Source organism: Salvelinus namaycush, chromosome 28 (assembly GCF_016432855.1).
Source record: "Salvelinus namaycush isolate Seneca chromosome 28, SaNama_1.0, whole genome shotgun sequence".
Taxonomy (NCBI): Eukaryota; Metazoa; Chordata; class Actinopteri; order Salmoniformes; family Salmonidae; genus Salvelinus; species Salvelinus namaycush.
The window spans coordinates 45,660,508-45,732,596 of NC_052334.1; the positions used below are offsets into that span (position 1 = coordinate 45,660,508).

General features: G+C 43.0%; 3 protein-coding genes and 2 pseudogenes across 3 annotated transcripts in view; 3 read left to right on the forward strand and 2 right to left on the reverse strand.

The window, feature by feature from the left end:
- The window catches only part of ccdc32 (coiled-coil domain containing 32), a 4,705-nt gene extending 748 nt beyond the window's left edge, over nucleotides 1–3,957 (reverse strand). The window contains exons 1-3 of the mRNA XM_038967280.1: nucleotides 3,865–3,957; nucleotides 3,266–3,543; nucleotides 2,544–2,697 (exon numbers count right to left, since the gene is read on the reverse strand). Of these exons, the coding sequence (XP_038823208.1) occupies nucleotides 2,544–2,697; nucleotides 3,266–3,521 (410 nt within the window). The 5' untranslated portion in view covers nucleotides 3,522–3,543; nucleotides 3,865–3,957. The remainder of the gene's footprint in view (nucleotides 1–2,543; nucleotides 2,698–3,265; nucleotides 3,544–3,864) is intronic.
- A 161-nt stretch (nucleotides 3,958–4,118) lies between these two features.
- Nucleotides 4,119–14,221, forward strand: pcmtl (l-isoaspartyl protein carboxyl methyltransferase, like). The gene is made up of 9 exons (XM_038967739.1): nucleotides 4,119–4,185; nucleotides 4,454–4,592; nucleotides 4,989–5,093; nucleotides 7,154–7,185; nucleotides 7,263–7,367; nucleotides 7,459–7,579; nucleotides 10,118–10,203; nucleotides 13,025–13,194; nucleotides 13,635–14,221. Exons 2-9 carry the CDS (start codon nucleotides 4,475–4,477, stop codon nucleotides 13,645–13,647), a joined length of 750 nt encoding a protein of 249 aa, XP_038823667.1. The 5' UTR covers nucleotides 4,119–4,185; nucleotides 4,454–4,474; the 3' UTR covers nucleotides 13,648–14,221.
- LOC120023373 lies at nucleotides 14,041–17,866 on the forward strand (annotated as a pseudogene).
- Nucleotides 17,867–26,510: 8,644 nt separating this feature from the next.
- Nucleotides 26,511–32,918, reverse strand: LOC120023374 (annotated as a pseudogene).
- A 6,490-nt stretch (nucleotides 32,919–39,408) lies between these two features.
- On the forward strand, nucleotides 39,409–44,795 carry LOC120023375 (extracellular tyrosine-protein kinase PKDCC-like). Its single transcript, XM_038967379.1, has 7 exons — nucleotides 39,409–39,636; nucleotides 40,356–40,472; nucleotides 41,805–42,076; nucleotides 42,833–42,912; nucleotides 43,259–43,366; nucleotides 44,210–44,386; nucleotides 44,689–44,795. The coding sequence occupies exons 1-7, from the start codon at nucleotides 39,409–39,411 to the stop codon at nucleotides 44,793–44,795; spliced, it is 1,089 nt and encodes a 362-aa protein (XP_038823307.1).
- The last annotated feature ends 27,294 nt before the right edge of the window (nucleotides 44,796–72,089 follow it).

Genomic DNA, 72,089 nt, shown 5'->3' on the forward strand with positions numbered 1-72,089 from the left:
TGAAGAACAGATAGAAGTTATCACACATCCTTTCATTACAAAAAGAGGCAAAGTACTGGGTGACTTCAACCTCCCAATGCCTGACTTCGACAAATTTCTTTCCACCTCCTCGCCTCACCCAGACAGCTTCCTCTCACAAGTCCGGTAATACGCTTGACCTCTACTATACTAGAGGCTGTTTGCCTACCAATCTCACTGCAACCCCCCTCCAGGTCTCAGATAAAAATAAAGTAGTTATCTCACTCTCTCCTGAAATCCTACCCACTCAACCCCTACCCAGATGACCATGGACTTTCGCAATCTTCACTCTCTCTCATCTCTCCCTTCTGCTAAATCCTTCTCCTGCCTGTCTCCTGACTCTGCCGCTTCGAACCTACTCTCCTCCCTTACCGCCTCATTTGACTCAAACTGTCGCCTCCCCTCCTGCTCCGTGTCGGAGTGACTGCGTGCTCACAGAACAGGGCATTACCTGAGTGACTGTGTGCTCTAAGAACAGGGCTGCGGGCAGCTGAGTGACAATGGAGGAAAAATAAACTCCTGAAGGACCTATCATCCTTCCTCTACCTTCTCTTCTGTCTCCGATGCTAAAGCCACTTTCTATCATTATATTCCAAGCCTCTGCCTCCAAACAATTTTCCCACCTCTTAATCCTACACTTACTCCCCCTCCCTGCGGATGAGATTGTCAACCACCTTGAAAAAAAGTTTGACGACATCCACTCCTCATACACTCAGCCTGAGTTCCCTGATCCCAATCACACATAACTACCCTACGCCTTGACCTCTTTCTCCCCTCTCTCTCCAGATGAAATCATGCGAGTAGTGATGTCCAGTCGCCCGACAACCTACCCACTCCATCCCCTCTCCAAAGACCTTCTCCCATTCCCTCATCATCTCATACCTGACCACTGGCTGTGTCTCCTCTGACTTGAAGATGGCCAGAGTTGCTCCCCTCTTCAAGAAACCAACACTCAACCTCTCTGTCACTGCTCTCTGTGTCACGGAGGCTCTCCGCTCTGCCAAAGCTGACTCTCTCCTCTCGTTATCCTCCGAGATCTATCCGTTACCTTAGACACGGAACCATCAGATCCTCCTCTCAGGCTCTGCAACTCCTGGATTGCATCCTACCTGGCAGGTCACGCCTAGCAAGTGGTGTGGAGAGGATCTGTATCTGCACCACGTGTTCTCACTGCTGGTGTCCCTTAGGGCTCGGTTCTAGGCCCTCTCCTCTTTTCTCTATACACCATGTCACTCAGCTTCGTCATATCCTCTCATGGTCTCTATCACTGCTATGTGGATGACACTCTAGCCACTTTTATAATGAAGAATTGATGTAATAAATTTATCACTAGCCACTTTAAACAATGCCACTTTATATACTGTTTACATACCTTACATTACGCATCTCATATGTATATACTGTACTCTATACCATCTCCTGTATCTTGCCTATGCCGTTCGGCCATCGCTCATTCATATATTTTTATATACATATTCATTCCTTTACACTTGTGTGTATAAGGTAGTTGTGAAATTGTTAGGTTAGATTACTTGTTAGATATTACTGCATGGTCGGAACTAGAAGCACAAGCATTTCGCTACGCTCGCATTAACATCTGCAAACCATGTGTATGTGACAAATAAAATTTGATTTAACACTCAACTACTTTTCTCATTCCCCCCCTGATACCCATGTAGCAACACACATCTCTGCATACCCTGCAGATATCTAAGCTTGGATGTCAGCCCACCACCTCAAGCTCAACCTTGACAAGAAGGAGCGGCTCCAAGACCTCACCATCATGGTCGACAACGCCACGGTGTTTCCCTCGCAGAGAGCAAATAACCTTGGCGTGACCCTGGACAACATCCTGACGTTCTCTGCAAACATCAAAGCAGTGACTCGCTGATGCAGGTTCATGGTCTACAACATCCGTAAAGTACAACCTTTCCTCACACAGGAAGCGGTGCTGGGCCTCCCCGCTTGTGCCATCAAACACCTGTAACTTATCCAGAATGTTGCAGCCCATCTGGTGTTCTGGTGTTCAACCTTTGCAAGTTCTCCCATGTCACCTTGCTCCTCTGTACACTCCACTGGCTCCCAGTCAAAGCTTGGATCCACTACAAGACCATGGTGCTTGCCCACGGAGCAGCAAGGGGAACTGCACCTCCCTACCTTCAGGCTATGCTCAAACCCTACATCCCAATCCGAGCACTCCGTTCTGACACCTCTGGTCTCATCAGTCTTACTGTCCCCACTCAGTCCTACTAGCGGTAACTTTGCTGATAACTTCTTTGAGGAAAAATATACTTAGTATGACTGTGAAATGTGGTTGTCTCACCTAGCCATCTTAAGATGAATGCACTTGGATAAGAGCGTCTGCTAAATTACTTCAATGTAAAAAAAAAAAAATGTTTATAACAGAACAATCCATAGACCTGTAAGACTCTTTACAAGCTCAGCCTCCAAAGCTGTCCAGAGATAGTGGAGAAAGTTAATAGGCCTACTTCAAACAGAACAACAAATGATGCTCTTCAGCTCACCTCTGATCTAGTTCACCCTCCTGAAAGAGTTCTGAGCTCTGAGCGTCATGCAAGAATCTATCCCAGCATTCTTGTTTGGCCTGAGATAGGGAGCGCAGCATCTCCCTGGAAGTCACCTCAGTGCACTGGCCCTTTATTCTCTTCAGACGGTTCTCTGAAAGACAGGATTCATAATGAACTTCAATATTAATGCTAAGAACTATGGGATTAGGATTAATAGAACCTTGATTTTCAGCTCTCTCACAATCATTCCAAATAGCCGTGTGAAAATGAGACAGAAGTGTGTTGCAAGGGGAGAATAGGATCAACCGTAAAATCCCACTGGGCACAGATGTCAATTCAACGTCTATTCCACGTTGGTTCAACGTAATTTCATTGAAATGCCATGAAAACAACATTGATTCAACCAGTGTGTGTGCCCAGTGGGATATGCATTTGGATACTTTCAAATTCATTCTAGCTCTATTTCTGGACATAACATTGATGCATGAGAGTTTTACACTACTGTTTACATGTACTCAACATCGAAACTGGAAAGAAGGCTGAGCCTCTAAAACGACAGTAAAGCAGACAGCTGTTGGGTGTGCAGGCTTTTGTTCCAGCCTAGCACTTACACAGGTGTTGGAGTTAAAGTCAAGGACCAGGGTTGATGCCATCAAAAGGGCCATAGATAAGGGTGGAGGGCCACACATGACAGAAATTTGATATTAGATTGACTTTACCTAAACTAGCAATATAGACATCTGAGTCTTCCATAGGTTCCCAGACGCTGTGAGAGGATGCACTCGTAGACATGCCATGAGATTGCAGGCCATTGCCAGCATGTGAGGGTTGGAATGAATCTGTGAACAGTGTGGCATTATCCCCCTCTTGGCCTTGAGCTTCCTCCTGTACGTCAGGCAGGCTCGAGCAGATCTCTGACCACAGCTCCCCGCTGGACCGAGTCTCGTGACTCTCGAAATCTTCAATCATCTTCATGCAGATGCAGTCTGTCTGTGGTCTGTTGAGAAAAACATGTCAACAACTCTATGAACGGATAGCTAGCGCCAAAATCAATCCAGTGATAGCTAGCTTGAGCAATGCAATTAAGTTAAACTGTATACCAACTGCAAGGTCTTGGTAAACTTTTCACCAAATTAGAAATGAGCTGCTGTTTACAGCATTGAATGAGTGTTTCGACGTTATTTGTTAGCTTGCTAACCTTAGCTACCAAGTTGGCGCGTTAGCGTTAAATTAATCACATTGTCATTGGAATTTCAAAAGTATAGCTAAATGGTAGCTAAACGTTCACTCTGCTAAACATGTTATCTTGGTGTCTTACCTGTGAATAAAATGTAAAGCAACTAAACCGTATTTTCCAGGCAGTAGGACATAAACTTGATAACGTTAGCTAGCTAGCCTACTAGTGTAGCAGGAATCCTAAACAAAATACAAACACTCCTCCTTTGGCGTGTTTTAAGTGATCTGATTAGATGAGGTCACTGCCTGTCAAGTCATTCATAGGTTCTATTGGTGCTCATTGGTTTTCAGTTAAGTAAACCCAAAGTTATTGGTCAGCTATGGTAGTCATGTGTGGGGACCAGGAAGTGTCCTACAACAGTCCAAATGTTGAAGATCGATGGTGGTAGTAGCTACTATCAAGGTACGTTTTCATAATTTGGAAAAGCTTTGCTACTCACGTTAGTGTTACATGTAGTATTTTATGAGTTATGCAAACAATAAACCATCCGTTTTTGCTGAGTTCGATGGCAAGCTAACAAACTTGATATTGTCGATTGTTTTTATAAACATGTGTGTGTGTGTGGGTGGGTGGGTGGGTGTGTGTGTGTCGGTCGGTCGGTCGGTCGGTCTAAGCATACCTTGCAATGGGGTCTTTGTGTGACATTGTGTGTTTTTATTGACATTGTCAGGGAGCTCCACCAGTGTAGGAGATGCAAGCAGTGTTCAGACTGGCTGTAGTGGCAGTCCCTATGGGTGTGCTGCTGTCAAGAACCATGGCATGGATGTCCACTGGAAAGACACACTCAGAACTTATCGACCGCCTGAGAGGTATGAGAGACTGATGTCAGTCCTGGGCTGCGTTCAGCAGGACACAACGTTGTTGAATGTTCAGATGGAAACATGTTACGTTGACCTGTGGTTCGCAACCTTTTTTGGTTACTGTACCACCAAGTACCCCCTTATGCATTTCACCAGTAGCCTATGGTCTCAACAGTCTTCTCAAGTACTCAATGGGGATAGGCCAAGCACCCATATGGGTACTACCCCTGGTTGAGAACCACTGATGTAGACCAAACATGCCTCTTTGGCATGTAGAGTAGGAAACATACTATTGCAAGGTGCAAACAGTTTTATTTTTTGCTGTTGATTATTGATGCCCATATCCTGCTAAAAAGCCACTGTGTTCAATAATTGTCTTTGAAAATGTCCTCCTTTACTCCAAAGAACATGGGGTTATCCGCAGTGATCGGGTGTTTGACGCCATGCTTGCCACCGACCGAGGGATCTACTCCAGAGACTACCCCTATGCTGACTCCCCTCAGTCCATAGGTACAGTGCCTAGTGAAATTCTACACATCTAATTTGTTTTCCAAATTAATAAAAAATGGTGTCTTGATTGCGTTTGTCTTTGCACCCAAGAGTTAATACAGTACTTGGTGAAAGCACCTCTGACAGCCATTACAGCTGTGAATCATTTTGAATAAGATTCTACCATCTTAGGGCAAGATACTCTATGTCCATTGTTTTTGTAAAAATTGCTGAAGCTCAGTAAATTTGGATGAGAGTCATTGATGGGAAGCAGTATTTTTAAACATTGTCTCTGATTTTCAAGCAGATTTAAATCAGGACTGAGACTGGACTATTCAGGAACACAAAATTCAAATGCTATTCCAGGGTTAGGTATTAAGAGGACTGAGGCAGGGTTTCCTCTAACTTTTTTTATCTGGGCTTTGATCCATTCATATTTCAACCCTACCAATAACATGATGCTGCCACCACAATACTTGAAAATACAGAGGATCAACAACATTGTGTTCACTCCACATTACTGGGCTGTATGACAAAGTTAAAAGACGGAAGCCTTTGTTAATAAAACAAAAAAAAGACACAACACTGCAATTATTATTATGTTTGGCCTAATTTGAAGTATTGTGGCGTTGGCATCATGTTATGGGTATGCTGGAAGGTTTGTCATGTTCAAGATAAATATGAAAGGAGCAAATCAAGTGAAAAGTACGAGGAAAACCCGCCTCAGTCTTCTGAAAACCTAACCCTAGGGTAGTTTTATTTTTTTTAGCGGGACAAATACAAAAGATGTAATGCCAAAGACACACCCGAATGGCTTTCCAAGAGGTGTTGAGTGTTCCTGGGTGGTCCAGTCTCAGTCTTGACTTAATTTAGCTTGAAAATCAGAGACGAGGTTTCTAATATTGCTGTCGATCAATGATTCCTAACCAAATGTACGGAGCTTGAACAATTTTTACAAAAACAATGTATATACACTGAGTGTACAAAACATTAAGATCACCTTCCTTATATTGAGTTGCTTCAACATTAGGAATTACTTCAGTGTAATTTACATACAAAGTATAGGTTTTAGGACTTCAGAAATATTTTTGTTGTATTTCTGCTCATTGATCTGCATTATATACACTGAGTACACCAAACCTTAGGAACACTTTCCTAATATTGAGTTGCACCCCCCCCTTTTGCTCATTTTAGTTGCCCCCCCCCCCCCCCCCCCTCTTTTGCTCTCAGAATAGCACCAATTCGTTGGGGTATCAACTCTACAAGGTGTAGAAAGTATTCTACAGGGATGCTGGCCCATGTTGCTTCCCACAGTTGTGTCTAGTTGGCTGGATATCCTTTGGGTGGTGGATCATTCTTGATACACATGGGAAACAGTTGAGCGTGAAAAATCCAGCAGCATTGCAGTTCTTGACACAAACCGGTGTGCCAGGCACCTACTATCATACCCTGTTCAAAGGCACTTCAATCTTTTGTCTTGCCCATTCACCCTCTGAATGGCACACATACAAAATAATTGTCTCAAGGCTTAAAAATCCTTCTTTAACCTGTCAACTCCCTTTCATCTACACTGATTGAAGTGGATTTAACAAGTGACATCAATAAGGGATCATAGCTTTCACCCGGTCAGTCTGTCAGGTACAGAGCAGGTGTTCTTAATGTTTTGTACACTCAGTTTATGTTACCCTAAGTGTTCTGCAAAGTTGGTAGAATCTTATTCAAAATGATTTACAGCTGTAATGGATGCCAAAGGTGCTTCCACCAAGTATTAACTCCGGGGTGTAAAGACGTACACAATCAAGACGTCTTCGTATAATTATATTTTTCATAATTTCTCTTTCACTTTGAAAATGTGAAGTAGGTTGTGTAGATCTGTAGGGAAAAATGTAATGTATTCCCTTTTTAGATTTAATTTTAAGGCAGAAAAATGTGAAGACTGTGCAAGGGGTGTGTAGACTTACTTCAGTGTAGACTTACTTCAGTTCTGATTAGCATACAAACCTGTACAAAGTAGCATAATTGACAGTTGAATAGATGTTATCACTACATACAGTACATAATGATCTCCTTTGTTTTCATAGGATTCAAGGCAACAATCAGTGCTCCACACATGGTAAGTTTCTCAGTATAGAACTTGTAGTTTTCTAAGTAGGAAAGCTAATGACAGGATGCTGTCCGGTGTTTATTCAGCATGCACATGCCCTGGAGGTGCTAAGTGACAAGCTAATGGACGGGGCATCTGCATTGGATGTGGGATCAGGAAGTGGCTATCTCACAGCGTGCTTTGCAAGGATGGTAAGTTCCAGAATCGATCAGTATGAGTACTTCACAATAATCATATGTGTGATATTTCCTTATAGTAATTTGCTTCTCTTTCCCTTTGTAGGTAGGGCCCTCAGGGAAAGTAGTAGGGATTGAACACATAGATGAGCTGGTCCAAACCTCTGTGAGGAACGTCCGGGCTGACGACCCCGAGCTGCTCTCTTCAGGGCGTATCAGACTTGTCGGTAAGTCTGGTGACTGAAAGGCTATGTATTCAGCTGTATGTTCAGACAACATACAATGCAAATGATATGTCATGTTTTTTGTGAAACAAATAATGAAAGATGGAAATGTTGAGTTGGCAAACTGTATCTAGTCATGATACACTATACGTTTGTATTGGTGTCTGATAAATCTAAGATTTCTTAAAGTGGTGTCATTCCCTATGGGATTAGTGACCTTTCAATGATTTATTGCACAAAAAAATGCTCAGAAACTGTCACAACACAATAACTGTTAGGTGTCTGAAACATTATAGCAAAGATGCATTTATTGATCACTTGAATAAAGTTCATTGGGACCCGGTACTTAAATGTCTAGATATGGATAAAGCATGGGACTGTTTATAGTGGCTCCATGGAAAGCCATAAGAATTAAACAAAGAACTGAACCTTGGATGAATCAGGAAATCCTTGAGGCCATTAAATCAAGGAATACTGCATTTCTAGAATATAACAGAACCAAAGAGGAAGATGTTTTCACTAGACACAGAACCCTAAGGAACAAAGCTAGTCAGGTGATTGAAGATGCCAAAAAAAGCATATTTTAAAACAGAATTTGTGAGAATAGGCATAATCCTAGGATGTTGTGGCAGTCCTTAAAACAGTTGGGATATAGATAACAGAAAATGAATTGCAAAAGCTTGGGTATTGAGGTCAATGGAGAAGTCACGTTTGCCAAGGAAGTGGCAGCTGACAATCGCAATACTTTTTTCACAACAGTTTCCTCAAATTTGGTTGAGAAGCTACCTGGTTGTACTGGAGTGTATGCTAGGGTCAGGTCCTAGGCTATTACTCCAAGATGGATGTACAAGCTGATGCCTTTTCCTTTATAGCAGTGTCTCAGGTTGAAGTTGTTAAGAGTGTCTGAATTAAACTACTCTAAAGCTACAGGCCTCAACAATATCCCTACCAGGTTTTTAAGAGATGTTGCTGAACTTATTGCCCCCTGTGTCACCAAGGAAGGAAGTGGTGATACAGCGTTCCCACGAATACGACACTTGCTAGAGTGATCCCTATCCACAAAAAGGGCAGCAAAACAGACAAGGGCAACCTGTATCTATTTTGAGTGTGATGTCTAAAGATAGAGGAAAATACTAGTAAGAATAAAATGTAATACGAACTACAGTCTGGTTTTAAAAAGTCCCTCTCCACTGACACGTCTATTGTTTTTAACTGACTTTATCAGGAAAGAAGTTGACCAGGGAAATTTCTGTGGAATGGTAATGCTGGATCTGCAGAAGGCGTTTAACATGTTTGACCATAGTATCATGCTCTATAAGTTAAAAGCCCTTGGTTTTAAGAGAATGGCCATTGACTGGGTTGAATCCTATTTAACGGGTAAAGACCAAATGATGGATGTTAATGGAAAACATTCTATTACAAAGGGGATTAGCTGTGGGGTGCCGCAGGGGAGGACCTTGGCACATTTCTCTTCCTACTGTACATTAACGATATGAAATCAGCCTGCTCTTGTAATTAGTTGTATGCGTATGACAATGCTCTACTGGCGTCCCATAAGGACAAAGCCTCAGTAGAAGAGAACCTTAGTGCAGAGTTATCCAATATCACTAAATGGCTTTCAGGTAACAAACTTTCTCTGCATCTTGGAAAAACATTATTTGGTTCCAGAGTAAAGCTTGCAAGTGGGCAACTCAGTGGTTACACCAAAAACCTCAGTCAGCTACTTTGGGTGTGAATTGGATATGTACCTGACTGTTGAGAGACTATGTCCCTGAAGGTTTTAACAAAGATAAACCAAAAAATAACATTCCTAGCTCGGACCTCAAAATATCTTGATAGTGACACCCTAAAGACTCTGGCAGGTGCGCAAGTTCAGTGTCACTTTGATTATGCATGGACATCATGGTTCACCAGCATCCCTAAACATCTAATGATCATCTAAGCGACAGACCAGCCAAAACAAGCTGGTACGAGTTGTACTTAAACTCCCCCCTCGTACTCATCTGGAGGTTGAGCATTTTAATCAGCTAGGCTGGCTATCTGTAGAGAAAAGGGTCATATTAAATCAACTTGGTCTGTTCCATAGAATTATTACTTACTCAGCCCCCATGTACCTATCGAAATAATTGTACTTATATTAGGGATGTCCACTAATACAACACCAGAGCCAAAGACTCTGTTTTTATATACCGGCACTGTTGAGTGGAACAACCTACCTACCACAGCAACTCAAAGCCAAACCGACCATAACTTCATTTAAGAAGAATGTCAAAAGCTGACTAATGATCGAGCAATTAAAAATCAACATCTGTATGTAATGCCCCAGGCGATGACAATGTCATCCTGTCTTTTTGTTTTATGTGTAACCAATGTATGCCTAGTAAGAGGACCACAATGAAAATACGTTTTTAGACTTTCTTGTGTTATGATTGTAAATGCATGATCCACGTGTGATTGTATTGTTTTAAATTGTCAAATCAATTCTCTCTCTCTCTCTCCACACACCATAACAATGTTTGATAATATTTGTGTTTTTCTCAGTCGGAGATGGACGGTTAGGCTACCCTGATGGAGCCCCATATGATGCCATTCACGTAGGGGCAGCCGCGCCTACACTCCCTAAAGCTGTAAGGACTTGGCCGATCAATAACTTTCAAGCCAGTGTTTTTATTTTACTGACGACTTGAATTTATCATCAGTAATAGATGCGGTAAAGAGGTGAATTGAACATGAGCGAAACAATGGAATTGCCATGGAAACGTGTGGGGTCTCTTCATTGCCCCTGAGTAAAATTAGCCTACATTTAGGCTATTGTTTATGTGTATTTCACACTATGTTGAGGTAAAAATCTCAGTATGTAGGGCCTCCCGAGTGGCGCAGCGGTCTAAGGCGCTGCATCGCAGTGTTGCGACGCCACTACAGCCTGGGGTTCGATCCCAGGCTGTGTCATTACCTGCCATGACCGGAATTCCTATAGGGCAGCGCACAATTGGCCCATCGTCGTCCGGGTTAGGGGAGGGTTTAGCCGGGGTGCTTTACTTGGCTCATCGCGTTCTTGTGGTGGGCCGGGCGCCTGCAGGCTGACTCGGTCGTCAGTTGAACGGTGTTTCCTCCGACACATTGGTGCAGCTGTCTTCCGGGTTAAGCGGGCGGGTGTTAAGAAGCGCTGTTTGGCAGGTCATGTTTCGGAGAGCACATGACTCGATCTTCTCCTCTCCCGAGCCCGTTGGGTAGTTACAGAGATGAGACAAGATCGTAATCACGAAATTGGGGAGAAAAAGGGGTTAAAAATACTTTGTCTACCACCACCGATTTCTGTATGCTAGCTATACTAACCAGCTTATACGAACAGGAGTTAGCATTTAGCCATTGTATGCAGAGAAAACTGCCAAATATATCCAAATCGGACTTACATTGCCTTCAGAAAGTATTCACATGCCTTGACTTTTTCCACATTTTGTTGTGTTACAAAGTGGGATCAAAATGGATTTAATGGTCATTTTTTGTCACCCATCTACACACAATGACGAAGTGAGAGAAAAAAATTGAAATTTTTGCAGATTTATTGAAAATTAAATACAGAAATATAAAATTTACATAAGTATTCACACCCCTGAGTCAATACTTTGTAGAAGCACCTTTGGCAGTGATTATAGCTGTGAGTCGTTCTGGATATGTCTCTAAGAGCTTTCCACACCTGGATTGTGTAACATTTGCTGATTTTATTTTTTTCTAAATTCTTCAAGCTCTGTCAAATTGGTTGTTGATCATTGCTAAACAACCATTTTCAGGTCTTGCCATAGATTTTAAAGCAGATTTAAGTCAAAACTCAGGAACATTCACTGTCTTCTTGGTAAGCAAGTGTAGATTTGGCCTTGTGTTTTAGGTTATTATCCTGCTGAAAGGTGAATTAATCTCCCAGTGTCTGGTGAAAAGCAGACTGAACCATGTTTTCCTCTAGGATTTTGCCTGTGCTTAGCTCCATTCCGTTTCTTTTTATCCTGAAATACTCCCCAGTCCTTAGCATACCCATAACATGATGCAGCCACCACTATGCTTGAAATTATGGAGAGGTACTCATTAATGTTGTATTGGATTTGCCTCAAACATAACACTTTGTATTCAGGACAAAAAGTTAATTGCTTTGCCACATTTTTTGCAGTATTATTTTAGTGCCTTGTTGCAAACAGGATGCATGTTTTGGAATATTTTTTATTCTGTACAGGCTTCCTTCTTTTCACTCTGTCAATTTGGTTAGTATTGTGGAGTAACTACAATGTTGTTCATCCATCCTCAGTTTTCTCCTATCACAGCCATTAAACTCTGTAACTGTTTTAAAGTCACCATTGGCATCATGGTGAAATCCCAGAGCGGTTTCCTTCCTCTCCGGCAACTGAGTTTGGAAGGACGCCTGTATCTTTGTAGGGGCTGGGTGTATTGATACACCATCCAAAGCCTAATTAATAATTTCACCATGCTCAAAGGGATATTCAGTGTCTGCTTTAAAAAAAAAAAAATATCTACCAATAGGTGCCCTTCTTTTCGAGGCATTGGAAAACATCCCTGGTCTTTGTGGTTGAATCTGTGTTTGAAATTCCCTGCTCATGTTAAACACTATTGTTGCACGCAAAGTAAGCCCATGAACTTATGTAGGCTTGCCATAACAAAGAGGTTGAATATTTATTGACTCAAGACAATTAATTTGTGAAAAATGTAACAAAAAAAACATTCCACTTTGACATTGTGTGTAAGCCCAAAAATCTAAATGTAATACATTTTAAATGCCAGCTGTAACACCACAAAATGTGGAAAAAGTCAAGGGTTGTGAATACTTTACAATACATATAGCATGACAGATTTGACGAATATCCACTTTGTATGTCAGATTTGTTGAATATGCGCCAATCTGGTCAGTGGGACGTCTGTGTTCCATTGACTCCTTTACCGCATCTACAGTACCAGTCAAAGTTTGGCATTCTCAAGAGTGTGCAAAGCTGTCAAAGGCAAAGGGTGACTACTTTGAAGAATCTCAAATATAAAATGTGTTTTGATTTGTTTAACACTTTTTTGGTTACTACACGATTCCATATGTCATTTCATAGTTTTGATGTCTTCACTATTATTCTACAATGTAGAAAATTGTAAAAAAATAAAGAAAAACCCTTGAATGAGTAGGTGTGTCCAAACTTTTGACTGGTACTGTATATCGGAGCATCACTACATCGTGACGGCCATTATGTCAGAGCATTATTACAACATTATAGGCATTATGATGTCAAAGCATTACTATATAAATGGCATTAGTATTTCAGAGCATTTTAAATCATTATGGGAATTATATCAGAGCATTATAATGTCATTAACACAAATTTTACAACATTGTCTTTTCACAAGGGAGGGAAAGTAAATGTGTGCATTTTTCTCATCATTTATGCCTTCATTACACAGCTATTGGATCAGTTGAAGCCTGGTGGAAGGCTGGTTTTGCCTGTTGGTCCTGATGGGGGAAGCCAGGTCCTAGAACAGTACGATCGCCAGAGTGATGGCACCTTCATCAGGAAAGCCCTTATGGGGGTGATCTATGTTCCTTTGACTGACAAGCGACGCCAATGGCCTGGGTACGTATACAGACAGACCAGGTGAAAGCTATGATCCCTTATTGATGTCACTTGTTAAATCCACTACAATCAGTGATGAAGGGGAGGAGACTGTTTTAAAGGATTTTTAAGGCCTTTGAGACAATTGAGACATGGATTGTGTGTGTGTGTGCCATTCAGAGGGTGAACGGACAAGACAACATATTTAAGTGCCTGTGAACGGGTATGGTAGTAGGTGCCAGACATACCGGTTTGTGTCAAGAACAGCAACGATGCTGGGTTTTTCACGCTCAACAGTTTCCCATGTCTATCAAGAATGGTCCACCACCCAAAGGACGTCCAGCCAACTTGTTGAAGTCAGTTTGTCACCATCACCTGCCATCAGGACCTTACCTTAGTTCATCATCTCACATCTAGAATTATTTCTCCTGAGAGATGTTATTCTGTGTTTCTCTTTCCAGAGGTGAGCTCTGACTGCCGTGTCGTGTGGCTGCCCCTGCAGGAGGTGGCGCTGGTGCTGCAGCTCTTGTGTTCCCTAGATCGCCATCTGTCTGCAGCCTAGCAACACGTCCTATGTGCTTATTGACTAAAACTGGGTTGCAGATGACCGTTGTCCCAGAGGGTTGCCAAGGGCTGTTGGATTAATGGTTGCAATTGGAGTTGCATTCAGAACATCAAAACACAATGTTTATGTTCCTCACAGATGTCTGGCTGAAAGGTTGGCTTATTTATTATAAGGTTACATCAAATATACGTATGATGTAATTTTACGAAGATGCAACACTCATACAAATTAAGTGATTGGGCTTCACCAACCAACATGAAGATGTCTTGATAAACGGAACAAATTCATTAAAAAAAATTATAATGTCTGACGTGAATCCAAGTAAACATAGTGACCTAAATGACCACAATTACTCTGTCTTAGTAACAGAAAAACAACCCTTTTTACGTAGCGATGGGAATACATGCACTTTATTTAGAAAAAATTATTGAAATGATTATACGCAAATGCCATAACCTGTCAATAAAAACATTGTAATGAAAATGCTTGCTTGTAAATGTATGGGAAATAATGTTGCTTTTTTTAAGACATTGTGGATTGTTTGGTTTTTGAATTTGTTTAACCATCTACAGTATTCACACCCCTTGACTTTTTCCACATTTTGTTGGGTTGCAGACAGAATTTAAAGTGGATAATTTTTTATATAATATATATTTATTTGAACCTTTTATTTAACTAGGCAAGTCAGTTAAGAACAAATTCTTATTTACAATGATAACCCACTGTTCCCTGGTAGGCTAACTGCCTTGTTCAGGGGCAGAACGACAGACTTTTACATTTAAGTCATTTAGCAGACGCTCTTATCCAGAGCGACTTACAAATTGGACAAGTCAGTTAAGAACAAATTCTTATTTACAATGACGGCCTAGGAACAGTGGGTTAACTGCCTTGTTCAGGGGCAGAACGACAGATTTGTACCTTGTCAGCTCGGGGATTTGAACTTGCAACCTTTCAGTTACTAGACCAACGCTTTAACCACTAGGCTACCCTGCTGCCTTTTACCTTGTCAGCTCGGGGAAGCTCCTTGTTTTTGAAAGGAAAGCTAAAAAAATTGTCCATTAAAATAACATCAAATTGATCAGAAATACAGTGTAGACATTGTTAATGTTGTAAATGACTATTGTAGCTGGAAACGGCAGATATTTTTTATAATGGAAAATCTACATAGGCGTACAGAGGCCCATTATCAGCAACCATCACTCCTGTGTTTCAATGGCACGTTGTGTTAGCTAATCCAAGTTTATCATTTTAAAAGGGTAATGGATCATTAGAAAACCCTTTTGCAATTATGTTAGCACAGCTGAAAACTGTTGTGCTAATTAAAGAAGCAATAAAACTGGCCTTCTTTAGACTAGTTGAGTATCTGGAGCATCAGCATTTGTGGGTTCGATTACAGGCTCAAAATGTAAAGACCTTTCTTCTGAAACTCGTCAGTCTATTCTTGTTCTGAGAAATGGTTATTCCATGCGAGAAATTACCCAGAAACTGAAGACCTCGTACAACGCTGTGTACTACTCCCTTCACAGAACAGCGCAAATTGGCTACCCAGAATAGAAAGAGGCGTGGAGGCCCCGGTGCACAACTGAGCAAGAGGACAAGTACATTAGAGTGTCTAGTTTACTATTTTGAAGGAGGTCTACGCAAAGTGCACTCACTACTTCGACTTCAAAACGTATTGCAAGGGACGCTGGATTGGGAAAAGTCTTGAGATTTTCAGCAGTGAATTTCCAAGCGGAGCCTTTGGAGTACTACATTAGGGCATCCGACTCAACGAGCCACCAGTGGATGACCTCTCCATAACACTCAGGGTAAGTTATAGTCAGATGAATCATGCTGTAATATAAAATGTGGTATATACAGCCTGAAACTAATGCCTGCAAAATCATGTAAATGTTCCTAACAAGCCAGAATGTTGAAAAAAATAACATTTAAACTTACTGTACCAGTTTGTCATTTAGTTGCTAGAAATTTGAGGCAATATCCACAGGAAACTATTGTTTACCCGACTTTTTCAAGTAGCAATGGTTCGGTTCGGCACCAAGGTAAAGTTAGTTGCCATGACAATGAAAATGGTTTATTCTGAATCGGGAGGATGGAGAACAATCAACACTTTTTAGTGTAGATGTATCTTTTTTTTTTTTTTTTATTAGACTGAAAATGTGTTGTCGAATTTTGCAGGCATTAGTTTCATGCTGTATATACCCATTAATTGTGTAGTACAGCCTGATTGAACTTACCAAGTATGATTAATCTGTCTCCTCCCTGTCAATGAATATGTTGGCTTGAATCAGATACAGCAGCCAAACCTTTGATCCTATGTTTTTTTTTTATTATTATAATTTTTTTTTTATTCCATTTTCTCCCCAATTTTTTCGTGGTATCCAATCGCTTGTAATTACTATCTTGTCTCATCGCTACAACTCCCGTACGGGCTCGGGAGAGACGAAGGTCGAAAGCCATGCGTCCTCCGAAGCACAACCCAACCAAGCCGCACTGCTTCTTAACACAGCGCACCTCCAACCCGGAAGCCAGCCACACCAATGTGTCGGAGGAAACACCGTGTACCTGGCCCCCTTGGTTAGCGCGCACTGCGCCCGGCCCGCCACAGGAGTCGCTGGTAGGCGATGAGACAAGGATATCCCTACCGGCCAAACCCTCCCTAACCCGGACGACGCTATGCCAATTGTGCGTCGCCCCACGGACCTCCCGGTCGCGGCCGGCTGTGACAGAGCCTGGGCGCGAACCCAGGGACTCTGGTGGCGCAGCTAGCACTGCGATGCAGTGCCCTAGACCACTGCGCCGCCCGGGAGGCCCCCGATCCTATGTTCTTTGAGTCTGCAGAAAGTCTCCACTCAGACAATGACTTCCTAAGGAAGACAGTGCATCGCCATGAGCCACCTGTAGTCGGATGGCCCTTGGAGATTTTGGAAGATAATGGGGAGACGTTGGTAGTTGACAAGCCAGCCTCGATGCCAGTCCATCCTTGCGGGCGCTTCCGTCACAACACGGTCGTCTTCATCCTGGGAAAGGAACGGGGCATATGTGGCCTTCATACTGTGAACCGGCTGGATCGCCTCACGTCTGGGGTGCTGCTCTTCGCCCGCACTTTGGAAGTGTCCCAAAAACTGGACGTGTTGGTGCGTGAAAGACAGGTCGGACATCCTCAGTCTACCTTATGTTAGTGCAGTTTCCACTTTCAATCGAAAAGGGACATTCGGAATCATATAAACTGCTAAGACTTTTTTTTTATTCCCTTATCCTGGAAATCTGGTTACCAGTGTGGATTGAATGGGCCCTCAAGTATAATCTCTCTCTGACTGAACATAAAATACACTTTGTCAAAGTTTGATATTAGTCACTGATACAGTATGTAATCTTCTACATCTGGAGGAGTACGTCTGTCGAGTGGAGGGGGAGTTCCCAGAGGGCGAGATCATCTGTGAGGATCCTGTCCTGGTGGTTTCCTTCAAGGTGGAACTGTACAGGGTGCATCCTAAAGGCAAGGAATGCCGCACAGTCTTCCAAAGACTCAACTGGAACGGCCACTCCAGTGTAGTGCGCTGCCACCCTCTCACTGGACGCAGTCTCCAGTTCCTGGGCTACCCCATCCTCAACGACCCCATCTACGGCTCTTCTGCTTGGGGTCCCGACAGGGCGAAGGGTGGGCATGAGCGACGACAACCTTCTCAAAGCGATTTTGAAAGAACATCACTTGAAGACGAGTCTTCATCTCCTAGACATCCCAGATGACCGAATCGGACAGGTGAGCAATGCGCAGTCTGACGTCTATGGCAAAGATGCTCAGACACCTCAGCCAGAGCCACAGGTTTGCAATTCTGTTTTAAGTGACTAAACAGAGTGCAAATCAGTTCCACAGCAGTCCAGCCACACCTGTTGCGTTACCCAGACCATCTGAAGAAAATGGGGATCAAACAAAGTCCACAGAATCTTCTCACTCAGCTTCTACAAACACGAGGTACCCTCTATGCAGTGATTGTACGTCCAGACCCCACTGAGAAGGAGCTCATCATGTACCTCCATGCATTGCGCTATACAGGACCAGACTTTGAATATTCAACTCGCCTACCTGACTGGGCCAAGGATGACTGGAAGAAGGCACTACAATGAAACTGTGCAGATAGTGTACTATACAAAGAGTCTAGAACATGTGACCAATAGGATGCAAAGCTTCACAGTAGTTTAGTTGAACTGACAGTTTTGGACATCGGACTCTTGGTGAACCAAGCTCTGTTGTTAAAGGCCCATGGCAGTGAAAATGTATTTTTTCCTCTGTTTTATAACGTATTGTACAACAGCTGATGAAACTAACACTGTAAGCATGTAAAATATAATTAAATTGTATCTTTATGACCTTGACTAAAACAAACCACTCAGGAATAATATACAAATGTTTTTCCCTTTCCACCATGTTAAAATTTAATATGCACTTCGTCTCACGTTTTAAAGGGGCAGTGCATTCAGACAATTTTCCTATTTTTATTATTATTGATATTTCCATGCTGTGGTCGAAATAACACTCTGAAATGTGCGTTTGGGAAACTCTGCTCTAGAGCAAGGCTATTCAATTATATTCTTACGGGGCCAGATTTGAGAGAGGTTATTTACTGGGGGGCCAGACGTATTCTAAATGGGATTACTCTTCCTAAAACCAGTATTTAATTTAAAAAAATTAAACTGCACAAACACAACTTTACAAAGCACTTTTATTAAAATTAAATGTTGCTAAAGGTTAATTTAAGATCAGCTTAATTCAATGCATCTAATTGTTCAAATAATAGAACACATTTGTACTTATAACACACAGTTGACCTGCATCACATAAATTAATATCACATTTTCTGTCCGTTTTTTACATACATCTTTTGTTTTTAGTTACACATAGGAAACCTTTTATGCATAGCACATCTCAGTTAACCAGCATCACATTCTGTTCTATTTTCTATTTCATTATTTTCTCTGTTTCCTATGTGTAAAAATAAAACAAGACAGGAAATAATAAAGAAATAGAAAATAGAACAGAATGTGATGCTGGTTACAGATATGCATATAAGGTTTCCTATGTGTAAAAATAAAACAAAATACACACATTTTATGCATGGTATATATCAGTTGAATAGCTTTTGTGGAGAAGTCTCTCTCCCCTGCATCAATAGAGAATATGTCCCTATAACAAACTGTACCACCTCTGTGGGGCTTCACCTCATCAAATGTTGTTGCAAAGTTAGCTTTCAGTTTATCTAAAATCTCCGACATCACGGGAGTAATCTGTACTGGTGATCACTGAATATAAACTCAGCAAAAAAAGAAACGTCAACTGCGTTAATTTTCAGCAAACTTAACAAGTGTAAATATTTGTATGAACATAACAAGATTCAACTGAGACATAAACTGAACAAGTTCCACAGACATGTGACTAACAGAAATTGAATAATGTGTCCCTGAACAAAGGGGGGGTCAAAATCAGAAGTAACAGTCAGTATCTGGTGTGGCCACCAGCTGAATGAAGTACTGCAGTGCATCTCCTCCTCATGGACTGCACCAGATTTGCTAGTTCTTGCTGTGAGATGTTACCCCACTCTTCCACCAAGGCACCTGCAAGTTCCCGGACATTTCTGGGGGGAATGGCCCTAGCCTTCACCCTCCGATCCAACAGGTCCCAGACGTGGCTGCGGGATTGAGATCTGGGCTCTTCGATGGCCATGGCAGAACACTGACATTCCTGTCTTGCAGGAAATCACGCACAGAACGAGCAGTATGGCTGGTGGCATTGTCATGCTGGAGGGTCATGTCAGGATGAGATTGCCTGCAATGACAACAAGCTCAGTCCGATGATGCTGTGACACACTGCCCCAGACCATGACGGACCCTCCACCTCCAAATCGATTCCGCTCCAGAGTACAGGCCTCGGTGTAATGCTCATTCCTTCGACGATAAACACGAATCCGACCATCACCCCTGGTGAGACAAAACCGCGACTCGTCAGTGAAGAGCACTTTTTGCCAGTCCTGTCTGGTCCAGCGATTGTGGGTTTGTGCCCAAAGGCGATGTTGTTGCTGGTGATGTCTGGTGAGGACCTGCCTTAAAACAGGCCTACAAGCCCTCAGTCCAGCCTCTCTCAGCCTATTGCGGACAGTCTGAGCACTGATGGAGGGATTGTGCGTTCCTTGTGTAACTCGGGCAGTTGTTGCTTCCATCCTGTCCCGCAGGTGTGATGTTCGGATGTACCGATCCTGTGCAGGTGTTGTTACACGTGGTCTGCCACTACGAGGACGATCGGCTATCCGTCCTGTCTCCATGTAGTACTGTCTTAGGCGTCTCACAGTACGGACATTGCAATTTTTTGCCCTGTCCACATTGCAGTCCTCATGCCTCCTTGCAGCATGCCTAAGGCATGTTCACGCAGATGAGCTGGGACCCTGGGCATCATTCTTTTGGTGTTTTTCAGAGTCTGTAGAAAGGCCTCTAATGTCCTAAGTTTTCATAACTGTGACCTTAATTGCCTACCGTCTGTAAGCTTTTAGTGTCTTAACGATCGTTGCACGTTCATTAATTGTTTATGGCACATTGAACAAGCATGGGAAACGGTGTTTAAACCCTTTACAATGACGATCTGTGAAGGTATTTGGATTTTTACGAATCAAATGGCTACCTGGACTATTTGCATTGTGTGCCCCCCCAACCTCTCTTTTTACGCTGCTGCTACTCTCTGTTTATCATATATGCATAGTCACTTTAACTATACATTCATGTACATACTACCTCAATTGGGCCGACCAACCAGTGCTCCCGCACATTGGCTAACCGGGCTATCTGCGTTGTGTCCCACCCACCACCCGCCAACCCCTCTTTTACGCTACTGCTACTCTGTTCATCATATATGCATAGTCACTTTAACCATATCTACATGTACATACTACCTCAATCAGCCTGACTAACCGGTGTCTGTATGTAGCCTCGCTACTTTTATAGCCTCGCTACTGTATATAGCCTGTCTTTTTACTGTTTTATTTCTTTACCTATTTTTCACCTAATACCTTTTTTGCACTATTGGTTAGAGCCTGTAAGTAAGCATTTCACGGTAAGGTCTACACCTGTTGTATTCCGCGCAGGTGACAAATAAACTTTGATTTGAAATGGAGAGTTTTTTTGTTTGGCCTCAAATCAGAGGAGAAAATACTTTTTTTATTTTGTAAGTGTTAATCATGTTAATTGTTTTATCCCTCCCATGTGGCCCCAAATTAAGTCCATTCAATTGATTTGTAGATATCACAACAACAACAAAAACATCTATCTGTTGGCATTCTTGTGGTGGCAATCACAGAGAAAAGCAACTATCTCCACCCTAAGATCACATAGGCAGCTCTCTTGAGAGCATTATTGCCCTTGTTTAGCCACCGAAAATCATTATGTAAAACTGGATCACGATGCTCAGCAGACTACAAAACAAGCAATGTTGCAGGCTAGACTGTTGATCGGATAAAGTTTGATGTCCATAACTGAGTCGAACTCACCACTGAGTTAAGTGCAAAGCACGCTCTGGTGTATCAGGCAGTGCAGTGATCTCATCTGCAGTGAAAGAGCCTTATTCTAAAATTGATTAAATATTTGTTTTCCTTCATCAATCTACACACAATACCTCATAATGACAAAGTGAAAACAAGTTTTTAGAAATGTAAAGAAATAAACAAATACCTTATTTTCGTAAGTATTCAGACCCTATGCTATGAGACTCAATTGAGCTCACGTGCATCCTGTTTCCATCGATCATCCTTGAGAGGTTTCTGTAACTTGATTGGAGTCCACCTGTGGTAAATTCAATTTATTGGACATGATTTGGAAAGGCACACACCTGTCTATATAAGGTCCTACAGTTGGCAGTGCATGTCAGAGCAAAAACAAGCCATGAGGTTAAAGGAGTTGTCCGGAGAGCTCAGAGACAGAATTGAGTTAAGGCATAGATCTGGGGAAGGGTATCAAAAAAATGTCTGCAGCATTGAAGGTCCGCAAGAACACAGTGGCCTCCATCATTCTTAAATGGAAGAAGTTTGGAACCACCAAGACTCTTCCTGGAGCTGGCCGCTCAGGCCAAACTGAGCAATTGGAGGAGAAGGGCCCTGGTCAGGGAGGTGACCAAGAACCAAATGGTCACTCTGACAGAGCTCCAGAGTTCCTCTGTGGAGATTGGAGAACCTTCCAGAAGGACAACCATCTCTGCAGCACTCCACCAATCAGGCCTTTATCGTAGACTGGCCAGATGGAAGCCACTTCTAAGTAAAAGGCACATGACTGCCCGCTTGGAGTTTGCCAAAAGGCACCTAAAAGACTCTTAGACAATGAGAAACAATATTCTCTGGTCTGATGAAACCAAGATTGAACTCTTTGGCCTGAATGCCAATCGTCACATCTGGAGGAAACCTGGCACCATCCCTACAGTGAAGCATGGTGTTGGCAGGATCATGTAGTGGGGCGGCAGGTAGCCTAGTAGTTAGAGCATTGAGCCATTAACCGAAAGGTTGCTAGATTGAATCCTTAAGCTGACGAGGTATAAATCTGTCGTTCTGCCCCTGAACAAGGCAGTTAACCCACTGTTCTGAACTGACTTGCTTAGTTAAACAAAGGTTTTTCCGCGGCAGGACTTGGAGACTAGTCAGAATCAAGGGAAAGATGAACGGAGCAAAGTACAGAGGTCCTTGATGAAAACCTGCTCCAGAGCGCTCAGGGCCTCAGGGATCACCTTCCAACAGGACAACAATCCTAAGCACACAGCCAAGACAATGCAGGAGTGGCTTCGGGACAAGTCTCGGAATGTCCTTGATTGGTCCAGCAAGAGCCCGGACTTGAACCCGATCAAACAAGCGACACTCCCCATCCAACCTGACAGAGCTTGAAAGGATCTGCAGAGAAGAATGTGAGAAACTCCCCAAATACAGGTGTGCCAAGCTTGTACCGTCATACCCTAAACTCGAGGCTGTAATCGCTGCCAAATTTGCTTCAACAAAGTACTGAGTAAAGGGTTTGAATACTTATGTACATTTTATTTTGTTTTATATTTGTAAAAATGTCTATTTTAGAGTAATGCTGTAATGTAACAAAATGTGGAACAAGTCAAGGGGTCTGAATACTTTCCGAATGCACTGTATAAAAATTTGTATCAACGCCCACACGATCAGACTGAGCATTTCAATGGCAAAAGGAGGCTCAGGAAGTAAATCATTAAAAATAAAATATATATATATTTGTTATTTTCGTTACATAAACTCTGATTTGAGACATACAGTGATGATTTAAAAAGACTGCATTGGGGCTTTCAGTTTTCTCTGCTCTTAAAAAGCCTAAAGTTATGAAGTTATTTCATTCCTTTCTCTAAGGCAGGTTATTTCAAAAGCTCATCCAAGATTTGCGATCACAGAATCAGTTGTCAAAAGGAAATCCTTTTGGATGAGACAACTTCAAAATAACCCTGCTTGTAGGCACATTTGACAATTCTGGTTCAGGTCATTGCATCTAACCACAATCAACACTTCTTAATTAATACATAAATAAATGATTCTGGGTTGTATTCGATACACCACATTTTGGACCAAAAACACATCTCTGAAACCATTTTTGCCACTAATGTAAATGTTATCCCTTTCACACAAAACACATTTACATTTTCTTCATGGAAAAAACTATGAAATAACACATATGGAATCATGTAGTAAGCAAAGAAGTGTTAAGCAAATCAACATATATTTTAGATTCTTCAAAGTAGCCACCCTTTGCCTTGATGACAGCTTTGCATACTCTTGGCATTCTCTCAACCACCTTCATAAGGAATGCTTTTCCAACAGCCTTGAAGATGTTCCCACATATGCTGAGCACTTGTTGGCTGATTTTCCTTCACTCTGCGGTCTAATTCATCCCAAACCATCTCAACTGGGTGAGGTCTGGTGATTGTGGAGGCCAGGTCATCTGATGCAGCACTCCATCACTCTCCTTATTGGACAAATAGACCTTACACAGTCTGGAGGTGTGGTTTGGGTCATTGTCCTGTTCAAAAACAAATGATAGTCACACTAAGCGCAAACTAGATGGGATGGCGTATCGCTGCAGAATGCTGTGCCTTGAATTCAAAATAAGTCACTGACAGTGTCACCAGCAAAGCACCATCACACCACCTCCTCCATGCTTCATGGACCTTCATGTACCTACAAGTCTCTTCTTATTATTGGTGTCCTTTAGTAGTGGTTTCTTTGCAGCAATTTGACCATGAAGGCCTAATTCATGCAGTCTCCTCTAAACAGTTGATGTTGATGGGTCTGTTACTTGAACTCTGTGAAGCTTTTATTTGGGCTGCAGTCTGAGGTGCAATTAACTCTAATGAACTTATCCTCTGCAACAGAGGTAACTCTGGATCTTCCTTTCCTGTGGCGGTCCTCATGAGAGCCAATTGCATCATAGTGCTTGATGGTTTTTGCAACTGTACATGAAGAAACTTTCAAAGTTCACATTTTCTGGATTGACTGACCTTCATGTCTTAAAGTAATGATGGACTGTTGTTTCTCTTTGCTTTTTTGAGATGTTCTTGCCATAATATGTACTTCGTCTTTTAGCAAATAGCCCTATCTACTGTATACCACCCCTACCTTGTCACAACACAACTGATTGGCTCAAACGCATTAAGGAGGAACGAAATTTCCAAAATTAACTTTTAACAAGGCCCACCTGTTAATTGAAATGCATTCCAGGTGACTACCTCATGAAGCTGGTTGAGGGAATACCAAGAGTGTGCAAAGCCATTGTCTTTGGCTATGCCGGATTAAGTGTTATGACATGCTATTCTATAAAATACTTTCTCCGTAATTAATATTACCTGATTTTATTTTTCCAGGTAAGTTGACTGAGAACACATTCTCATTTGCAGCAACAACCTGGGGAATAGTTACAGGGGGATGAATGAGCCAATTGTAAACTGGGGATTATTAGGTGACCATGATGGTTTGAGGGCCAGATTGGGAATTTAGCCAGGACACTGGGGTTAACACCCCTACTCTTACGATAAGTGCCATGGGATCTTTAATGACCTCAGAGAGTCAGGACACCCGTTTAACATCCCATCCGAAAGACGGCACCCTACACAGGGCAGTGTCCCCAATCACTGTCCTGGGGCATTGGGATATTTTTTTTTAGACCAGAGGAAAGAGTGCCTCCTACTGGCCCTCCAACACCACTTCCAGCAGCATCTGGTCTCCCATCCAGGGACTGACCAGGACCAACCCTGCTTAGCTTCAGAAGCAAGCCAGCAGTGGTATGCAGGGTGGTATGCTGCTGGCTGATTGAGCTAATCATGTAAATGTAATTAACTAGAGAGGAGGGGCACCACGAAAGAATATTTATAGAGCTGTTATCTTCCGAATAAACTCTTAAAGACCTAGTAATATTTTACATCAATAGCAGTCAATATTAATCGTCACCTTATTTCAGTCTCATCTGAAAGTTGTAAATTCTTGGTTATCTTCACGAACCCTGGCAAACAAGTTGAATCAGCAATACAAAATTGGGTTTAATTATTTATTTACTAAATACCTAACTAATCACACAGAATTACATATACACAGAATGAATCATACCTTGATTACAAATTACGTCATAAAGGAAAACGTCCCTAACAGTTCTCTGCTGCCAATGACTGGAACGAACTGCAAAAATCACTGAAGCTGGAGACTCATATCTCCCTCACCTACTTTAAGCATCAGCTGTCAGAGCAGCTTACAGATCATTGCCTATCTGTAAATAGCCCACCCAACTACCTTGTCCCCATATTGTTTTTGTTTTTTTGCTCCTTTGCACCCCAGTATCTCTACTTGCACATTCATCTTCTGCACATCTATCACTCCAGTGTTTAATTGCTAAATTGTAATTATTTCGCCACTATGGCCTAATCTTACTTCATTTGCACACACTGTATATAGACTTTCTATTGTGTTATTGAGTGTACGTTTGTTTATTCCATGTGTAACTCTGTGGTGTTGTTTGTGTCGCACTGATTTGCTTTATCTTAGCCAGATCGCAGTTGTAAATGAGAGCTTGTTCTCAACTGGCCTACCTGGTTAAATAAAGGTGAAATAAATTTAAAAAAACAAGGCTCAAATATAGCTCTGTACCTACAGGTCTGCAACAGTGCTGTTCAGGTCCCCTAAATAATTAATACACACAGAATTGTCTTCACAGTTACCAAATTAATGTTACATTTCTTGGCATTGACTGCAACTGCAATGAGTGGTACATTCTGACATTAAAATGGTTACACAATTTATATGATATAACACCATCTCTGAACTACTTTTAGTGATTTGATGTGAATTACATCACTTTTCCACGTTAAGATAAAGTGAGGTGTGCCTTTTGTTTTAGTGGTTTTTGCCTCTAATCGCATGGCACAAGTTAATAGCATAGGCACAAGCATTGCGTTCAAACAAAAGAACACCTTCTCTCACATCTAAAATGTATTGGGAAATTATTCAATTTGTGGTTCAAGACAAAAAGACAAAAAGACCAGTGATTATCCAAGTTCCAGTGTCTGTCTAGCTGTGAATTTTCAATCCATTATGAAGTATCTTTGTCACAACACAACATTCCGCATGAAGCAGTATCTGCATTAACTAGACCTGTTTATGATAATACTTTATCAAAGGATAGTTTCTGATTGAGCGAATGAAGCTGACTGATGATGAACTGAACACATGCTTAGATTATTTTGAAATCACGTTCAGTTTGTATCTTCCCTTGGCCCATCTCGTTCGATCCATACATCAGGCGAATCTGGTTTACTTTTTAGCAACATAACTGGTCCTTCGCTCTGGCTTGTATGACCCCTCCCACATCCGGGAGAGGCTCTCATAGGTGGTCTCTCTCAGGGAGAGTCGTAGGGTGTCTCTCTGTCCGTTAAGGTGCCCTGGTTGTGGTTCAAGTTCTCCCTCTGCCTCAATAGATATCTGTTGGTTTGAGGGTCCAGGTTCAGTATCACTCAGCCACGTCTCATTGGAATCTTCTAGCGCGTCAAATGAACTCTGAGTTGACAGTAGGCGTTTGGGGGGGTGATGCTCAAATGGACTATTGGGGGCCTCATCCTTTGAGAGGGATGGCTGGTAAACTGTTTCTATTGTTTGATTAATTATGGTCTCCTCAATACTTGAGGAAGAGGACAGCGATACGTTCCAGTGCTTGATGCCAGCAGACTGTCCTCTGTACATCTTGCACAAGAGCCTTTCATTAGCCAGGTCACCTAGAGGAGCAACTACTGGCCGTAGGGTGTTCTCTTTGTATGGGGAAGAGGTTTACAAAGCCGGGGGTGAGTGACAGCCTTTGTGGTGCCTACTACAGATCTCTTCACTATCTGCCTCAATGTTGCTCCTCTCCACATCTCTCCTGGGACTCAGCCCACCAAACTGAATGTCATCCGAGAGAACTGAGGGTCTGTTGGATAGCTTACTAGTGCACGTGCTGTTCTCAAAGCTTTCACTTAGCTGATAAGCCAATGGCTGAAGCGCATACTGCTCTGGCTCCCTTCCGCCCCCTACCTGTCGCTGTCTTTGGCGCTGTTGGTTTGGGTAAAGGTAATTACCCTGGTCTTTATTGAAATTCCTTCGAACTCTTGATCTCCCAAAAGCCCCGTTGACTGCAGAGGTCGAGGACCTATGTTCTGATGCTGAGCAGGATGGCAGACCTTCAGTTCCCTGTTTAGATGAACATGGCAACATTATTTTACCACAGTTTTTTTGGGGACTGAAAAAGCAACATAGGGATTGGAAAAAGGTGGCAAATCCACATGCTACACATTTCACCAGAAGTAGGAATATCCCCAGCTTTCTGAACAACGAGGCAGTAGTAGGGAGCATAATGATGCCCGCACAGCAAAAGGCCACGGATCCTATTGCTACAGGACAAACCATTATTCTCAGAGAATGCGCAACTCTTCCAGTTCTATCAGCGTGTAGAGCTGAATTATATGATATGCAGTAGTTGGCTAAAAAGTCAAGACAGCCCAGCAGCAGCTGATATGCAGAGTGCCTCCACACCACTAAGCTGCCATTCTAGAAGGACAAGCAGACCGATGGTGACAAAAACACTTTCTCCAACAGCAGCAGTGCCATAAATACTCAGTGGAATATTCCATGTGGTCAGAAGAAGCAAGGCAAAGGTTAGGGCTATGGAGAACCCAGTAACCACAAGGGTCTCTGAACTTAGACATTGTTGCAAGTCAGAGTGTCAAATGTATCTGAACTTGACCACTCCACAAGGGAGGATTTTTCAGGAAAAGTACATTGGCGGTGTCGGACAGTCCCCGCTTCAACCCTTGTAGCTTCTGACCAAAGGTGAAGAGGCATTGCTTTCGTGAACTCGTGTCCCAGAACCCGCCAGGGCTTTTCGTGCCGTAAGGCTTCCAGGTCTGAACAGTAACTAAGGCAGCCGCAGTGCAGCGCTCACACAAAGTGAGAGAGCTGGGCAACCACGCAAGGGCGGAGAGAGTACATATTAAGGATGCAGTTCCCAGGTACACAGTAAAGCATCACACTGCTGTGATGCTGCTCAGGAACCCTGAGAAAAACGTGGCACTAGAAGTCAGTCCGGATGCAAGTATCAAATATTCAACCTCTTGGAGAACTCGATTGACTCTCTTCTCTAGAGAAGCGGGTGGATTCTGGGAAAGTTGTGGGTTCCAGAAATCAGTAAAAGTCGGATTAGAGCAACTGCCGAACAGGACGAGAGCTGAAGCTAAGTTGAGGAATGTCAGCTGGAAAACCACTTTGTAGAAGAAATAGGAAGCCAAGAGCGAACTCACAATTGCGAGTAAAGACAGTGCTGATAGGAAAAGTGACCGCAAATAAAGGGCCATGTTGAGGAACAGCGAAACTACAGCCAGAACAGGGTAGATGGCATCCCTAGCCAAAAAATACTTGAATAGCTTTTGCTTGATGCCTAGGTCCATTCCTGTAATAGTAGTGTTCTTGTATATAAGCTCACGATCTTCAAGGCTGTTCATGTATATCTCCATCAAGCGATCTCCTTTTTCCACCGGTAGAAACAGGAGGCTATATTTCAATGTGGGGACCTGATATTCTATTGTCTATCGCCCTAGGAAGTCCTAATCAACCAGGTAATGCAATATCTGGAATACTGCACGAGTGTTTCCACCGAGTCGGCACAGATGCACAGTGACCTTGCTTGCCCCTCTCTGCACAATACACCACCACGCTTCCATCGTGGTAGTATGGGGTGCAAAAGCGGAGTAGGTGAAGACTCTCCGTCACCTGCAAAGATGTCAGGCTGAGACAGGATGAGGCATTGCTGAGAAATGCCAAGGTAGTTTCCCAATGACCAACTTGGACAGTAACCGCCCCTGATCATGGCACCGTCCACTTCCAAACAGATATGTTGCTTGCAGAGATCTTGGAAGTGGGGTTGTGAACGAATCTGAAACATGGAGAAGAGAAGTTTGTCATTTTAACACATCTATGGACTTCTATGATAATTTATTCTCACTCTACCCATGGCAAAAACTATATAATTATGTTCCATCTACCTTTTATTACAAGAGCAAAATGAAAGGTGCCGATTTTTTTGCAACTTATCATCACATAACTTATTGTCGGCGGCAGGTAGCCTAGTGGTTAGAGCATTGGACTTCTAACCGAAATGTTGCAAAATCGAATCCCCGAGCTGACAAGGTAAAAATCTGTCGTTCTGCCCCTGAACAAGGCAGTTAACCCACTGTTCCTAGGCTGTCATTGAAAATAAGAATGTATTCTTAACTGACTTGCCTAGTAAAATAAAGGTAAAATAAATAAATTGTCACCCAATGGGGATCCATAACAACTTTATTTTCTTTCAAATAAAGAATAGCACACCATTTTTTTGTATTATATCGGTGTCTGCCAAGTTCTGTATCCCAGAATGGTCTTTAATTTGTTTGAGTTGGCTCCCTGATTTCATGGTATGGTTAGTAATGATGGAAAAGGGCAGATGGTTAACTGATTTAAGATGAGTAAAGACCTAGTCACCTACCCTGGACTACTCCACCTCACACATGGAGTAGATCGCCTTCAGGCTCCAAAGACTGGCAGAGTTTCCCGAGCAGAAGACCAGTTGGGTGTAGCAGTCTCCTGTGATAACACAGATGGCGGAAAGAACATGGCACCCCTCATCAAAGACTGTCCTCAGTCTTCACTTACAAAAATGGAGCTAGAGTGACTGCTTATATTCTTACATAACTGAAAGTGAACACTGGAATGATGAATTAGCGGGTCAATACCTACAGTTGAAGTCGGACGTTTACATACACCTTAGCCAAATACATTTAAACTCAGTTTTTCACAATTCCTGACATTTAATCCTAGTAAAGATTCCCTGTTTTAGGTCAGTTAGGATCATCACTTTATTTTAAGAATGTGAAATGTCAGAATAATAGTAAAGAGAATGATTTATTTCAGCTTTTATTTCTTTCATCACATTCCCAGTGGGTCAGAAGTTTACATACACTCAATTAGTATTTCCTTTAAATTGTTTAATTTGGGTCAAACATTTCGGGTAGCCTTCCACAAGCTTCCCACAATAAGTTGGGTGAATTTTGGCCCATTCCTCCTGACAGAGCTGGTGTAACTGAGTTAGGTTTGTAGTCCTCCTTTGCTGTTGTTCTGGGATTGATTTGCACTTTTCGCACCAAAGTACGTTCATCTCTAGGAGACAGAACACATCTCCTTCCTGAGCGGTATGATGGCTGCGTGGTCCCATGGTGTTTATACTTGCGTACTATTGTTGGTAGAGATGAACGTGGTACCTTCAGGCATTTGGAAATTGCTCCCAAGGATGAACCAGACTTGTGGAGGTCTACAATTTTTTTATTGAGGTTTTTGATGATTTCGTTAGATTTTCCCATGATGTCAAGCAAAGAGGCACTGAGTTTGAAGGTAGGCCTTGAAATACATCCACAGGTACACTTCCAATTGACTCAAATTATGTCAATTAGCCTATCAAAACCTTCTAAAGCCATGACATAATTTTATGGAATTTTCCAAGCTGTTTAAAGACACAGTCAACTTAGTGTATGTAAACTTCTGATCCACTGGAATTGTGATACAGTGAATTATAAGTGAAATAATCTGTAACATTTGTTGGAAAGATGACTTGTGTCATGCACAAAGTAGATGTCCGAACAGACTTGCCAAAACTTGTGGAGTGGTTGAAAAATTAGTTTTAATAACTCCAACCTATGTGTATGTAAACTTTCAACTTCAACTGTTCATTAGACCTGCATTTGCACTGATATGCTTTCACTTGTATTTCTGAGCTGACAAGACATAGCATTTTTTTGAGAGATGTGCCGTGTCTACTACTTTATCTGCTGCAGCTTTTTAAAAGAGGCAGGGAGCGAGCAGAAAAAGGGTTTACAGTAGCATCTGGTTTGATAGGAATTTGGCAGAGAAAGCCACAGTGCTGCCGAGGGAGACATTCACCATCAGCGGGTCAGAGAAGTCTGGTAGGGGACCAATTAACAGGCCGGCTAGGGAGCATCTTAGGAGGACCACTGCACACCCGACGAGCACCGCCAGAGGATACTTCACTACCACCTGGGAGTAACTGTCAAGGAAATGCCACAGGAAAAGAGTCTCTCTTTACATAATGAGAGTACTATATATCTCTAGGAAAATCTAAGTACAACATTGAACATTACATCTTGAAACATTGGTCACCAGTACTCATATTTTGAGTCACACAGTACTATCTTGATCTTATGACCATGTTGTATAGCTAAATTAAGAGCTAAAGATTGTTGTCCTAATTACTGCCATGCACTGAGTACAATTGGTCGCAAGGTAAATTGTCGGTCATTTTTATTCACACAATGATCTTGTTGTTGTGGAAACTGACTTTCTAGGGATCCAGTAGAGTCGGTCATCCCTAAAATAGAAACATAATTCTGTGTCATTGACCTTGTTTGGAGATTATATTTTTCCATGATAATATGCTAATGTATGTACAGTGTATATATAGACGACAGACCTGACTGTGACCACTTGATGCTGCTTGGACTTGTGGGGGCCACCGCTGTCATGGGATCCGTGCAGCCAGTGGCAGCGGACAGCGTTGTGACAGGAAAAGGATGGGCTGCAGGTGCAACTGGTCTTGAAAGCGCCGAGACCAGTCGACGTGAGGACGGCACACAGTAATTGGGTGTGACTCCAGACACGCATTGCCTTTGATTGGCTTGTGATGGCCACAACAGTGACATCGTTGGGTCCGTGGCGAATCGTAGGCGTCGCCCTGTAAGACTTGGTGGTAGAGCTGGGAGGAGGAGGGCCTGGAGAGGCTGCAGCTGTCAGACTGGTCCCCTTTGGTTTGGATCAAAGTCGCCCGGGCCTCTGGGCACACAGTGTTGGGAGGACACAGTGACACCACCGGTATCTCACTGTCAGAAGACAGACCGAGGGAAAAGTGTATTTCTGTATAACCCCTACAGTAGCAGTGCTTGCCATTTGTCAAATGTACACTGGAATTTTCAGTAATCAATGTTTGCCTTGAGTAGGCAAACCAAATTTAATTGGGTAAGGAATGACATTTCTAAAGTATTGTTGCGTTGCTTGAAGGCCCAATTAGGCAAAGAGATGCTCCGCCTGTCCACATTCATAAGAGAGTCCCGTGGATAGGGACTGCAGTGGATGAAATGAACAATAACTGATGTTTATGGAAGAAGTGGGTGAAGATATCATTTTTTCTTCCTCGTGTTGTCTTTGGGCCTAATGCAATTACTAATGGTGCTTGACGTCGTCATCTCTGGTGGTCAGCAGAGTTTCAGCATGTACAATGTTGATGTCCAATTCCTAAATCAATCCCTATTTACTGAACTACATTTACATTTTAGCCATTTAGCAGACGCTCCTATCCAGAGCGACTTCCAGGAGCAATTAGGATTAAGTGCCTTGTTCAAGGGCACATCGGCATATTTTTCATCTAGTTGACTGAGGAATTTGAACCAGCAACCTTTTGGTTACTGGCCCAATGCTCTGAACCGCTAGGCTACCTGCAGCACTGTAAAAGGCGCTGTATGGTCAATCCGACGTCTTCATTGGCCGTCCAGCATTTACCGTGATACGGCCTCTGCAGAAGTCAGGTCATTCATACTTCTTGCCCTTCGCAGAGCAGCGCAGAGCTGTTGTGAAGGAAATTGTCAAGAAAGTGAGTTTGTGTCTATACATTCCATCTTAGTTTTGCTTCCAAATGGAATTGCAGTACTCCATTAATTCAAGTATATCTCCAGATCATATTCCTAGGTGGTAACCTGTAGTTCTACCCTCACCGTAGCCATCGGGTGATGATGCTTTTCTGCTGATACACTCTTCTGTCCTCTCTGGGACCAGAGAGGAAGAGCAAGTGTGCTCTTCCTTGGGTTACTCCATCTTCATAAAGACATAATGCAGGCTGCTCTGGTGAATGATCAGTGGCACGCCAGCTGGTCTGTGTCTACAGATTAATCATAATGCAGACACCTCAACACTGAACCCATTAGTGTAGGCTGGAGGAAAGATCAATGGTCTTTTTGACACTGAGGCACCCAGTGAGCAAAATTGGTTAAAAATCTCGTTTTTTAACACCTTTTGCACTGTCTGCCATAGAAACACAGTCTGGAAATCAAACTTTATCAACGACTTGTCAAAGTGTCCAAAAAATGTGATTTCAACGGTCCAAGCAAAGCAGTCCATTTCCTAGAGGAACCATTACTTTTTGATGTATGCCTTAGTGCTGAGATTCTTAGATTACTGACTATAACATTTGAAATATGCCTACAGACTAGCGTATTATGTCAAGAACTTGTTGATGTATTTCAAATTTAGATATACATGTTCCAAGCGGTCCCTTTTTTTGGGAGAAACCGTAGATTTCATATTAGCTTTCATATTATAGGCTTAACTTTTAATAACATTTTAAATATGACTTTTAGTTCTTAAGATACATTTATATACGTTTAAGTGATACTAGGCTACGGCTAGGCGTCCCGCTAGCACGACACCTGTCGACAACATCCGGAGAAATTGGAGGGCGCGCAATTCAAATAAATAATCGTAATAGTAAACATTTATGAACATACAAGTATCTTATATCGTTTAAAAGCTTAAATTCTTGTTAATCTTACTGCATTGTCCGATTTTACAATAGGCTTTACAGCGAAAGCATACCATGCAATTGTTTGAGGACGGCACCCCACATTAACATATTTTTCAACCAGCACAGGCTTCATAAAATCACAAATAGCGATTAAATAAATCACTTACTTTTGAAAATCTTCCTCTGTTTGCAATCGCAAGGGTCCCAGCTACAACATGAATGGTCGTTCTGTTAGATAAAATCATTTTTTATATCCCAAAAAGTCAGTTTAGTTGGTGCCATCGATTTCAGTAATCCACTCATTCAACATGCAGACAAAGGAGTCCAAAAAGCTACTGCTAAACTTTGTTCAAACAAAACAAACTACGTTTCTATTTAATCATCAGGTTTCCTCAAATGTAAATAAACTATAATATTTTATACGGAAGGAAGTATGTTCAATAGAAAAGTAAAATTAGTAAGCGTGCGTCCTCTTCGTTGCGCGCCAACAGACTGATATTGTACCGGGACTCTTTGTGCAAAAACTCCAAATTCTTGCTAGTTTTTGAAGGACAAAGCCTGAAACAATGAACAAAGACTGTTGACATCGAGTGGAAGCCACAGGAATTGCAATCTGGGAGCTGGAATTACATAGAACCCATAGCTTTCCATTATAATAGCCTGGGAGCTCAAAAAAAAAATCTGGTTGATTGTTCTTTGGATTTATGCCTGCCATATCAATTGTGTTATAGTCTCATACATTATTTTAAAATTTCTACAAACTTCAAAGTGTTTTCTATCCAATGCTACCAATTATATGCATATTCTGGCTTCTGGGCCTGAGTAACAGGCAGTTTACTTTGGGCACATCAGTCAGGCGGAAATTGAGAAAAATAGACCCTATCCTTAAGTAGGCCTAGAGATGTAAAGTACTTAGATTGAGCTTCAATCTTCCCATTGCCGTTGGATTCTCATGTGACAGATATAAAACTGGGTTTATCATCTACATTGTAAGTCAGTGTTGTGTTGTAGCTACATCCAGTCTGTAAATAAGCTGTGAGGTTTGATCATGTCTTGAGGCTAATGCCCCCAGCTCGCTAAAGTCGCTATATCCCCAGTCCACCTATAGCTTTGTCTGCTCCAGATAAGGAGTGGATCTGAACCGACACCCATGGTAATTTCCCATGGCAGATCTCTTCCCAGTGACTTGTGATGTGAGCAATGTTTTAAATGTATTGACAGCTCAGGACTGAGTGGAAAGATTTGCCTAATAGGGGAGAACGATACAAATGTTCTCAAAGGCAAGATGTTGCTTATGACAATAGATAGGAATATAAAGGGGCAAGGAGTACAAAAAGGCATGCTCTCAGAATTATTGTTCCCAAATGACCATCCATATTATATATTTCAGTGAGGAAAGTGTGAACTGTGAACATTTAACAATGAATCATCTAATCTGACCTTCGGTCTAGGATGGAGAGTATTGGTTAATAATTCAGCTATGTTACATGTTTAATGCCATTAAACCTATAGTTAGTGCTTCCAAACAGGACTGCTGGGCTTTCATTTAAGTAGAGCTCCAGTTCATTTCTCCAGCACTGGCAATTGGCTAGCTGTTTTTGCTCTGCCACTGTACCCATCAGAAGATTATGCCATTTTGCTGATGAATACTGTGCGGTGCCAGTCTGATGCCCGTCAAAAAGGCCATCTAAAACAGACACAATTTGAAAAGTGTGCCACTATGGTTATTTCATCCATCTGCATGAATATGTTTACGTTCATTATCTCTCAAATAATTATTAATTATGTTTATTTTATATTAATTAAGATATCGAATTTTACTGTTAGTTTAGATTTGATAATTTTCAAACTGTTCTTTTCAATGTAAAGTCTGTGACACTGGTGTGTGCAAAGGTATCCTCAGACTAAAGTCTCTCATCTATTTTCAGCATTCATTTATTTAATAACATGCTAAGTTAATCCCCTCTGTATAAGATATAGGAAACTGCCAAAATAAGGAAAACTCCAACATAAAGTGTCTTAATAGGGCGTGGTGCCACCACGAGCGGCCAGGACAGCTTTAATGCACCTTGGCATAGTGTCTGGAACACTATTGGAGGGATGCAACATCATTCTTTCACAAGAAATTCCATAATTTGGTGTTTTGTGGGTGGTGGTTGAAACGCTGTCTCTGGCGCCCCTCCAGAATCTCCCAAAGGTGTTCTGGGTTGAGATCTGGTGACTGAGAGACACACACACACCCTTTAAACCCCCTACGCTCCTTTTGAGACCCCTCTTTCAAAGTCACAGAGATCTCTTCTTCTAGTCATGGTAGCCATAATAATGGGCAACTGGGCATTTTTATACATGACCCTCAGCATTAGGCTATGGAATGTTAATTGTTTCATTAACTCAGGAACCACACCTGTGTGGAAGCACTTGCTTTGAATATACTTTATATCCCTCATTTACTCAATTGTTTCCTTTATTTTGGCAGTTACCTGTATATTACTGTTAGACTACTAGTCACCATATTTTGTGTACTGTTCGCCACACCAGCTTTGGGCTTTTGGTGCTTTACTGCCACCTGTTGAACAATGCTTGCATGTGTCTGTATTTATTCAGTTGTGTGTGCGCGCGTGTCAGTCGGTCTGAACATACCTTGCAATGGGGTCTTTGTGTGACAGTATGTGTTTTTATTGACATTGTCAGGGAGCTCCACCAGTGTAGGAGATGCAAGCAGTGTTCAGACTGGCTGTAGTGGCAGTCCCTATGGGTGTGCTGCTGTCAAGAACCATGGCATGGATGTCCACTGGAAAGACACACTCAGAACTTATCGACCGCCTGAGAGGTATGAGAGACTGATGTCAGTCCTGGGCTGCGTTCAGCAGGACACAACGTTGTTGAATGTTCAGATGGAAACGTGGTTCTCAACCTTTTTTGGTTACTGTACCACCAAGTACCCCCTTATGCATTTTACCAGTAGCCTATGGTCTCAAGAGTCTTCTTAAGTACTCAATGGGGATAGGCCAAGCACCCACATGGGTACTACCCCTGGTTGAGAACCACTGATGTAGACCAAACATGCCTCTTTGGCATGTAGAGTAGGAAACATACTATTGCAAGGTGCAAACAGTTTTATTTTTTGCTGTTGATTATTGATGCCCATATCCTGCTAAAAAGCCACTGTGTTCAATGTGTGTATGCATGCGAGCACGCGTGCATGGTCTCACTCTTCTTTTTTTGCCTAGGCACTGGTGTACCACACACACCCGCAGCCCCCGCAAGGTAAAGGGGACCATAGGAAATTAGCTGTAAAACTGCAAAATGTTCTGTCAGCTTCATGGCAAAATGTGTAGAAAAGCAGGAAATTAGCTTTAAAAATGTATAATTCTCTCAACCTCATAGCAAAATGTGCAGAAAAGACAGCCAGGTCACCCATGACACAAGTCAGTATTCGACATCTAGCCATGTCTGAGGACGTCAAGAGACGACGTGGAAACCGGCCACTAGGGGCAATAGTAAGCGCTGTTACCTTCAAGTAGGCTTGCTCCCCCGATTGGTCAGTTTGGCTGCTGGCTAGCGATACGAAGAGTCTTGGTGGTTGCAGACTAATTCCATTTAAGAATGATGGAGGCCACTGTGTTCTTGGGGACCTTCAATGCTGCATAGATGTTTTAATACCCTTCCCCAGATCTGTGCCTTGACACAATCTCACATGGTCTCGGAGATCTACAGACAATTCCTTTGGTTTTTGCTCTGACATGCACTGTAAAGTATGGGACCTTATATAGACAGGTGTGTGCCTTTCCAAATCATGTCCGATCACCTACTCTGCGTCTGACAAAGACACGGCGGTTGGAACCAAAAATCTCTAATTTGGTCTAATTTAATCAGACCAAAGGACAGATTTCCACTGGTCTAATGTCCATTGCTCGTGTTTCTTGGTCCAAGCAAGTCTCTTCTTATTATTGGTGTCCTTTAGTAGTGGATTCTTTGCAGCAATTCTACCATGAAGGCCTGATTCACACAGTCTCCTCTGAACAGTTGATGTTGAGATGTATTACTTGAACTCTGTGAAGTATTTATTTGGGCTGTAATTTCTGAGGCTGGTAACTCTAATGAACTTATCCTCTGCAGCAGAGGTAACTCAGGGTCTTCCTTTCCTGTAGCGGTCCTCATGAGAGCCAGTTTCATAATAGCTCTTGATTGTTTTTGCGACTGCACTTGAAGAAACCTTCAAAGTACTTGAAATGTTCCGAATTGTCTGACTTTCATGTCTTAAAGTAATGATGGACTGTCATGTCTCTTTGCTTATTTGAGCTGTTCTTGCCATAATATGGACTTGATTTTTTACCAAATAGGGCTATCTTCTGAATACCACCCCTACCTTCACAACACAACTGATTGGCTCAAATGCATTAAGAAGGAAAGAAATTCCACAAATGAACTTTTAACAAGGCACACCTGTTAATTGAAATGCATTCCAGGTGACTACCTCATGAAGCTGGTTGAGAGATTGCCAAGAGTGTGCAAAGCTGTCATTAAGACAAAGGGGGGCTACTTTGAAGAGTCTATATACATGATTCCATATGTGTTATTTCATAGTTTTGATGTCTTCACTATTATTCTACAATGTAGAAAATAGTAAAATTAAGAAAAACCCTTTAATGAGTAGGTGTGTCAAAACTTTTGACTGGTACTGTATAAGCTATTTCTGTTTTTTATTTGTAATAAATTTACAAACATTTCTAAAAACGTTTTTTTGCTTTGTCACCATGGGGTATTGTGTGTAGATAGATAGATGAGTGAAAAAAATAATTTCATCCATTTTAGAATAAGGCTGTAATGTAACAAAACGTGGAGAAAGGGAGCGGGTTGGAATACTTTCAGAAAGCACTGTATACCTAAAGGGTCCTATCATTCTAAATCAAGTAGCTAAATTATCCAAGGTATCTTAAAATAATTCCATATGTTCCACATTACTCTGCACCAGCTAAATCAGGGGCAGGATTTTACTTTTAATGGGAGACACGCCTCTGGTGGGCGTGCCACAAGAGGTGAAAACTACGAGCTCAACCTTTCTCTCTTGTCATGACTACAGAAGAGGTCTTCGTCCGATTGAAGTTCAGTGCGTTTTCCTTTGAACCGCGCACGAAATGTCAACGATGGGCAGCTCTCTGTGCGCCGCGGCACTTTTAGCTTTTCTGGTCTTTTCTTTAAGACTTTTTGTGAACAGTTGGCACTTCAGAGTTCATAAAGGAATTTTTACCAATGGAACTATTGAGGATGGTTTTGTTATGGAGCGTAACGGATTAGTTCATGAACTCAACGAAAGACGCAAGGAAATTCTTCCTTTCCTCATCTCTTCTGGGGTAAAGAGGTTATTGGATGAATCGGGACACTTTGGGCAGCACCAATCATTTGAAAGTAACCATGTGGATATTAGTTTGGAGAATGAGAATTACGTTTCCAGTGGATCTATTAGAATGAATAAGGATCATATTGGCTGTGATCAGCTTGTTGATATGAAAGTTGTGGATATCCTTGGCTCGGGCTATACCAAAATAGTCCTTAAAGTTGTGCTATCGGAGGGACAGTCTGTGGCATTGAAAACGGTGTACGATCAAGGAACTGACATGGGGAGATGTCTCGAGGATTTTAAAGACCCCTTGGGCTGTCACGAGCTCGTGTCTTTTAAACTGAAAAAAGAAATCGTTTTATTGCAGAGACTGCAACATCCAAACATCATAAAGGTACGCGAATAAAGTATTATTCATTAAATAAATAATTAGCCGAAGGTAAAAATGTAGAATATAACTTTATTGATCTCCAGGGTGTATAGGCTAATCAAGGTGTCAGAAGCTTACATACATCACAAACACACAATATAAGCGTTACAGACAACATGGCCTACAGTGCTAGAAACCTACAAACGTCAACCACATTGATGCGACTTTGCTGTCTTTTTAAGGAGCTAACTGCTTCCCTGTGCCTATATATGCTCTGCTGCATGTGTAATATTGATGAAAAGCCTCACTGCATCTGTAGGACCTTCTCATGTAATTCAATTAAACCTCTTGAACTGCCCTTGGGTCGCAGTTCTGCATCAGCAGCTGGAGGAGATACAATGTCCCTTTCTGTCTGTTAACCTGGAATAGGTATAACAATCACCAAAGTCTATTTGATCAATCCATTACGGTCAAATTTGCAACTTGAATGTAAACAATCCTAACCTGTTTACAGGCTACCGTGTAACAGTTTAATGAATACCTTTGTGAGCGCACTTGCACCTATTCACTGTAATAGGCCAGAGTAGAACACCACATTTTACTGGTTTGTCCTGAGAACATGTGTTTTGATAATATAATTCCGCGCTCACATACTTTTCTCCCTATGCTTTACTAGTTTACATTCCCGGTGTCAGGTTTACTGTGACACTAATAATGCAGTATAACATATTTCCTTTCTGCAGCTCCGAGGCCACTGCGAGGACAGTGTGGGGGCAGGAGGCATCACAGCCATCCTGGAGCAGGGCTTCCCACTGCAGATGATCCAGCTCCTACAGAGCCCCTGGGAGGAACGATTTCGGGTAAGAAGACCACTAGGCCCTCTGTCTCTCTCTGATCTCTCACTCACACACACACACACACACACTTAATCTCCCTCTCTCTACCACGCCCCTCCTCCTCCACATCCCTGGAGAGAGTGTTAATCAGGAGTGGCCCACCCCCTGGCTCCCTCTGGGGCATACCTGGGGTGGGGATGGGGGGTGGAGAAGGAGCTGCTGTTGGAGGATGACATTCTTAGCCTGGAGTGGATTAACCCAGGCCCCATCTCCATTCCAACTGAGCCTGATCAAATACTCCGAAGGACAGATGTCTGCGTTCAGGCGGATCTCGAATGTCGGTCCCCGCTTCTCGCGCCTTAAGCCCTCTACTATCTTCTAGTGTGCGTAGTGCGTACTGTGTGTGTGACACTGACCGTGTGTGCATGTGTGTGAGGGAGCATGCATGAGTGTGCGTGGGTATATGTCCAGAAGTACATAAGTGTTCCTGTTTCCAAATATGTACGTATCATAACACATGGTGAAGAGTCCTTCAGGCCAAGTAATTTCAACCATCCACGAAAGTGAGAAATGAGTAACAGTGAGCAACAGTAGGGGTGAGGTGTTAAAGGAACACTTCTTTCAACGTGCCTGGTCTCTCGGAGCAAAACGCTTCACTGCAAAACGCATCACTGCTGTAGAGTCATCCAAAAAGGTGTTTGGTTTCATCCACCTCTGTTTTTATAGTGCTGTGGCTGCACTGTGAGACGTTCTACCGACTCGTCGGGTTACCTAATGTCCCAACTATGTTTGCAGCGTGACAAAATCATTTTCTGCCGCGTCAACGCGTAGCAAATGCTACTCGTTTCATTTCTTTGTGGGCTGTCCCGGCATGATGCTTGTTTCACCGCTTTGTTTCATCTTGACAATTCTTCTATGGCTCATGTTATACAGGAATGTGGTAGTAAGCATAGATGTGATGTGAAGCAGCAACTGCAGAAATGTTCCGAAAAAGCAGTGTGATACAAGAAGAGTCTTTGTGCAATATAATCCGTTTTCTTCTTTCCTTTTTAGAGTGGGTAACACTTTACAGGACGTTGCCCATAAACCTGTGTTGTAACCTTTTAATTACACTTGTAACCACAATGTATTAGCAAGTTGTCACACAACACTTTAGTATTTTCTTGCACATGTTTTTTACATACCACAGGACATAGGCGAAAGAGCAGGCAGTCACAAGAATACTATCACGTACGATGCCATTATCCTCATGTCACCAAGTACATATGACATATACTGTACGTGTCAATGGACAACAGAGTAGACAATGGCAACCATAATGTCAACAACATCCAACCTGTACATTTTTTCCCTCAGGTTTGTTTGGGCCTGGTGAGGCTCCTCCACTACCTCTCCCACTCCCCTCTGGGCTCAGTGGCTCTGTTGGACTTCCAGCCCCGTCAGTTTGTCATGGTGTCTGGGGAGCTGAAGCTCACAGACCTGGATGACGCCAGCGTGTCGGAGCCTGCCTGTCAGATGGACCAGGACTGCATCTTACAGTTTCCCCTCCGCAACTTCAGCCTGCCCTGCTCGGCCCAGGGAGTGTGTGAGGGCCTCAACGAGATGAGGAATCTCTACAACGCCTACAGGTAATATAGCTGCACTCCAATTGCTAGGCTAAATCTGGGTAAAAAAAACAGAGCCATTTTCAAGTGTTTTGCCAGGTTGGTGAGATGTCATTGCTGCACTCCTAGGGATAGTTTCCCAGATCCAGATGAAGCCTAAGCTTCTGCTAGACTAAAAAACATGCTTAACGGAGTATCTTCAATAACCAGGTTTCCATCCAACCATTTCATGTCGGGACAATTTTATAAATGCCGACAGACAATTTGTTTGTTCGACATGGTGGGATATTTTTCTACCGGTAAAATGATTTTTGCGAGAAATGGCAGTGCAAATATTGATATAATAACCATCATATCTAGGTAAACTTGGAGTCACGTGATGGAAATCATGTAGTTCATTAGGCTATAGATTAAATAAGGGTGGTGAAAGTGCACTTGATTAGCTTGATGCTTGATGGAATTTAACCGCAAAAGTTATTTTTATGTGCACCATGTCATCACGCACATACTTTTATCCATAATAAGTCCGTTTGATAGAAACACATCTCTAGCTGTGGAAAGTGAAATTTGTCCTGCTTTGGAAAGGTGGAAAGGTGGGTGAGATGTGTTATAGCTCGCTTTGTTCTGTGACGCTGCCATTTTGTAGGCTACGTGGATTCACTCATGATTCTGCCAGGTTTACTGCACGCTTGGTTTAATACTGTGATGAAGAGTCAACATTTCATGAATTATGTGACGGGACTTGTCTAAATGAGAAGTGTTTCTTTTACCCTGCCTCAGGTATTTTTTCACCTATCTGCTGCCTCACCAAGCCCCGCCTGCCCTGAGACATCTGGTGGATCACATCATGAATTCAACGGGTGAGGACTGGAGTAGACTGAACATGACCCGCCATTACTATTAGTAATTTGGAAAGACATAATATGGCCCTTTCATATGTCATGTTAGAGCCTAGAGTTTTTCCCTAACCATGTGCGCCTGACTAGGAAAAACTTTAGGCCCTAGTTGGAGTTGGTCATACTCTTCCATGTGAACAATACCATTTCCCCCACATATGAACATAACTAGAGTCAGGTATTTTGACCGACCACATTGGCCTGACCAGGAAAAACAAATTGTTCACATATGACCAAGCGTGTGACCAATTCCAGTGGTGTTTCCACTCATACCTTTTCTGTGCTGACCTGTTCCGCTGTGTTTCTCCAGGAGAGCTGAAAGGGGATGTGAATGACACGCTGGAAGCCTTTGAAGACATGCTCCATCTGTACAAATCCGGCCTGCACCTGGACAACACGCCTCCGTCAATAATCAGAGGTAAGAAGTGAACCCCTTCTTACCACAGTCTCCTGTTTTCTTTGATTCTTTGGTCTAAATGGCTTATACAGTGCTCCAGACTGGCCCAGATCCTGCAGCTGTATTTTCCATGCTCAAGCTGCTCAATGGTTTATACAGCTACATTATGAATAGTAATCATAGTAAGCCTGGGAAGTGGATTGATTGGACTCAGTCTGGGAATATGAAGGAATGCTTTAGACCAACAGTGTTGTGATGTATTAACACTGTAAGCTGCTAGGTCATGGCAAAGCAGTTTCACAGTTCCTTTTTAGGACTCTAGTTCTCCAGTACGTGTCTTCAGTTACAGGCAAAACTGATTCCTGGGCCTATAGATCTCATGAATGGTCTGCGTATGTTGACTTAGAATTTTCCGAGTATCTGGAACTCCGTAGACAGAGGATATACATGGGAGACTCACTGTCCAAGACTTAAAATTAAACAGATAATCCCAATGTCTTCCCTTTTTCCAGATGATTTTCTTCTACCGAGTGTTCTTATAAAGAACCTTGAAGTGACCCTCTGTTTGCCGCACTAATGCCCCAACTGGAGCGCTTGTTCCCCTATTAATATGCCCCCCCCAACATTTTTAACCCCGGCCTTGTAGGTTTAGGTGAAGGAGTACCAATGGAGTAACATGACACCCCTGCCATCTTCCCCTCACTGTGAATGAGTTGACTTCTGTTCTGATGTTGGGTCGGAGGGGGTCAGGCGCTCCTAATTTGCGGCCCATGAAAATGTTTAGCAGATGAGTAAGGCCCAGGCCCCACAGCGCCTCTGAAAGACTCTGGTGTTTCTTCTCCCCCCCCCCCCCCCCCCCATTAGATTATACAGTCATGAAAGGCATGAGCACCTCTGGAAATATGGAATACAGATGCTGGCCCTCGTACAACCACCAAGGCTGCATGCTGTCGGTGCACAGCAACAAGGAGGCGGCCTTCATCTGTAACTCCCTTCCTCAGTGCACTAGCTTCAGCCTGAGCAACCAGAGGACTTGGACAGGTTAGTGTCACTGACCGTCAGCCTTGAGGCATTGACCGAATTGTGGTTGTCATCTTGAGTGGAATTGGACAATTATTTATCTTTGAGAACTCCTAGTTCTCATTAGGAAGCATGCCTAAAGCATTCACATTTAAACCCCGTAATACTTAAGTGCTAGGTGACCTTTTCTGGGTGCTCTCTTTATTGAACATTTGGCCTTTAAACCTGATTTCAAGCTCCAAGTGTGATGTACTGTAATTCTGAGTCACTGAAGAACTTTACTTTGGCATTTTTGTTATTTCTCTGCCTTTGCTTGTCTGCAGGACGGCTCCTCGCCTCGTTCCAAAGTGGTTTCAGCCATTTGGTTACAGATGGGAACTCGGAGGTGTATTTGAAAAAGACCAAAGCATCACCAGGAACTACAGTGTAAGGAGTGGGACAACGGGAGTTGGGGAATGCAGGGAGTGTGTTTTTGAAGCGAATGAAGGAATGTGATATATTTATAGGGCTTTTGCTCAGTGGCTTGTTTGATCTGGCTGCCAATCCTGCATGCTGCCAATAATTATTTAAAGGGATTTCCCATCAGATATAATTATGAAAAAAATAGTGCCCTCACTGTTCAGTCTCAACCCCCCTCCCCCCCGCTTCTCTTTATTTGCATTGTGTGTTGTGTTTGCGAGGCTACATTGGTCCAGTGGTAGGACTCGAAGCTCCACACTAACTGTTTGATGCCTGGATGAGAAAAAAAAAGAAAAACAAGCTCTTAAACAACTACACTTTGATGTTAATGCGCCATGAAACTTTGTGGCTTGGCGTAGGGATACGGGTTTGTGCATCGAGGGCTGCACATGGTAACAAGCATATAAGTGCTTACATCACAGCAGTCGGCCTAGATGATTACAACCATTCCAGTCCCCAGTAGTTGTCTTTGATTTTAATGGCAAATTAAGTTAATGCCATATGTGATGTTAAAATGTAATTATCATTACATTGTTTGTGTATAATATGTACACCTTGTGGGTGTGAACCTGTTTAACTTTTTCAATGAAAGGGATTCTGTTCAATGACAATTCATTCTGTACTTGACATTCTGTACTTTTATTATGGCTGTTTTATATTATAAATACTTTAATATATTTTGATGTTTCGGGGTCTGCCTTTGTGAAACAGTATGCAATTCAAATGCTAGGATTCATTTGAACTAATAGCATATTCTATTCTTGTTAGTGTCACTATAGGAATTGATCTGCTCTAAACCCTACTCCAACCAACCAATCACACAATGTGTGGGCATGTGTATGCACTCCTTTCAGCCCTCTCTTCCCACAATCTGTTACCCATTTCAAAGGGGGGAGATCCCAAGCCATACTGTGCTCTGCAAAGTTTACAAAAGCCCAGGGAATGCATGCCAATAATCACTTGCCGGGTCATTATGGGGCTTAATTAATACATGTAAATGTTCCTTGTTTTCAAGCTCTTTCTCATGGAACAGGCCCATAATACAAAGGAGCACTAAGGACAATTCAAAGTAAATCTCCTTTTAGCACACGAATGGGACCAACCATCTGCCCTGTTTCGGGGAGTTCCATTGAGGTGTGTAAGGTATTGATGATATGCAGAGCCAGAGATAAGCTAAAATAGCTACAGCCTGGGGTTGGCCTGGTAGCTCAGGTTCTGGAGGGCTAAGGTGGGGGACGGGAGTGTCTCATTATACCCAACTCTGGCCCCCTGCTGTCTAGGTCAGAGGTGGTTGAGTTGATAAGGCCTTGGGGAGATAAGCCTAATTGAATGACTGACTGGGCCACTGCTCTCTGGACTGACCTGAATGTAAAGTAGTACTGAATATACTATAGTGCTTGGCTGCGTTCAGCAAGGCACAACATTGTTGAAGTGAGGTCTCAAACTCCCGGAGGAGATGGCTGCCATTTTACAGTGTCCTAACCAATTCAAATGTTATTGGTCACATACACATGGTTAGCAGATGTTAATGCGAGTGTAGCGAAATGCTTGTGTTTCTAGTTCCGACAGTGCAGTAATATCTAACAAGAAATCTAACAAAAATCACAACAACTACCTTATACACACAAATGTAAAGGGATGAATAAGAATATTTACATATAAATATATGGATGAGTGATGGCCGTGCGGCATAGGCAAGATGCAGTAGATGGTATGGAATACAGTATATACATATGCGATTTGTAATGTAGCATATGTAGACATTATTAAAGTGACTAGTGATACCTTTATTAAATCCATTTATTAAATGTATTAAAGTGGCCAGAGATTTGAGTCTGTATGTTGGCAGTAGCCAATCTATGTTAGTGATGGCTGTTTAACAGTCTGATGGCCTTGAGATAGAAGCTGTCTTTCGGTCCCAGCTTTGATGCACCTGTACTGACCTCGCCTTCTGGATGATAGCAGGCAGGGGCTCCCTCTGCTTTTTCCTGAAGTCCACGATCATCTCCTTTGTTTTGTTGACGTTGAGTGAGGTTATTTTCCTGACACCACACTCCGAGGGCCCTCACCTCTCTGTAGGACGTCTCGTCGTTGTTGGTAATCAAGCCTCCCACTGTAGTGTCGTCAGCAAACTTGATGATTGAGTTGGAGGCGTGCATGGCCACGCAGTCATGGGTGAACAGGGACTACAGGAGAGGGCTGAGAACGCATCCTTGCAAATAAATTCATAAAAAATCCTACAATGTGATTTTCTGGATTTTTTTTTTCTCATTTTGTCTGTCATTGTTGAAGTGTACCTATGATGAAAATTACAGGCCTCTCTCATCTTTTTAAGTGGGAGAACTTGCACAATTAGTGGCTGACTAAATACTTTTTTGCCCCACTGTATGTCTTGTGTTTGAGCCATTGAATTAAGGCTCTACTTTGTCTCTATACTGACACTGCTTATTTGATTGCCTTGCGGAGGGAATAGCTACACTGTTTGTATTCGGTCATGTTCCCAGTCGCCTTGCCATGATTTAAAAGTGGTGTTTCGCAGTTTCAGTTTTGCGCGAATGCCAGACCACATCACCCATGCACTTGCTAATAAACTCGCTCACCGAGTCAGCGTATACATCAATGTTGTTGTCTGAGGCTACCTGGAACATATCCCAGTCCACATGATCGAAGCAATCTTGAAGCGTGGAATCTGATTGGTCAGACCAGCATTGGATAGACCTAAGCATGGGCGTTTCCTGTTTTAGTTTCTGTCTATAGGCAGGGAGCGACAAAATGGAGTCATGGTCAGATTTGCCACAGGGAGGGCAGGGGAGGTCTTTGTATGCATCGCGGAAGTTAGAGTAGCAATGGTGCAGAATGCTGATAGAATTTAGGAAGCCTTGTCCTCAGATTAGCTTTGTTAAAATCCCCAGCTACAATAAATGCAACCTCAGGATATATGATTTCCAGTTTACATAGAGTCCAGTGAAGTTCTTTCAGGGCCGCCGAGGTACCTGCTTGGGGGGGGGGGGATATACACGGCATTGACTATAATCGAAGAGAATTCTCTTGGTAGATAATGCAGTCGGCATTTGATTGTGAGGAATTGTAGGTCAGGTGAACAAAAGGACTTAAGTTCCTGTATGTTGTTTTGATTATACCATTAGTCGTTAATCATAAGGCATACACCCCCGCCCTTCTTCTTTCCGGAGAGATGTTTACTTCTGTCGGCGCGACGCACAAAGAATCCAGGTGGCTGTGCCGACTCCAACAGCATATCCTGAGTGAGCCATGTTTCCGTGAAAAAGAGAATGTTACAATCTCTGATGTCTCTCTGGAAGGCAACTCGTGCCCTAATTTCATCCACCTTGTTGTCTAGAGATTGGACATTGGCGAATAATATGCGGTGGATGATGTGCTCGCCTTCTGAGTCTGACCAGTAGGCCACTCCGTCTGCCTCTCCTGCGGCGACCGCGTAGTTTTGGGTCGGCCTCTGGGATAAGATCCCATGTCCAGGGAGGAGGTCCGAACGAAGGATCCGCTTCGGGAAAGTCGTATTCCTGGTCGTACTGTTGGTAAGTTGACGTCGCTTTTTCATCCAGTAGTTGTTCCCGGCTGTATGTAATAACACTTGAGATTTTCTGGGCTAACAATGTAAGAAATAATACATAAAAAACAAATTACTGCATAGTTTCCTAAGGACCTAAAGCGAGGCGACCATCTCTGTGCTATTGTGTGTGTTTTTCCGCGTTATTTGTAACTTATTTTGTACATAATGTTTCTGCCACTGTCTCTTATGAGTGAAAAGAGCTTCTAGATATCAGGACAGTGATTACCCACCTCGTATTGGACGAAGATTCGTCTTTAACGAGTCGGACGCGAATGATTTACTAAAGACACCCAACGAGGCCCAAATCCCTGTGATTTATATGAGAAAGAGACGTACAGTGGGGAGAACAAGTATTTGATACACTGCCGATTTTGCAGGTTTTCCTACTTACAAAGCATGTAGAGGTCTGTAATTTTTATCATAGGTGCACTTGAGGGTCAACATTCACATGGTCAACATTCACAAGGCCGCAGGGCCAGTCGAATTACCAGGATGTGTACTCCAAGTGTCTTCACTGACATTTTCAACCTGTCCCTGACTGAGTCTGTAATACTAACATGTTTCAAGCAGACCACAATAGTCCCTGTGCCCAAGAACACTAAGTGACTACCTGCCTAAATGACTACCGATCCATAGCACTTACGTCTGTAGCCATGAAGTGCGTTGAAAAGCTGGTCATGGCTCACATCAACACCATTATCCCAGAAACCCTAGACCCTCTCTAATTTGCGTACCGCCCCAACAGATCCACAGATGATGTAATCTCTATTGCACTCCACACTGCCCTTTCCCACCTGGACAAAAGGAGCACCTATGTGAGAATGCTATTCATTGACTACAGCTCATCGTTCAACACCATAGTGCCCTCAAAGCTCATCACTAAGCTAAGACCATGGGACTAAACACCTCCATCTGCAACTGGATCCAGGACTTCCTGATGTGCCGCCCCCAGGTGGTAAAGTTAGGTAACAACACATCTGCCACACTGATCCTCAACACGGGGGTCCCTCAGGGGTGCGTGCTCAGTCCCCTCCTGTACTCCCTGTTCACTCATGACTGCATGGCCAGGCACGACTCCAACACCATCATTACGTTTGCAGACGACACAACAGTGGTAGGCCTGATCACCGACAACGATGAGACAGCCTATAGGGAGGAGGTCAGAGACCTGGCCATGTGGTGACAGGACAACAACCACTCCCTCAATGTGATCAAGACAAAGGAGATGATTGTGGACTACAAGAAAAAGTGGACTGAGCACGCCCCCATTCTCATCGATGGGGCTGTAGTGGAGCAGGTTGAGAGCTTCAAGTTCCTTGGTGTCCACATCACCAACAAACGATCATGGTCCAAACACACCAAGACAGTTGTAAAGAAGGCACGACAAAGCCTATTCCTCCTCAGGAGACTGAAAAGATTTGGCATGGTTTTTCAGATCCTCAAAAAGTTCTAGAGCTGCACCATCGAGAGCATCCTGACTGGTTGCATCAATGTCTTGTATGGCAACTGCTCAGCATCCGACCGCAAGGCACTACAGAGGGAAGTGCGTACGGCTCAGTACATCACTGGGGCCAAGCTTCCTGCCATCCAGGACCTCTATACCAAGCGGTGTCAGAGGAAGGCCCTAAAGATTATCAAGGACTCCAGCCACCCTAGTCATTGACTGTTCTCTCTGCTACCGCACGCCAAGAGCTACCGGAGCGCCAAGTCTAGGTCCAAAAGGCTTCGATACACCTCTCTGGGATATGTGGGACGGTAGCGTCCCACCTGGCCAACATCCAGTGAAAATGTAGAGCGCCAAATTCAAATAAATTACTATAAAAATTTAACTTTCATGAAATCACACATTCAATATACCAAATTAAAGCTACACTTGTTGTGAATCCAGCCAACGTGTCAGATTTCAAAAATGCTTTACGGTGAAAGCAAACAATGCTATTATCTGAGGATAGCACCCCAGCTAACAATCACAGACCATCATATTTCAACCCTCCCGGCGCGACACAAAACGCAGAAATAAAGATATAATTCATGCCTTACCTTTGACGAGCTTCTTCTGTTGGCACTCCAATATGTCCCATAAACATCACAAATGGTCCTTTTGTTCAATTAATTCCGTCGATATATATCAAAAATGTCCATTTATTTGGTGCGTTTGATCCAGAAAAACACCGGTTCCAACTTGCACAACGTAACTACAAAATATCTCAAAAGTTACCTGTAAGCTTTGTCCAAACATTTCAAACTACTTTTGTAATACAACTTTAGGTATTTTTTAACGTAAATAATCAATAAAATTGAAGATGGGATGATCTGTGTTCAATACAGCATGCTTTCTGGTCACGCGCCTCTAACAAACAGCACACTTCACTGGAGCCTCATTCTGAACATGGCTACTTCTTAATTTCTCAAAGGAAAAACCTCAACCAATTTCTAAAGACTGACAACCAGTGGAAGCGATAGGAACTGCAGGAAGGTCCCTTAGTTTTCATTGGGAATCCAGATTTCTAATTGAAAAGAGAGTGACCTCAAAGAGTGACCTTATTTGTCTGCCAAATAAGTTATGTTATAGTCACAGACATGATTCAAACAGTTTTAGAAACTTCAGAGTGTTTTCTATCCAATACTAATAATAATATGCATATATTAGCATCAGGACTCAGTAGGAGGCAGTTTACTCTGGGCACGCTTTTCATCCAAACGTGAAAATGGTGCCCCCTATCCTAGAGAAGTTAACAGCTTCTACCCCCAACCCATAAGACTCCTAATAAAACAGCTAATAAAATGGATACCCAGACTTTTTGCATTGTCCCCCCCAGGTCTACACCTGTTGTATTCGGCACATGTGACGAATAGAATTTGATTTGATTTAAGCCACATCAGGCCCACAAACGTTCTATTTGTGGTCTGCTGGTTTGAGACCACTGATGTCTGTGTTAACAAACCTCCAAACAAGCTTCAATGCCATACAACACTCCTTCCGTGGCCTCCAACTGCTCTTAAACGCTAATTAAACTAAGTGCATACTTTTCAACCGATCGCTGCCCGCACCCACCTGCCCGACTAGCATCACTACTCTGGACGGTTCTAACTTAGAATATGTGGACAACTACAAATACCTAGGTGTCTGGTTAGACTGTAAACACTCCTTCCACACTCACATTAAGCATCTCCAATCAAAAATGAAATCTAGAATCGGCTTCCTATTTCGCAACAAAGCCTCCTTCACTCACGCTGCCAAACATACCCTCGTAAAACTGACTATCCTACCGATCCTCGACTTTGGCGATGTCATTTACAAAATAGCCTCCAACACTCTACTCAGCAAACTGGATGCAGTCTATCACAGTGCCATCCGTTTCGTCACCAAAGCCACATATACTACCCACCAATGCGACCTGTATGCTCTCGTTGGCTGGCCCTCGCTACATATTCGTCGCTAGACCCACTGGCTCCAGGTCATCTATAAGTCTTTGCTAGCTAAAGCTCCGCCTAATCTCAGCTCACTGGTCACCATAACAACACCCACCTGTAGCACACTCTCCAGCAGGTATATCTCACTGGTCATCTCCAAAGCCAACACCTCCTTTGGCCGCCTTTTCTTCCAGTTCTCTGCTGGAGAGAACTGGCATCAGCTGTCAGAGCAGCTTAGCAGCTTAAGCATCAGCTGTCAGAGCAGCTTACCGATTGCTGCAGCTGTACACAGCCCATCTGTAAATAGCCCATCCAACTACCGACCTCATCCCCATGTTGTTTTTTTACTTTTTTCTGCTCTTTTGCACACCAGTATCTGTTTACACATCATCATCTGCACATCTATCACTCCAGTGTTAATTTGCTAAATTGTAATTACTTCGCTACTCTGGCCTATTTACTGCCTTACGCCATTTGCACACACTGTATATAGATTTTTCTATTGTGTTTTTGACTGTACTTTTGTTTTTTGTCGCACTGCTTTGCTTTATCATCTTGGCCAGGTCGCAGTTGTAAATGAGAACTTGTTCTCAACTAGCCTACCTGGTTAAATAAAGTGAAATAAAAAAAATACAAAAATACAAATTGTAAATAAGAATTTGTTCTTTACTGACTTGCCTAGTTAAATAAATGTTAAATAAAAAAATAAAAAATGTAGAACGAATATGCCTCTGACATACATAATTATGTAAGCTCTATTCATGACTTATCAATCAGCAACGTTCCACAACGTTTGCCTATTTTTATTTAACCTTTATTTGACAAGGCAAGTCAGTTAAGAACAAATCTTTTTTTACAATTGTGGCCTACCCCGGCCAAACCCTAACAACGCTGAGCCAATTGTGTGCCGTGACAACAGTACATGGGCCTGGTCTTTTGGAAGGACAGTCCTGAATCTGATATAGTCAGGTGTTGTTCGTTGTTGGGCAGATGATCATGCCTCAATGTCTTCACTTTCACCAAATGACAAGAAAAAGGCATTTTAAACTCAAGCTGTAAACCATTATATTTTAGGACCCCTTTAAAAATACAGTGCATTTGGAAAATATTCAGACCCCTAAAATATACAGTGGGGAGAACAAGTATTTGATACACTGCTGATTTTGCAGGTTTTCCTACTTACAAAGCATGTAGAGGTCTGCAATTTTTTTATCACTTCAACTGTGAGAGACGGAATCTAAAGCAAAAATCATGAAAATCACATTGTATGATTTTTAAGTAATTAATTTGCATTTTATTGCATGACATAAGTATTTGATACATCAGAAAAGCAGAACTTAATATTTGGTACAGAAACCTTTGTTTGCAATTACAGAGATCATACATTTCCTGTAGTTCTTGACCAGGTTTGCACACACTGCAGCAGGGATTTTGGCCCACTCCTCCATACAGACCTTCTCCAGATCCTTCAGGTTTCGGGGCTGTCGCTGGGCAATACGAACTTTCAGCTCCCTCCAAAGATTTTCTATTGGGTTCAGGTCTGGAGACTGGCTAGGCCACTCCAGGACCTTGAGATGCTTCTTACAGAGCCACTCCTTACCCCATATAAACGTTTTTAGAAATGTTTGCAAATGTATTACAAATAAAAAACAGAAATACCTTATTTACATACAGTACCAGTCAAAAGTTGACACACTTACTCATTCAAGGGTTTGTCTTTATTTTTACTATTTTCTACATTGTAGAATAATTCATCAAAACTATGAAATAACACATATGGGATCATGTAGAAACCAAAAAGTGTGAGATTCTATAAAGTAGCCACCCTTTGGCTTGATGACAGCTTTGCACACTCTTGGCATTCTCTCGACCAGCTTCATGAGGTAGTCACCTGGAATGCCTGGACTCCGGGATGCTGGCCTTCTAGGCAGAGTTCCTCTGTCCAGTGTCTGTGTTCTTTTGCCGATCTTAATCTTTTATTTTTATTGACCAGTCTGAGATATGGCTTTTTATTTGCAACTCTGCCTAGAAGGTCAGCATCCCGGAGTTGCCTCTTCACTGTTAACGTTGAGACTGGTGTTTTGCGGGTACTATTTAATGAAGCTGCCAGTTGAGGACCTGTGAGGCATCTGTTTCTCAATCTAGACACTCTAATGTACTTGTCCTCTTGCCCAGTTGTGCACCGGGGCCTCCCACTCCTTTTTCTATTCTGGTTAGAGCCAGTTTGCGCTGTTCTGTGAAGGGGGTAGTACACAGCGTTGTATGAGATCTTCAGTTTCTTGGCAATTTCTCACATGGAATAACCTTCATTTCTCAGAACAAGAATAGACTGACGAGTTTCAGAAGAAAGGTCTTTGTTTCTGGCCATTTTGAGCCTGTAATCGAACCCACAAATGCTGATGCTCCAGAGACTCAACTAGTCTAAAGAAGGCCAGTTGTAATGCTTCTTTAATCAGACAACAGTTTTCAGATGTGCTAACACAATTTCAAAAGGGTTTTCTAATGATCAATTAGCCTTTTAAAATGATAAACTTGGATTAGCTAACACAATGTGCCATTGGAACACAGGAGTGATGGTTGCTGATAATGGGCCTCTGTAGATATTACATAAAAAAATCTGCCGTTTTCAGCTACATCACTTATTTACAACATTAACAATGTCTACACTGTATTTCTGATCAATTTGTTATTTTAATGGACCAAAAAAATTGCTTTCTTTCAGAAACAATGACATTTCTAAGTGACCCCAAACTTTTGAACGGTAGTGTGTGTGTGTGTGTGTGTGTGTGTGTGTATTTAATTATTAATATTTATTTTTTACATGAACCGCCCCAGGTGAAGGCTGCATTTTTTGTATTCTCCCTAGGGATTGTCTGTTTCCTCCCTTTTTCTGCTTGTTGTTTGTTTAGCTTGAATTATACATGGTTTCAAGGTCAAGCTCTGCTCTTTTGGTGTGGAGCTTGAAAAGTGACTTTTCATTTTAGGAGTTTTTTTGGCTGGATCATGTCCACCAAAAAAACTAAGATAATGATTTATTTAAACCCCTGTCACATAACATGCAGAACGGCTCTGTTCCTATGTTCGAAACGGACAAATTTGTATTTTTCAGGGAGATTGCTTACTTTCCTCCATTGCTGCTGCTTCAATTTCCAGTTTCACTCAACTTGTTTTTATTTATGACCTCCATCTGGACATATGTTCAGAAAAAAGAACTCATCAGTAGTCGTGAGACGTGTGAAGGGCATCGGTGAGCCTCATTCGTTTTGGGTTTTGTCTGTTCTGAGAACTGCTAGTGAGGGGTTGAGTGAGTAGCTCTGAGGGCTATGTACTGAGTTCACAGATCGTGTTGTTATGTAGGGAGTACACGCTTTGAAATGGAGTGAAACAGGGATGTACATAGCTGAACTTTTTCCAATAAGAACACCGATTTTTGTTTTCAGATGTAAAATGTTTTGCAACATTGTGCCCTCCTGAACGTGACCCTGGGCTATCTGCTGACAGAGCTGTTCCGTTGGGTAGCCATAATGAACTTCACAGGCCCAGGGAGAGAGAGAAGGGCAATGGATCATGTCTTTAAAGCCCCCAAGTTAACCCCCAGCCAAAGGTTTATTCCGCCTCATATACCCAAGGAGCTACCATAGAGCCAAGGTAGCGTTTCACCATGGCGTCCAGTGACTATGCCCGTGGACCATAGATGGACTCAGTCCACCAAAGGTTCAAAACTTAGCTCTTAAAAATGTCTTGAAACTGAGATGGCTGGGACTCAGTCAGGACAGCCCTGAATCTCATTCAGTTAACATATCCCATGTGCACTTCAGTCCGTGCAAGATCAGAAGTTTGGGCCTGGATCAGCTTTCCTTTTGAAGCTTCTCTCCCTCTCACCCCCATCCCCCCCCCCCCCCCTGAGCCCATCCATCACACTGGAGCTCCAGCAGCCTCTCCTCCCCACCCTCCACCTCTCCCCAGTCCAGCACCTCTGTAAGTCATCCGTGACTGCCTGGCCCTTTCTACTGCAGCCGAGGACCTGAGGGCATGACTGGGGGAGGGGGAGTGGAGGGGAAGGGATTCTGTCTACAGGAGTGGCCCGGTCTTGTCACTGCTGGAGTTAAAATCAAAGGCCTTTGCCTTTTGTTCTGGGGTCTCATATCCATCCTCCTCTTGTATCTTCACAGCTATTTCTCAGTGGAGCCAAACCTCCAGGAGCCCAGGACAGAATTAACATGTTCCAATATCCACACTAGCGTATTAATTAGAATGCATGGCCACTAGCTACATAGCTTAGTAGTAAGCACGTCTAGATATTGAAACAGTCACAGTCCGTTTCAAATTGATCAGGTTATTTTGGTTAATTCAATTTGTTATTCCAAACTAAAAGGCCTACATACAGGCTAAAAAGGCATTGTCTACTTGATTTCACTTGTCTGCTCGAGAGTTTGCAGTATGTAGACCTCCCCTTTGACCTTTAGCAAGTGCAGTTTACTACTCTATACCTGGAACCTAATCATCAGCTTGGCTTATTTGTTACTGGTTTTAAAAGCCATTTTACATGCCAAGAAAGTTGAAACACAACCAGAAGAATACATTCAAATATTCTAGACTGACATTACAGTAGGCATGTTATTAGGTTATTTACGTGTTTTGTTTGTGATGGTGCTCTGACACGCCAAGTGCAGGGTTCAGGAACGCAACCTTGTTGACACCGTTAAACCAAGGCGAGACCTGTGAAACGCTGTGAACAGCCACAAGTCCCTAATTAGCGTATTGCCTCATAAAACAGTTAAGGGAATCATTGAGGTGCTGTAAAAGTTAGCACCATTAGGAGTTAATTAGGGCATACAGTGCTGCATCATTAACATATTGCCTGTAAATGTCCGCCAGTAATGTCAATTCAATACAAATCCTTGGCTGGCTACCTGTGGTAATGACTTATGGAGCTGGCTTACTTCAGGCAGACCATTAGAAATGTAAACTAGTATGTAGGCTGTAACTATGATGCAGTAACACAGTTTTACAGTTCCTTTACAAACCTGCACCGTAATTCCCCTTTAAAGTGCAAGCCAACATAATAGTGAGAAAAACAAATGAGAAGAATCATTCCATATATTACACAGAATTATATTTTGCTGGGTGCCCAACTAAATTCTGCCCCAAAGTTTATTTGCACAGCATCATCTAATAACGTTGATATTTGTAAGATCAAATGTATTTTGCGCAAGTGGAGGAAGCAATTCTGGCTTGTGGAGTACATTACTTCCAGTGAAAGTAATCTTAAACAATTAGAGAAGTAAAAACAGTCAGCGCCGATCCATAACTTTGTCAGCAAAGAGGGTGTGAGGTGGGGATTATGTTTGGGAGAATTTTTGTAAACAGGGGTTGGAGATCAAAGAAGAAGGCTGGTGTGGGGTGGGGATTTTGGTCAGGGTCTCAGCAGGGCCTGGAGAGAGGGAGCCAAGCTAGGAAGAGACAGAGCTGCCCAGAGCGGTCACAACCGACTGCCCCTTTCCCTTCAAAACACAACTCAACCTCCAGCCAGCCTAGAGAAAGTAGGCTACTCATTCTCTGCTGTCGTTTAGGGTCACAGAATTGGTTTGAAGTGGTTGACAGACTGTATTCCTTCCCTGTCTCTCTAAACGTTATCTTTGGCGACAGCTCTCCCCTGGCCTCCACCGAAGTGCTGACGGAGAACTCTGACCCTCGGAGTACACGTTTGAACTTCCTCAAAAATAAACATCACGGTGACAGACCAAACACGGCGACCATTATTTAACACAAGACATCAAGGCAGCTGAATGCACCAACAATCTTTGGGTGCTATGACCTACAAGTGACACAGCAACATACTTTTGTAGCTTCAAATAGAAGTAGTTAAGTGCATAAGGACTTATCAGGGTTAGACAAATCTTCATATGATTTTGACTCAATAGACTGATAAGATTTTTGGTGAGTACATCATATTAAGTCACCTGTGAAATATATTGCAGTGTCAATCTCTACTAACCCATTTCACTGCACCTATTCGGTGTATGTGACAATATATTTTTTTTACTAGGCTTGTCTGTCAGCACTGGGCTGTGATCACCTCAGTCCAAATTAGGCAGCCCAGCTTGGATAGAGTCCAGACACGCTCCAGGTCTTAAAGTGTCAGGTAATATGTAAAGCTTCACCTAACCTCATATCAACACCTCCTCCCTTGCACTCTTGAATATGCTGCAGTAGACTGGTGATGAAATGTGATATGGGGCCTGAAGGAGTCCTAGGTATGTAACCTATCAAATCAAAGCCTATTGGTCGCGTACACAGATTTGCAGATGTTATCGCAGGTGGAGCGAAAGCTTATGTTTCTAGCTCCAACAGTGCAGCAATATCTAGCAAAACAATAACAATACACACATAGTGGGATTAAAATGGATTTAATAGTCATTTTCTGTTAACGATCTACAGAAATTCTCTAATGTCAAAGCGAAAGAAAATGAACATTTTTAAAACATTTATAAAAATAAAACCCTAATATATATATATATACTGTATACTGTATATATTAAATTTTTTATCTTAATTTTTTAAATAGTTTTTACCACTAATATATGTTGATTAGATAAGTGCATGTTATCACTTTTTGGTTACTACATGATTCCATATGTGTTATTTCATTGTTTTGATGTCTTCACAATTTGTCTACAAAGTAGAAGTGGGTCTAGGGTGTCAGGTAAGGTAGAGGTGATATGATCCTTGACTTGTCTCTCAAAGCACTTCATGATGACAAGTGAGTGCTATGGGGCGATAGTCATTTAGTTCAGTAACCTTTGCGTTCTTGGGTACAGGAACAATGGTGGACATCTTGAAGCATGTGGGGACAGCAGACTGGGATAGGGAGAGATTGAATATGTCCGTAAACACTCCATCCAGCTGGTCTGCGCATGCTCTGGGGATGCGGCATGAGATGCCATCTGGGCTGGCAGTCTTGCAAGAGTTAACACTCTTAAAATGTCTTACTCACGTCGGCCATGGCGAAGGAGAGCCAACAGTCCTTGGTAGTGGCCGCGTCGGTGGCGCTGTGTTATCCTCAATGCGGGCAAAGAAGGTGTTTAGCTTTTCCGGAAGAAAGACATCTGTGTATCTCTAGAATATACTGACAGATTTTAATAGATTTGTTGTATTTATTTTGCTAATTAAATTTCCGCGGTGGCACGGACATTAACTCTAGGGGGTTAAAACCTCTTCGGGATCGGTATCCCCTCCACGGTTGAGCTAACGTAGGCTAATGCAATTAACATGAGGTTGTAAGTAACAAGACACAGACATATCTGATGTTGGCAGAAAGCTTAAATTCTTGTTAATCTAACGGCACTGTCCAATTTACAGTAGCTATTAGTGAAAAAATACCATGCTATTGTTTGAGGTGAGTGCACAATTTTGAATATGAAAAGTTATTAATAAACAAATTAGGCACATTTGGCCAGTCTTGATACAAAATGTTGAACAGAAATGCAATAGTTCATTGGATCAGTCTATAACTTTGCACATGCACTGCTGCCATCTAGTGGCCAGAATCTAAATTGCACCTGTGCTGGAATAACACATTATGTCCTTTCTCTTGCAAAACAAAGATGGTCCAAAACAAATAACGGTTCGTTTTTTCTTTGTATTATCTTTAACCAGATCTGTTGTGTTATACTCTCCTACATTCCTTTCACATTTCCACAAACTTCAAAGTGTTTCCTTTCAAATGGTACCAAGAATATGCACATCATTGCTTCAGGGCCTGAGCTACAGGCAGTTAGATTTGGGTATGTGATTTTCAGCAAAAATTGAAAAAAAGGGGCAGATATATATTTTATATTTGAGATTCTTCAAAGTAGCCACCCTTTGCCTTGATGACAGCTTTGCACACTCTTGACATTTTCTCAACCAGCTTCATGAGGAACCTGGAATGCATTTAAATTAACAGGTGGGCCTTGTTATAAGTGAATTTGTGGAATTTCATTCCTCAATGCTTTTGAGCCAATCAGTTGTATTGTGACAAGGTAGGGGTGGTATACAGAAGATAGCTCTATTTGGTAAAAGACCAAGTCCATATTATGGCAAGAACAGCTCGAATAAGCAAAGAGAAACGACAGTCCATCATTACTTTAAGACATAAAGGTCAGTCAATCAGGAACATTTCAAGAACTTTGAAAGTGTCTTCAAGTGCAGTCGCAAAAAACATGAAGTGCTATGATGAAGCTGGCTCTCATGGGGGACCACAACAGGAAAGGAACACCTAGAGTGACCTCTGCTGCAGAGGATAAGTTCATTAGAGTTAACTGCACCTCAGATTTTAGCCCACACAAATTCTTCACAGAGTTCAAGTGACAGACACATCTCATCATCAACAGTTCAGAGGAGACTGTGTGAATCAGGCCTTCATGGTCAAATTTCTGCAAAGAAACCACTACTAAAGAGCACCAATAAGAAGAAGACAGTTATTTGGGCCAAGAAACACAAGCAATGGACATTAGACCGGTGTAAATCTGTCCTTTGGTCTGATGAGTCCAAATTTGAGATTTTTGGTTCCAACCGCTGTGTCTTTGTGAGACGCAGAGTAAGTGAATGGATGATCTCCGCATGTGTGGTTCTCACAGTGAAGCATGGAGGAAGTGTGCTGGTGTGATGGTGCTTTGCTGGTGACACTGTCAGTGATTTATTTAGAATTCAAGGCACACTAACCAGCATGGCTACCAAAGCATTCTGCGGCAATACGCCATCCCATCTAGTTTGCGCATAGTGGGACTATCATTTGTTTTTCAACAGGACCATGACCCAACACACACCTCCAGGCTGTGTAAGGGCTATTTGACCAAGAAGAATGATGGAGTGCTGCATCAGATGACCTGGCCTCCACAATCACCCGACAACCCAGTTGAGATGGTTTTGGATGAGTTGGAATGCAGAGTGAAGGAAAAGCAGCCAACAAGTGCTCAGCATATGTCGGAACTCCGTCAAGACTGTTGGAAAAGCATTCCTCATGAAGCTGGATGAGAGAATGTCCAGTGTGCAAAGCTGTCATCAAGGCAAAGGGTGGCTGCTTTGAAGAATCAAAAATATATTTTGATTTGTTTAACAGGTTAACACTTTTTTGGTTACTACATTATTCCATTTGTGTTATTTCATAGTTTTGATGTCTCCACTATTATTCTACAATGTAGAAAATAGTAAAAATAAAGAAAAACCCTTGAAAGAGTTTGACTGGTAGCGTTGGTATTCCTACCTATGTACAGGCACGGGAGACAGTTAAGTATGTAAGATGATCTCTGTATGTGTGTGAGATCATCAACGAAAACATGTAGCCTTGAAGAATGTTGACAGTTAGTTGACTTTTATTGAATTCCTTTGAGGAAATGTGTCTTGCGTCTCCCTCCAAACAGCATAGTGTGTCTTCTCTCATACCATTTTACTTTTGATAAGAAACATGATCAGATAATAGGATAAGTTGAAAAACGAATTTGATAAGATGAGGAGATGAATGTGTTTGGAATATGACATCTTACAAATATGTTAATAATGCATTAATAAGAACTTGTTCAGATCAAGTGAGAAGATTTACTTTGTCCTCTTAGACTCATTGGAATGCACACCTTCCACTATACGTACATATTCTGTCATGAATGTACCCTGCAAATTGTGAAGACTCCATCATTATATCTGTATATATTATTTAGGTATTTATATTGCCTTCCTCAAGACACTTTGGCTCTTCTCAATTGTCTAAGAATCCGTCCTCACCTACTTATTTTATTTTACCTAGCCTCCTCTCCTTCGTTGAACTGACCAGGTTAAAGACGGCCTAATGATGAGCACCATATTGAATTCACCTATCAAATATGTTCTATTCAGTGCAGATAAAGGGTGGGAGACAAGGAGATGAGAAGATCTTTAAGCAATTGAGATAAAGCCTTTGCAGTGTTGCACATGGAGACCAATACAGTGTTCAATGAAACATTACCGCCCTCTAGCAGCAGAAAGATACTACTACTACTACCACCACCACCGATGTGGACACAGGAGCATGTATTTGGTGGAGCTGCCCACCTGCCTTCCAGCCTTCAACCAGTTGGCAGATTTGTGCAGGAGTCTTTTAGACTGAGGAGGTAATAATCATAGAGATCTCTACTTGGAAATAACAGCTACAAAGATGTCATCTAACTAAGTTTATGGTAACAATCAGGGTCGTAATGCACCCCAAAAATCTGAGGGACAATAAAATAAGTGAGATTGGCTGGAGTGTGGTTCATTAGTTTGGAGATTTTAAACATTTTCAAAAACCTGAAACAGCTTTTTCCTCCAATCTAGAGGCAGGGTCCTAACTACATATGATAACACCGAGGTCCAGACAGTGGCGTGTATTCATGGATGCCAAGGTCCCACAAAAAAAATCACCAATATTTTTTTTTATAAACATTAAATAATTTATCTTCGTCTCTCTGTGTTTCCGAGTTTTCCTTCAATTCGTAAGAGGCTGAATGTATCTCACAGGTGAAAGTATCCGAGCGAGTGAAACAGCGCCCCTCTGACTTTCTAAGTGTCGGCCAGCTAACTGATGCTGTCTGGTCCGACGAGTATGATGTTGTTGCCGCCCGTAGCATTGAAGGCAAGGGAAGCCAGCGAGCATCAGGTCTCCCTTGACAAAAAGTATTAAAAAATAATGTGCCAACGAGCGTTGAGCTAAACTGAGCGAGCTCAACTGTGAATGGTCCTGGCGCACCGAAAGAAAGTGTCAAGGGAAGACAGCTTGGATTTGGCATCACTCCTGTAAGATCCCATTAAGAGCATACGTCATTGACAGGAAAACTTTAATTGTTGCATCTTGTTGTGTTGTTGTCCTCCGGTGGGTAGCTAGCCAGCTAGCTAAAATGGTCCCTTTCCTAAATCTTCCGTGGATGGAGATAGGGATTTTGACTTTTTGCTTAATTCTCTGTACTGGCCAATGATTATAACAGAGATTCTGATCCAACCATTAGTTCATACATTGTTGTGCCCCTGTGTCACGTTCCTGACCTGTTTTATGTTATTTTTGTATGTGTTTAGTTGGTCAGGGCGTGAGTTGGGGTGGGCATTCTATGTTTTGTGTTTCTATGTTTAGGTGGTTGGTAATTAGCCTTATATGGTTCTCAATCAGAGACAGGTGTTTGACTTTTCCTCTGATTGAGAATCATATAAAGGTAGGCTGTTCACACTGTTTGTTTGTGGGTGATTGTCTTCCGTGTCTGTGTCTGCGCACCACACGGGACTGTTTCGGTTTGTTCGTTTTGTTGTAGTCTGTACCTGTTCGTGCGTTCTTCGTGTTTCATGTAAGTTCTCAGAGTTCAGGTCTGTCTACGTTTTCGTTTTGTTATTTTGTAATCATTTCAAGTGTTCTTCGTGTTTTGTCTTCGTCTGTAAATAAATCATTATGTATTCACAACCCGCTGCATTTTGGTCCTCCGATCCTTCTCTCCTCTCCTCGTCCGAGGAGGAGGAAGAACTAGACGTTCGTTACAGAACCACCCACCAACCTAGGACCAAGCGACGGGGGAGAGCGCAACAAAGAAACCAGGACTCGTGGACATGGGAGCAGATATTGAATGGAGAAGGACCCTGGGCTAAGGCAGGAGAGAATCGCCGCTCTCAGGGAGAGAGGGAGGCAGCTAAAGCCCAGGAGCGGTGGTATGAGGAGGCAGCAAGGAGACGTGGCTGGAAGCCTGTGAGTAAACCCCAAAAATTTCTTGGGGGGGGGGGGCTAGAAGGGAGAGTGGCGAAGTCAGGTAGGAGACCTGCGCCCACTCCCTGTACTTACCGTGGAGAGCGAGAGTACGGGCAGACACCATGTTACGCAGTAGAGAGCATGGTGTCTCCTGTACGTGTGCATAGCCCGGTGCGGTACATACCAGCTCCTCGTATCGGCCGGGCTAGATTGAGTATTGAGCCGGATGTCATGAAGCCCGCCCTACATATCTGGCCACCAGTACGTCTCCTCGGGCCTTACATGGCACCAGCCTTATGCATGGTGTCCCCGGTTCGCCTACATAGCCCGGTGCGGGTTATTCCACCTCCCCGCACTGGTCGGCGACGGGGAGCATACAACCAGGTAAGGTTGGGCAGGCTCAGTGCTCAAGGGAGCCAGTACCCCTGCACGGTCCGGTATTTCCGGCGCCACCTCCCCGCCCCAACCCAGTACCACCAGTGCCTACACCACGCACCAGGTTTCCAGTGCGTCTCCAGAGCCCTGTTCCTCCTCCACGCACTCTCCCTGTGGTGTGTGTATCCAGCCCAGTGCCTCCAGTTCCGGCACCACGCACCAAGCCTTATGTGTGTCTCCAGAGCCCTGTACGCACTGTTCCTTCTCCCCGTACTCGCCCTGATGTGCGTGCCCTCAGCCCGGTACCACCAGTGCCGGTACCACGCACCAGGCCTACAGTACGCTTTGAGAGTCCAGTGTGCCCTGTTGCTGCTCCCCGCACTAGCCTGAAGGTGCGTAGCTTTAGCCCGGTACCTCCAGTTCCGGCACCACGCACCAGGCCTATAGTGCGTCTCAGCCGGCCAGAGTCTGCCGTCTGCCCAACGGCGCCTGAACTGCCCGTCTGCCCAACGGCGCCTGAACTGCCCGTCTGCCCAACGGCACCTGAACTGTCCGTCTGCCCAACGCCGTCTGAACTGTCCGTCTGCCCAACGCCGTCTGAACTGTCCGTCTGCCAAGCGCCGCATGAACTGCCCGTCTGTACTGAGCCTTCAAAGCCGCCCGTCTGTACTGAGCCTGCAAAGCCGCCCGTCTGCCATGAGCCTTCAGAGCCGTCCGCCAGACAGGAACCGCTAGAGCCTTCCGCCAGACAGGAGCCGCTAGAGCCTTCCGCCAGACAGGAGCAGCCAAAGCCTTCCGCCAGACAGGATCAGCCAGAGCCTTCCGCCAGACAGGATCAGCCAGAGCCTTCCGCCAGACAGGATCAGCCAGAGCTTTCCGCCAGACAGGATCAGCCAGAGCTTTCCGCCAGACAGGATCAGCCAGAGCCTTCCGCCAGACAGGATCAGCCAGAGCCTTCCGCCAGACAGGATCAGCCAGAGCCGTCAGCGAGCCATGACCAGCCAGAGCCGTCAGCGAGCCATGACCAGCCAGAGCCGTCAGCGAGCCATGACCAGCCAGAGCCGTCATCCAGCCATGACCAGCCAGAGCCGTCATCCAGCCATGACCAGCCAGAGCCGTCATCCAGCCATGACCAGCCAGAGCCGTCATCCAGCCATGACCAGCCAGAGCCGTCATCCAGCCATGACCAGCCAGAGCCGTCATCCAGCCATGACCAGCCAGAGCCGTCATCCAGCCATGACCAGCCAGAGCCGTCATCCAGCCATGACCAGCCAGAGCCGTCATCCAGCCAGGATCCGCCAGAGCCAGCCAGACAGGATCCGCCAGAGCCAGCCAGCCAGGATCCGCCAGAGCCAGCCAGCCAGGATCCGTCCCTCAGTCCGGAGCTGCCGTCCCTCAGTCTGGTGTTGTCCCTCAGTCTGGTGTTGCCCCTCATTCTGGTGTTGCCCCTCATTCTGGTGTTGCCCCTCATTCCGGTGTTGCCCCTCATTCCGGTGCTGCTCCTTATCCTGGTGATGCCCCTTAATTTAGGTGGGGGTATTTGGAGGGTGGTCATTGTGAGGGGGATAAAGAAGCGGGGATTTATTATGGTGGGATGGGAACCACGCCCAGAGCCTGAGCCACCACCGTGGACAGATGCCCACCCAGACCCTCCCCTAGACTTTTGGTGGTGCGTCCGGAGTTCGCACCTTGAGGGGGGGGTTCTGTCATGTTCCTGACCTGTTTTATGTTATTTTTGTATGTGTTTAGTTGGTCAGGGCGTGAGTTGGGGTGGGCATTCTATGTTTTGTGTTTCTATGTTTAGGTGGTTGGTAATTAGCCTTATATGGTTCTCAATCAGAGACAGGTGTTTGACTTTTCCTCTGATTGAGAATCATATATAGGTTGGCTGTTCACACTGTTTGTTTGTGGGTGATTGTCTTCCGTGTCTGTGTCTGCGCACCACACGGGACTGTTTCGGTTTGTTCGTTTTGTTGTAGTCTGTACCTGTTCGTGCGTTCTTCGTGTTTCATGTAAGTTCTCAGAGTTCAGGTCTGTCTACGTTTTCGTTTTGTTATTTTGTAATCATTTCAAGTGTTCTTCGTGTTTTGTCTTCGTCTGTAAATAAATCATTATGTATTCACAACCCGCTGCATTTTGGTCCTCCGATCCTTCTCTCCTCTCCTCGTCCGAGGAGGAGGAAGAACTAGACACCCGTTACACCCTGGCCTAAGAGGATGGAAGTTCAATATGTAGCTAGATGTAGATGGCTAATGTTAACTAGGTAACGTTGCCCATGAATGGAAGTTAGGCTAGCGAGCAAGCATTTTAGCCAGCTAGCCTAGGACCACAAAAAATACAAGCGTGTACAGTATGGCAGAGTGATAGACCGTTTTGTCCACATGATAGAGAGGAGGATGGCATTGGCGTTTCTCTACAAGTAGGGTGAGTCAACATGTTTTTCTACATGCATGAACGCGCACACACACACACACACACACGCACTTAGAAATCAGAACCATGGACAGCCACATCATATTTAGCTTATGCTGATTGGACTAAATTGTATTTGGTATCTTTTAGTTGTCACTCTATTTGACTAAGCAGAGGTAATTTGATGATGTGTCTCAACTTACTGTTGAGAGTTAGAATACACAAGGTGTTCCTCTTGTTATGTTACTCACTGACAGTCACTCAATTAGCCCATGTCAGTTAAAACATTTTAGATTGGTCAATTAGTCTAGCCATATTACCGAACAGGCACGGGAAAAAAACAGACATTGAATATCCCTTTGAGCATGTTGAAGTTATTAATTACACTTTGGATGGTGTACCAATACACCCAGTCACTACAGGCATCCTTCTTAACTCAGTTGCCAGAGAGGAAGGAAACCGCTTAGGGATTTCATCATGAGACCAATTGTGACTTTAAAACAGTTACAGAGTTTAATGGCTGTGATAGAAGAAAACTGAGAACGGATCAACAACATTGTAGTTACTCCACAATACTAACCTAATTGATAGAACGGAAATATGGAAGCTTGAACAGAATACAAATATTCCATAATATGCATCCTGTTTTTATAGTTTTTTTTATTTAACTAGGCAAGTCAGTTAAGAACAAATTCTTATTTACAATGACAGCCTAGGAACAGTGGGTTAACTGCCTTGTTCAGGGGCAGAACGACAGATTTTTTATCTTGCGGGGTTTCAATCTAGCAACCTTTCGGTTACTGGCCCAACGCTCTAACCACTAGGCTACCTGCTGCCCCCCTGTTTGCAACAAGGCACTAAAGTAATACTGCAAGAAATGTGGCAAAGCAATTCACTTTATGCCCTGAATACAACGTGTTATGTTTGGGGCAAATCCAACACAATGATTTACTAAGTACTGCTCCATATCTTCAAGCATAGTGGTGGCTGCATCATGTTATGGGTATGGTTGTAATATTTAAGAACTGGGGAGTTTTTCAGGATAAAAAAATAAATGGAATAGAGCTAAGCACAGGCTATATCCTAGAGGAAAACTTGGTTCAGTCTGTTTTCCATCAGACACAGAGATTATTTCACCTTTCAGCAGGACAATAACCTAAAATACAAGGCCTAATTTACACTGGAGTTGCTTAACAAGAAGACAGTTCCTGAGTGACCGAGTTACAGTTTTGACTTAAATCTGCTTGAAAATCTAAGGCAAGACCTGAAAATGATTGTCTGGCATTGATAAACAACCAATTTGACAGAGCTTGAAGAATAATGGGAAAATGTGACACAATCCAGGTGTGGAAAGCTCTTCGACTTACCCAGAAAGACTCACAGCCAGTGTAGTGTTCGAGACCACCTAAAGCGAGACTGATTCAAGACCAGGGGGGGGTGGAGACCGAGTCCAGACCGAGACCGGGAAGGGGGGGAAGGGGGACAAGGGGTCCTAGACCGAGTCAAGACCGAGACCAGAAAAAGTCCAATTAAAGACCATGATTGTAATTTTGTCAAATCACCACAATAATAAGAGTTCAAAATGTCCAGTATTTCTGTGTTCATATTTCAGACCACATATGGATTATTTAAAGATTCAGAAGAGTGAAAAAAAATGCATGCTGAGGGAAAATAGTGCCACTACAAATTATTACTAACCCAAACACATTGGGGAACAATGGGCCTTCTACGCCACCAGAGAAGGGCTAAGGATTATAATAATATTATAATAATTATATTATTATTTTCAATTAGGTTCTGATTTAATCGTTTTTGTTGGAAAGGAAAGGGTTACCGCTGAAGAGAAAAAAAGATCCAATCAGGATTTTTCTTTGCTGGTCTCTGTGAAGATAAATCTAGCTAGCCAAACCCGACCATTGGCTAAGCCATCAGAAGCTAGATAAAAGGCTTCTACCATTCAACTGTCCTAGGGACATTTTTTAGAGTGACAGTGGAATCATCCAATCACAGTTTGACTTAATGGGTGGGACCGTTTTTACAAAAATGCATGGAAACTTCTGCCTTCTTGAAGGCCAACAGGTCACTGTTCAGGTTATGTGCAGCGCGCATGGGTATATATTTCACGTGCTTTGCAATTGTGTATTTGTATTTATTATGGATCCCCATTAGGGTGCTGTCAAAGCAGCAGCTACTCTTCCTGGGGTCCAACAAAATTTAGGTAGTTTATACAATTTTAAAATATTACAATACATTCACAGATTTCACAAGACACTGTGCCCTCAGGCCCCTACTCCACCACTACCACATATCTACAGTACTGAATCCATGTGTATGTATGTTATCGTATGTCTTTCTAAAATTATCAGCCCGAAATTGTTGCAACCCCTATTACTAGCCTGTTCAACCTCTCTTTCGTATCGTCTGAGATCCCTAAAGATTGGAAAGCTGCAGCAGTCATCCTCCTCTTCAAAAGGGGGAGACACCCTAGACCCAAACTGCTACAGACCTATATCTATCCTACCCTGCCTTTCTAAGGTCTTCGAAAGCCAAGTTAACAAACGGATAACCGACCATTTCAAATCCTACCGTACCTTCTCCGCTATGCAATCTGGTTTCCGAGCTAGTCATGGGTGCACCTCAGCCACCCTCAAGGTCCTAAACGATATCATAACCGCCATCGATAAGAGACAATACTGTGCAGCTGTATTCATCAACCTGGCCAAGGCTTTCGACTCAGTCAATCACCACATTCTTATTGGCAGACTCGACAGCCTTGGTTTCTCAAATGACTGCCTCGCCTGGTTCACCAACTACTTCTCAGACAGAGTTCAGTGTGTCAAATCGGATGGCCTGTTGTCCGGACCTCTGGCAGTCTCTATGGGGTTGCCACAGGGTTCAATTCTCGGGCCGACTCTTTCTCTGTATACATCAATGATGTCGCTGGTGACTATCTGATCCACCTCTACGCAGACGACACCATTCTGTATACTTCTGGCCCTTCTTTGGACACTCTGTTAACTAACCTCCAAACGAGCTTCAATGACATACAACACTCCTTCTGTGGCCTCCAACTGCTCTAAAATGCAAGTAAAACTAAATGCATGCTCTTCAACCGATCGCTGCCCGCACCTGCCCGACTTGCATTACCTCTCTGGATGGTTCTGACTTAGAATATGTGGACAACTACAAATACCTAGGTGTCTGGTTAGACTGTAAACTCTCCTTCCACACTCACATTAAGCATCTCCAATCCTAAATGAAAATCTAGAATCAGTTTCCTATTTCGCAAAAAAAGCATCCTTCACTCATGCTGCCAAACATACCCTCGTAAAACTGACTATCCTACCGATCCTTGACTTTGGCGATGTCTTTTACAAAATAGCCCCCAACACTCTACTCATCAAATTGGATGCAGTCTATCACAGTGCCATCTGTTTTGTCACCAAAGCCCCATATACTATCCACCATTGCGACCTGTATGCTCTCGCTGGCTGGCCCTCGCTTCATATTCGTCACCAAACCCACTGGCTCCAGGTCATCTATAAGTCTTTGCTAGGTAAAGCCCTGCCTTATCTCAGCTCACTGGTCACCATAGCAGCACCCACCCACCCACCCACCCGCTCCAGCAGGTATATCTCACTGGTCATCCCCAAAGCCAACTCCTCCTTCGGCCGCCTTTCCTTCCAGTTCTCTGCTGCCAATGACTGGAACGAACTGCAAAAATCACTGAAGCTGGAGACTCATATGTCCCTCACTAGCTTTAAGCACCAGTTGTCAGAGCAGCTCATAGATCACTGCACCTGTACATAGCCCATCGGTAATTAGCCCATTCAACTACCTCATCCCCATACTGTTATCTATTTTATTTATTTTGCTCCTTTGCACCCCAGTATCTCTACTTGTACACACATCTGCACATCTATCACTCCAGTGTTTAATTGCAATATTGTAATTATTTGGCCACTATGACCTATTTATTGCTTTACCTCTGTTATCCTACCTCATTTGCACACACTGTATATAGATTTTTTCTATTGTATTATTGACTGTATGTTTGCTTTACTCCATGTGTAACTCTGTGTTGTTGTTTGTGTTGCACTGGTTTGCTTTATCTTGGCCAGGTCACAGTTGTAAATGAGAACTTGTTCTCAACTAGCCTACCTGGTTAAATAAAGGTGAAATATATATTATTTTTTCTTCAAAAGTGTGTGTGTGTGTGTGTGTGTATGCATGTGTCTGTGCCAATGTTTGTGTTACTTCACAGTCCCCGCTGTTCCATAAGGTGTTTTTTTTAATCTGTTTTTTAAATCTAATTTTACTGCTTGTGTCAGCTACTTGATGTGGAATAGAGTTCCATGTAGTCATGGCTCTATGTAGTACTGTGTGCCTCCCATAGTCTGTTCTGCACTTGGGGACTGTGGCATGTCTTGTGGGGTATGCGTGGGTGTCTGAGATGTGTGCCAGTAGTTTAGGCAGACAGCTCGGTGCATTCAACATGTCAATACCTCTCATAAATCGCTGGACCAGACAGGACTGGCAAAAAGTGCTCCTCACTGACGAGTCACAGTTGTCTCACGAGGGCTGATGGTCAGATTTTTTATTTTACCTTTAACTAGGCAAGTCAGTGAAGAACAAATTCTTATTTTCAATGACAGCCTAGGAACAGTGGGTTAACTGCCTTGTCCAGGGGCAGAACAACAGATTTTTTTTACATTGTCAGCTCTGGGATTTGATCTTGCAACATTTCGGTTACTAGTCCAACGTGCTAACCACTTGGCTACCTGCCTCCCTGATTAACTCAGTGTTTGCGTTTATCGTTGAAGGAATGAGCGTTACACCCCAGCGTTATGCTAAGATTTTGAAAGTATGATGTTGACACCATCAGTCCAGTCAAAGCTAATGTGATTTGACGTCGTTTTATGGGCACTTCTAATGTAAATCTATGGCAGCACCCAAGGGGGCTAGAACTTTCTAGCTCTCCTTGTAGATTTTGTGATGACTTAGTGTCCCCATGAGTGACAGAACACTGAGCCAATCACGGCGCAACTTGGGAAGATTACCAACCCCTACACTGTATTTTCCGCTAGCTACCCGGTGCCTGCCATGAATGACGGGTCGCCACTGATGCCCACTGAAAAAAAGTGGGTAAATGGCTTATACCTGCGTATACCCTCCACTACACCACTGGCCCTTTGTGTTTTACAAAAAGTGCATTCTCCTACATGAGTGTGCAGGTATTAAGATTGCTGTCTTTTCAGAGTCACAACCTGTCACACACTGAAGGCCTATAGGTTCGCCACTGCGCAAACATGTCTAATAGATATTAAGACTGTTAAGATAAATGTTTCAAGAAATGAGTGTATATATTTGGCCAGGCGAAGCGGTTTTATGTGCTGACTGAATGGAAGCTGATAATTATTCGTTTTTTTACGCCGCTGGTCTCGACTGGTCTCTGGAAGAAATTCTGAGTCCTCACTGTCCGAGACCTGAGTCAAGACCGAGTAAATGTATCCGACACCAAGACTAGACCGAGACACTCAATATGTGGTCGTCTTGAAAAAGAAATACCTCATTTACATATGTATTAACACAGCGATTACACTGCGAGCGGTGTAGTATTTGAGACGGTCTCGAGTACTACACTGCTCACAGCTGTAATCGCTGCCAAAGGTGATTCTAGCATGTATTGAATCAGGGGTGTTAATACATATGTAAATGAGATATTTCTGTATTTCATTTAACACATTTGCAAAAAT

Excerpts from the sequence above, each read along its gene's own strand:
- pcmtl (XM_038967739.1), top strand. The coding sequence starts at position 4,475 with ATGCAAGCAGTGTTCAGACTGGCTGTAGTGGCAGTCCCTATGGGTGTG. Across the intron at positions 5,094-7,153 it reads TGACTCCCCTCAGTCCATAG|GATTCAAGGCAACAATCAGT; the intron begins GTACAGTGCCTA and ends TTGTTTTCATAG. Across the intron at positions 10,204-13,024 it reads CGCCTACACTCCCTAAAGCT|CTATTGGATCAGTTGAAGCC; the intron begins GTAAGGACTTGG and ends TTCATTACACAG.
- LOC120023375 (XM_038967379.1), top strand. The coding sequence starts at position 39,409 with ATGAAAGTTGTGGATATCCTTGGCTCGGGCTATACCAAAATAGTCCTT. Across the intron at positions 42,077-42,832 it reads AATCTCTACAACGCCTACAG|GTATTTTTTCACCTATCTGC; the intron begins GTAATATAGCTG and ends ACCCTGCCTCAG. Across the intron at positions 44,387-44,688 it reads CAACCAGAGGACTTGGACAG|GACGGCTCCTCGCCTCGTTC; the intron begins GTTAGTGTCACT and ends GCTTGTCTGCAG.